Here is a 72089-nt window from a genome sequence, read left to right as displayed (position 1 = left end):
CAGTTAGGTCTTCATGACCTTAATCCACAAGACGGTCAAAATGCTTCCCCAGCATTCTTGACATAAAACAGTCATTTACAAACAGTCACAAAATACAGTTTCTAAATCGAACTCTCGTCTTTCCACATTATCCCTCCTTAGTCCACATTACTTATTCCACATTCCATTCAATGTGTACTCATTCTCATCCATTTCCTCATATCGACGACACATTAATTCACATACACATTCACATTCACATCCATACATCCACATCTACATGCATACATCCATTTTCACATCCTCATTTATACATCCACATCCCATATCCACATTCATACATACACATCCATATCCACATCCATACATCCACATCCACATCCACATCTACATTCACATTCATACATCCACATCCACATTTCCATTCACATCTATACATCCATATCTACATCCACATACATACATACATCCACATCCTTATCTACATCCACATTCCCATTCATATCTATACATCCACATCTACATCCACATACATACATACATCCACATCCGTATCTACATCCATACATCCACATCCACATCCACATCCACATCCACATCCACATTCACATTCACATCCATATATCCACATCTACATGCATACATCCATTATCACGTAATCATTCGTATATCCACATCCACATACATACATACATCCACATCCACATTCCCATTCACATCTTTACATTCACATCTACATCCACATACATACATACATCCACATCCTCATTCCCATTCACATCTATACATCCACACACATACATACATCCACATATACATCTTCATGCATACATCCATTTTCACATTCATATATCCACACTCCCATCTCCACATTCACACATCCACATACATACATCCATTTCCACATTCCCATTCATATATCCCCATATGCCTTCACATCTAATCTTTTACATCACATCCATTCTTGCCCTATCACGACTCATATACATCTTATCCTATCACATACACTTCTCACCTCAACTCATACACATCTTATCACATCTTAATTCATCTTATCACCTGCTAACTTATTTCATAAGCATCTTATCACCTCTTATCACATCTTATACACCTCTTATCACATCTTATTACATCTCATATCTATTTATTGAATACAAGAGAATTCTTATATTTGATATAAGATTTCTTTACACATTTATTTATGCATAAATTCCATTTAAGGAGATTAATACTTTCGAAGTAAAAATCAATCTTTTATACATCTTCCTATGCATAAATTCATTTTAAATGAAAATAATACTTTTGAATTAAAATTCAATCTTTTATGCATCTTCCTATGCATAAATTCAATTTAGATGAGAATGACACTTTTGAATCAATCTTTTATGCATCTTCCTATGCATAAATTCAATTTAGTAGGAATTACACTTTTAGAATAAAAGAATTTCTCTTATGAATCTAGGTTATGCATAAAATCCATTTATGATGAAAATCACACTTTTAGTATAAAAAGAATATCTTTTATGCATACTTCTATGCATGAAATCCAAATATGATAAAAGTAACACTTTTATAATAAAATAATAAACTCTTATGCATACTTCTATGCATGAAATTCAATTGTGATAAAAGTAACGCTTTTATAATAAAATAGTCAACTTTTATGCATACCTCTATGCATGAAATTCAAATATGATAAAAGTAACACTTTTATAATAAAATAATAATCTTTTATGCATACCTCTATGCATGAAATCCAATTATGATAAAAGTAACACTTTTACATTTAAATAATAATCTTTTATGCATACCTCTATGCATGAAATCCAATTATGATAAAAGTAACACTTTTATGTTAAAATAATAATCTTTTATGCATACCTCTATGCATGAAAATCCAATTATGATAAAAGTAACACTTTTACATTAAAGTAATAATCTTTTATGTATACCTCTATGCATGAAATCCAGATATGATAAAAGTAACACTTTTATGTTAAAATAATAATCTTTTATGCATACCTCTATGCATGAAAATCAATTATGCATAATATAAAAATCAATTTCTCTATGATTACAATGAATATCTTTCAATTAATCTAGGATGATAATTCCTAGAATATGGTAGGAAGTCCTCTTTTCATGCTTTGAATGAAATTATTTTATGCGTAATTTTTTTATAAAAATTTTGCCATAGCTCCGCTGCTATGACTGATAAATCTCAAATTTTCTAAGGGATAAAGCTTATTATTAAGGAAATAAATAAAATGATCCCTAATTGGATCATTAATCCATAATGGATTGAATCATCAATATTCATGAAATACATAAACTAAAAGCATAGAAAAAAACCATTAATTTGGCCTCAAGCATAGATTAATCTTGGATTAAGGAAAAGCTTTATGAAAAGCTTCATTTGGATTGAGAATGGGTCATGAGTATGTCCATTTCTTGAGTGAGAGAGAGAAATTACATAAAAACCATTAGAATTAAGCATAAATGGAAATTTATGTAATTGTTAACTATCATTAATCAATTAACTTCAATAGCATTCATCAAATTATGTAACTCTTCACTACCATTCATCAATTAACTTCAATAGCATTCAAAAACCATTCCAATTAAGCTTCTCAAGCTTGAGAGGGGTTGAGAAGAGAGAAACATTGAGAAATTATAGAAAAGATCAAAATTCACCATTTACCTTACAAATTGCTTGATTCTTTGTTCACGATAGAGGCCCCCAACCAATTAGTTGGTTAAGTATGTTGATGGAGCCACCAATGGGGATTGAAGAAAGAGGAAAGCTCCAATTTCTTCAATTTGGAGAAAATTTTAGAGAATAGTAGAAATTAGCATTATTTCAGCATAACTCTAATATAGTAAAATTCTTCTATTTTTTTCAAAGGACTCATGTTCTATTTATAGGAGAGGGAAGCTCTAACAAAGCTAACTGAATTCTAGAATTTCCCAAATTCAGTTTGGTTGAATTTTGACTAGATTTGGACCAAGTTTGGTTACTTTTTGATTTGGTTTGGTTTCATTTTGATTTGGTTTGGTTCAAGAGAGAGAGAGATAAAAATATCACATTATTTTTGAGTTTAAAACTCATTCAAGCATGTGAAATATGTACCTCCTTTAATGGACTCCCCTTCCTTACATATGTGTCAAAATAGAATCATTATACCCAAAATATCTCATATTTTTAATATTGCTCATAGTGTCTTACTAATAAACCTTGTACATTTTCAACTCTTCATCTTGTGTGAGCATTTACTCATTTTTGGATACCCAAAATATCTCATATTTTTAATATTGCTCATAGTTTCTTACTAATAAACCTTGTACATAGTCAACTCTTCATCTTATGTGAGCATTTACTCATTTTTGGGTATCTTCTTTTACAAATTGGATTTATCTCCTCCTTACACATGGATTGATGCTATTGGCCCATAGGAACCTTAATTGGACCATAATCTAATTTTTTTTGAAAATCTAGACCCTTAGGCTAAGGTCCTTTATACCCATTTCCAAAAAATTCCAATTGCACATTGGAAAGTTCTTTTTGAATTTCTGTTTCAGGGGAATTCATTTTAATAATATGAGAAATTTTTCTATCTAAAAATATTCAGAATTTGAATATTCTCTCTCTATAATATTTTCTCTTTCTATGTCAAATAGGCAGAGACAAGATCTTTTATATTTCTGAAGAGGGGATTGATTACAGGGGAAGATGCTGGACATCTTGAGAGGCTGGGGAGGAATCTTACATTCTCTCCCACTTGAAAAACGCGAGATGCTCTCATCTCGCAAACTGGGGGTAATTTCGCAAGATGCGCGAATATGAGACTGAGAGAAAATTTTTAATTAAGATTAACCGCCAAGAAAAGTCTCAAAGAGAGCAAGACTCAAGACAAGAACAAAGGTTTCAACTTTATTCATTCTTGGAACATATACAGTAAAGATAGAAGAACTTTTTACACTTCCATAAGCCCGTCCATCATATGGTCACAAAAGCAGCACTCACAAGCTACACACGTATAAGGTAATTCATCTATGGGAATAATTCGGCCGGTTATTGCAGCACCTATCTCACTGGTATGAGGTGACCTATTAAAAGGACCTCTGAGAGGCAAGCCAAAAACGGGATAAAGGCATATCTTCTGATGAGGAAGAAAACACGCCAGTAAGAAGACCCACTCAGAAAACCCAACATGCCTTGATCTCATCACGCGGTAGTATCGGGGTCCCAAACCCAAAGCTTCAATAACCATAGCTAAGCAAACATTGTTACGAAAGTGCTGTTGACCCCACTATGTTACCCTAGTTATGTCTTGATAGGTCCGCCATTTGGTTTGAGCTACAGAAGTTCCCAAGTGAGGGAAAAGTGAGCGCTCATACAGTTCTATAAAATCCTTCTTCACAGACTCACTTGCGTCTTGAAGGTGAGAAATCATCATGGATAAAACCAATTCCTGCTGCCAAGCCATAAAGGAGATTAAGAAAGAAAGGAGATCGATGGAAGTAAGATTACTGCGAGCGACAAGTAAGAGTTTTGACTTATATAAAGAAGGAACTAGCGTAACCTAGAAGCCAACGGGGTATCTTGCCATTGAAGTTTTACCGTCTTACCATGATTTGGTTTTGGCACATATTTCTATAGAAGGCTTACATGAGATACATTATGAACTTTGAGATGAGGAGATAAAAGAAGCTCGTAGGCTAAGTCACCTACTTTCTTTGAATTCAGATAAGGCCCACAATATCTGAGGGATAATTTCTTATACTTCCTAAGAGATAAAGAACTTCTTTTGGACCGTACTCGAATGAAGACCAAAACCTTGATATCCAAAACACCGATTTTCACTTTTGAACTCATTTTTTTGAATCCTTAAAACAGGTGGGACTCCTGAGAAGTATTCTAGGGAAAGGGTCTTCCTTTTTTAAACAGAATCTTTCTTTTATTTTAGAGAGGGAATAATTATAAGATGAGAAAGGGAGATTCTTACTCCTGCATACCTTGAAGGCTGGGGGGAGGAATCTTACATTCTACCCCACTTAAAAAGTGCAAGATGTCCTCATCTCGTAAAGTAGAGGACAACTCTTTTTCTTAAGATCCAATTTATTCTGGGGTTCCTTATATTCTGGTCAACCCAACAGAATACGGGGATAAATATCCCTTATATAGAACTTATCATTAAATAACAATTCATTTTAGATCATATCATTCATATCTTTAATACGATAATGGTTCATTAGATCAAAAATTTTTCTTTTTGAACATTCCTCCACGGGAATTTCAGTCAAGCAAGTTCTCAATTTGTCATCCCTTAACTTGATATACCGAGTCAAGTGTTAACAGTAGCAATTTGACAGCACAATCTACTAATCTCATAGTGATTTGCTGAAATCATTATCATCATTCCAGTTATGAATATCATCACAGGGACTCGTCCCATTCATCCTCATTGAGGTTTCGCTCAGCTTATTACATTTCAACCAAATTTCAGGGATCATCATTTTTCAATCAGAATCCAAATCAATTCATCAGTTCTCAAACAGAATTAAAAATCATATCAACCACATGGAACCCTGACTTGCTTATAATTTCAAGTCTTAGATTTACTCGTATATACTGCCGGTAAAGAGCTGCAGTTATACCCTCGATATATACGGTAGTCATGCTACTTGGAACTATAAGGTAAATACCATCATGTCTAGGCCTCAAGCAAGTCAGGGTTCCATTTAATTGCGGTACTTCCATTTGAAGACCCAATTACTAATTTACGAATTTTTAGTTTGAATATCAAATTGTATGAATTATATCACCCAATTACAACCTTTTTGTGCTACTTGATAAATTTTTGATATATTTGGCTTCTCAGTTGATCTTTATTAGCCAATTTGCTCTAATACAAACTATGAGATCCCTGTTCCCACCGCGCAATGGATTCGGGGTACTAGCAGCGGAAGTAGCACTTCATACGCGAGGCAGGGTCCCACACTCGGGGCCTCGTCCATGAGTATCCGGACAAAAGACTAATCCGTCGGTTTTTCCAAAACCGAACCCGAAAAAACTTCCCTTATCTGGAAAGCACGGGTGATTCCTCCAAGATAACTTTTACTCTAACGTAGTCAAGACCATTAGTGATCAAACTGATCCGACTGCACCTATAAAGATACTCAGTCAGATCAAGGAAGAAACTTGCACTTGGATCATTGGGATCAACGCTTTTTTCCCCATCTAGAGGCACAGCTGTTGATTCCTATCCATAGAACAATTACTATCCGGGATTTACTTTATCTATCGTAGTAAGAGAAATTGAGTCTCGATTTACGGATCCATTAGTCTAGCCTAACCCCATCCAGTCTCATGGATTAGCCAACCGCCCAACCACTGTAGTGATGGGATCTAATTTAGAATTTGATTTTTGTCCCGGGTACCAGGGCAAAGAGTTCCCAGGCCCCCTAGCCGGATATTCATGCAAAAATAAAACTAGTCACACCACTTACACACCCAATATGAAATTGCCTTTTTCACAGATTCAACCAGTTTTAAAACAATCCTTTAATGAACCATAGTATCACTGATCACAATCTTCCAAATTATCCGGTTGATTCTTAACTTCCCATCATTCCTTCATCAGAGTATTTATGGCATCATTGGCAACCAGAACGCTCACCACCTGTCCACTCAGGGGCCTTTTCAATAGTTCCTAGCCCATAATACTCGGCAATATAATCACTTATCAAGATGGAATCTCCGTTGAAGATCAGCAAGATCAACCAACAGATCCATATAAAGAGCCATGGACTCATCCATTGAAGACCAGCAAGGTTGATCAATCAGATCCATGCCCGGTTTCAGAAAACAACTGTTACTCCTTGTTCCAATATCTTCCTCGACGCACGTGTCGGTATCCTAGGCGACCCAGAGCCCGAGCACCGTATGGTCAGCACCCTCTAGGATCCTTCACAGGTGACCTAGCGCTTCACTCATAGGCCGCTTCCTTGGTCCCTCATCCACCGACCGGAAGCTCACCATTTACATCGAACCGAGGCTGGTCAAGACCTCGGTCGACCTTGCTACGCGAGACGTCCTTCATTGACTCTCCGTCTCAGCAGTTGCAACTTTAACAGTTAGGTCTTCATGACCTTAATCCACAAGACGGTCAAAATGCTTCCCCAGCATTCTTGACATAAAACAGTCATTTATAAACAGTCACAAAATAAAGTTTCTAAATTGAACTCTCGTCTTTCCACATTATCCCTTCTTAGTCCATATTACTTATTCCACATTCCATTCAATGTGTACTCATTCTCATCCATTTTCTCATATCGACGACACATTAATTCACATACACATTCACATTCACATCCATACATCCACATCTACATGCATACATCCATTTTCACATCCTCATTTATACATCCACATCCCATATCCACATTCATACATACACATCCATATCCACATCCATACATCCATACATCCACATCCACATCCACATTCACATTCATACATCCACATCCACATTCCCATTCACATCTATACATCCACATCTACATCCACATACATACATACGTCCACATCCGTATCTACATCCATACATCCACATCCACATCCACATTCACATCCATATATCCACATCTACATGCATACATCCACATCCACATCCACATCCACATCCACATCCACATCCACATCCACATCCACATCCACATTCACATCCATATATCCACATCTACATGCATACATCCATTATCACGTTCTCATTCATATATACACATCCACATATTTACATACATCCACATCCACATTCCCATTCACATCTATACATTCACATCTACATCCACATACATACATACATCCACATCTGCATTCCCATTCACATCTATACATCCACACACATACATACATTCACATCAACATCCACATACATACATACATCCACATCCGCATTCCCATTCACATACATACATCCACATCCTCATTCCCATTCACATCTATACATCCACACACATACATACATCCACATATACATCTTCATGTATACATCCATTTTCACATTCATACATCCACACTCCCATCTCCACATTCACACATCCACATACATACATCCATTTCCACATTTCCATTCATATATCCCCATATGCCTTCACATCTAATCTTTTACATCACATCCATTCTTGCCCTATCACGACTCATATACATCTTATCCTATCACATACACTTCTCACCTCATCTCATACACATCTTATCACATCTTAATTCATCTTATCACCTGCTAACTTATTTCATAAGTATCTTATCACCTCTTATCACATCTTATACACCTCTTATCACATCCTATCACATCTCATATCTATCTATAGAATACAAGAGAATTCTTATATTTGATATAAGATTTCTTTACACATTTATTTATGCATAAATTCCATTTAAGGAGATTAATACTTTCGAAGTAAAAATCAATCTTTTATACATCTTCCTATGCATAAATTCATTTTAAATAAAAATGACACTTTTGAATTAAAATTCAATCTTTTATGCATCTTCCTATGCATAAATTCAATTTAGATGAGAATGACACTTTTGAATCAATCTTTTATGCATCTTCCTATGCATAAATGCAATTTGGTAGGAATTACACTTTTAGGATAAAAGAATTTCTGTTATGCATCTAAGTTATGCATAAATCCATTTATGATGAAAATCACACTTTTAGTATAAAAAGAATATCTTTTATGCATACTTCTATGCATGAAATCCAAATATGATAAAAGTAACACTTTTATAATAAAATAATCAACTCTTATGCATACTTCTATGCATGAAATTCAATTGTGATAAAAGTAACACTTTTATAATAAAATAATCAACTTTTATGCATACCTCTATGCATGGAATTCAAATATGATAAAAGTAACACTTTTATAATAAAATAATAATCTTTTATGCATACCTCTATGCATGAAATCCAATTATGATAAAAGTAACACTTTTACATTAAAATAATAATCTTTTATGCATACCTGTATGCATGAAATCCAATTATGATAAAAGTAACACTTTTATGTTAAAATAATAATCTTTTATGCATACCTCTATGCATGAAAATCCAATTATGATAAACGTAACACTTTTACATTAAAGTAATAATCTTTTATGTATACCTCTATGCATGAAATCCAAATATGATAAAAGTAACACTTTTATGTTAAAATAATAATCTTTTATGCATACCTCTATGCATGAAAATCAATTATGCATAATATAAAAATCAATTTCTCTATGATTACAATGAATATCTTTCAATTAATCTAGGATGATAATTCATAGAATATGGTAGGAAGTCCTCTTTTCATGCTTTGAATGAAATTATTTTATGCGTAATTTTTTTATAAAAATTTTGCCATAGCTCCACTGCTATGACTGATAAATCTCAAATTTTCTAAGGGATAAAGCTTATCATTAAGGAAATAAATAGAATGATCCCTTATTGGATCATTAATTCATAATGGATTGAATCATCAATATTCATGAAATACATAAACTAAAAGCATAGAAAAAAACCATTAATTTGGCCTCAAGCATAGATTAATCTTGGATTAAGGAAAAGCTTTATGAAAAGCTTCATTTGGATTGAGAATGGGTCATGAGTATGTCCATTTCTTGAGTGAGAGAGAGAAATTACATAAAAACCATTAGAATTAAGCATAGATAGAAATTTATGTAATTGTTAACTATCATTAATCAATTAACTTCAATAGCATTCATCAAATTATGTAACTCCTCACTACCATTCATCAATTAACTTCAATAGCATTCAAAAACCATTCCAGTGAGGGGTTGAGAAGAGAGAAACATTGAGAAATTCTAGAAAAGATCAAAATTCACCATTTACCTTACAAATTGCTTGATTCTTTATTCATGGTAGAGGCCCCCAACCAATCAATTGGTTAAGTATGTTGATGGAGCCACCAATGGGGATTGAAGAAAGAGGGAAGCTCCAATTTCTTCAATTTGGAGAGAATTTTAGAGAATAGTAGAAATTAGCATTATTTCAGCATAACTCTAGTATAGTAAAATTCTTCTATTTTTTTCAAAGGACTCATGTTCTATTTATAGGAGAGGGAAGCTCTAACCAAAGCTAACTGAATTCTAGAATTTTCCAAATTTAGTTTGGTTGAATTTGGACTAGATTTGGACCATAACCTACGGTGTACAAGCACACTTGCCTTTGCATAGCACTATCTACCACTTAGTCTCACTTTGACTAGTCTTTACTGGCTTCTTTTAGCACTCTTTAAAACTCTAATCGGCCTTTCACTTGCATGCTCACGTGTGAGATTGTCATTGCTAATTTTTTTTTCAATAAAAGGCTTTACTTGTCTTCCATTGTTTTTTACAGATTTTGTTTCTACCGTGCCCGAGGATGTGCGCGATTTAGGAAGGGGGGAATGTTCTACGGGAACACTCACGGGAACACGGATTATGGAAGGATGCCGGAAGCAATTAATGCGAGAGAGCGGGATTGTAGCCATGGGGACATAAAGACGCACATAATTTTTTCATATTTTTGTACCGAAGTGCAATGTAAATCGTTTTAGGCCAATGTGGGTAAGTGTATTAAGCAAGGCTCACTTATGGGGCTGTCCGCCCATGTGTGAAAGAGGCCTAGGGTTTGTGACATCTCTATAAAAGAGATGTTAGCTAAAGAAAGAGGACGTTTTTGGCCATTCTCATAAGCTATTGAGTGAAGCTCTTGAGCTCTCAAGCTATGGCAACTCTTTAACTCTCTCTATTGTACTCTAATGAGCATCAAGCTCCAATGAGTATAGCTCCACTTCTTTCTCTTAATTTGTTTTAGCATCATTGAAGTAGATTAATCTATGATTAGTTGAATGCTTCTTTCTTTCTCTTGTGTATGCATGCTTGTAGTGTGTGTGTGTGTAGTCTATTGATGCAAGCTCTTGCCCACTTCATTGGCAATGAGTTATTCATGGGGATAGACTCTCTCTGAGCTTGTGAGTTTGTGAATGTTACATTCTATGCTTGCTTAAGCTTGTGGATTAGTAAATGCATGCTTATGGGTTTGCTTGCATTAGAAAAAGCTAAGATTTAATCAATGTTTGAATGGGATTAAGAGATTGCCATGCATTGCTTGTTCTCTTGATTAGTGTAGTGGGATTAAGGGATTAAGAGATTGATTGAAGTGTTGAAGGTTGAATCGTCAAGTGGTGGTTTGTGTATGTGAGCTCTCCCGCAAGGGATAAGCCTTCATGCACTAATCGGGTTGAGTCCTCGGATTGACATTGTGTTTCTCAACACATTTGTTGATCGGTAGTACTCTATGAGCACTATATTGCACGGTAGAGAGAACCGCTCTTCAGTGGCCACTACTTAACAACAAGAATTTAAATGGGCAACATGCCACATCCAAATGGGGAGTTACAATATAAAGAAAATCACATGATGCAAGAGGCTATATCATGATCATTATCACCCCACTGAAATTTAGCATGCAGATCAAAAAAGCAAGTATCGTGTGGAAGAGGATATCAAATGTGTCTAGAGCGTAGGAGATCAACAAACCCATTATCCAAAATACCATTGAGCAAAGGAAAAAGGTGAATAAGTACACCTGATGCAAAAACAAAGATAACATTTTTAATCACTAGACCTTGAGATTATAGTAACTCATTGTTGAGGAAAAAGAAGATGTCACCCAACACAACAATAGAAGGGGAGCACAGTCACGTAGGATAGCCGCATGAAGAGGAGAGAGAGTAGTGAAAGGGTACTTGGTACCAAGGTGTGCAGTTATAGTGTGCGGCTACGCACGCAACTATAGTCGCGTGTGTAGTGATGTACTCTGAAAAAAATATAGAATTACAAAGAGCATTCTAGAGAACTCACAATATCCCCTTAAGATCAAAGGATTGAGTTTTTTTGTAATATAATCTCACAAATATAAAATAATCAAACATGAACTTAATCAAGACTGGCAAATTGAGAAACTGCTAGTCTGGTCTCCTTTAGTCATAATTATTACTTGCTACTCTCTATGTGTTGATTTTTGTTGTGTCACATTTTTTAGCTCTCATCTAATTGTGATGGGGCTATGTTTTGGGTGATCCAGATGATGAGAAAAAAGCCGAGGTGATCACGTTGGACTCTGAAGCTGCCGAGAAGCTGAAAACCTGGAAGAGAAACCCAGCAATGAAGTCGAGAAAAAGGGAATGGTTGGGGGAGAAGAAGAGAGTAAATCTAGTGATGAGAGCATGCCAAAGGAAAGTGGTGCCAAAGACCTTGAGGGTGGCACATTCAGCAAGGCCATTGCCCACGAGCATGAGGAGGCTACTACATCCACCAAGGCCAAAGCCCAAGAGCATGAGGAGGCTGCTACATCCACCTAGGCCATTGCCTTGGAGCATGAGGAGGCCACTACCCATAGGACCATGAGGAGGGTGGTACATCCACCAAAGTCATTGCCCAGGAGCATGAGGAGGCTATGTCTGACATTGATGGTGACCATCTGAAACTCTCTCGCTTAGTCCCTATAGGGTTTAAGAAGAGGAAAGCTTGTATTCCTACCCGTAAGGGTTATGACCTTGTACACTTGCCCAAAACCAGATCTGGCTCAAAATGAGCATACTGTTGTATTTCCCCTTTGTTTTGCCTTTTTGGGAATGCGTTGCACTTTTTGAAATACACTTTTGTTTCTATCTTGAGCACAGTGCATCAATTTGTTGTGTATTTTTTTAAAAGTTGGTCTTGAGTTTGTTATTTTAGTACCTTGTCATTTATCTGAGTACTTCATGTTTAGAAGTACCTCTTTTGTGTGTTAGGTGAATGCACAATAGAAGTTCCTCCAAAACGTCTGCTTATTTTTTATGTTAATGGAGTCATGGTCAAAAGATAGTGCCAACAAGCTCCACCCCATGTTGCAGCAAAACTTCAGCTTCACAGAGTGGGCAAGCATGTGGTGTCACTATTCAGTTCCTTGCCGAATTGGTGTTGAAAATACAAGTGAATAGGGTGTGTGCGGGAACAAACCCTTGGTTAGAGGCTGTATAAAAGAGAAGATGTAAATGTGAAAGAACCTGTGAAAAGGTGAGAAGAATCTACTGAGAGAGAATAAAGGGTAGCATGAGAAGATTTAGGAAGTGTGGAGATATTCTGGGAAGTGTGGAGTTATTCAGGGAGATATTCTGGGAAAAGTGAAGAGGTGGAGAGAATCAGGGAAAAGAGGTGGCGTGAATCATGGAGAAATCAATGGGATTTGATGCTTGATGTAAACTCTATAAATTGAGGCATAGCCCTAATGAGAATTTGCTGGTTTTTGAGTATCCATGCCTACATTATTCTATTTGCTAATTACCCACTAATTATGTCTTAATTATTTGCTAATCACTTTGTTAATGATGTTGATTCTAGTGTTTGATCCACCATAGCACATCACAATGCCCAAATTTCAACATGGTATCAGAGCCATGCCTATAATCCATCAGATTTATGAGCCCATTATCTAATTAATTAAGATTAGTAGATAATTAGAAAATAATCAAAATTTTAGTTGTTTTCACTTCACCCCTTCACCCCCAGCCACTGGAGGATCTCATTCACCTTGCACACATAAAGTTAGGGCAAACCCTTCTAGCATATGGTAGCCAACCCACTTGCCTTCAAGCCCATCAAAACGGCGCAGCAAACCGCCAAGGCGTTTAGGAGAAATCGTGAAATTCGTCGGTGCCTTTTTTTGAGTGAAATTGACATTACTAGTTGCACAGATCAAAGGTCTCTAATTCCTCCTAGCCCAAGGTGTTTTCAAACATTCTCTACAAGCTGGTGAAGACAGAATTCAGTTTCATCAAGTCTACAGTGAGATCCAAGCTCTTCATCAAATTTGTAGGTGACTGGTAAAACAGTGATTAAGCTTTCAATATTTGGTCAAATCTTGTGTTTCTTGGCGTAATCCTCTACTAGACTCATTGCTATTGATGCCTTTGAAAGCGTTTGAGGTCATTTGAAGTCTAAGGCACCAGATCTGGACTCCTCGCATACTCTGTTTTTTGCACACAAAATAGTGGAATAATTTGCTAATCAGTGATTAATCAATGCTAATCACTATATTTTGGTGCAATTGAGGGTTCAAATCAACCATTAGGTATCTGATACAGATCCCTATAACTTCAGATTGTAATTCAGAGTTGGTTTGATACTCCAACCATTCCGTACAAAATTGGTTACCCTTGATTAAATGTAATTTCTAGTGATTTTATGCTGATAAATTTGTTGTAATCATCTATTAAATGCCAGATTGAGTCGTAAAAAGGTAGACACTGCCCTTGAATCTTGAAATTGGATCAAGAGGTAAGACCCCCTTCACATCACCATGAGTACAACACAAGAAATAGCCAAATTTAATGGGAAGCAGTTTTATACATGAAAGACCATGTATTTGCTCATGAGGAAAAATCTGTGGGGATTAGTTGAAGGGAGAGATGAATGCCCAGAGAGAGGAAAAAATGAGTGGAAGAGTAGGAATGAAAAAGCATTGGGACTTATTGCACTCAGTTTAAATGATGAAATCATTCATCACATCACATGGATACAATGGGCAAAAGATGCATGGGATGAACTCAATAAATTATTTGGTACACAAGCAAAAAATTCAAAGATAAATCTGTTAATGCAATTCTACAAATTGGACATGAAGGAAAGTGAACCTTTAATCACACACGAAAAAATATAAAAGCATTAAGCAACAGCTGGCAGCTATTGGCAAAAAGGTAGAAGATGATGAGGCACTAGCAGTGCTTCTGAAAAGTGTGGACAAAGGTGATTATGAAAACATTGTAGCAACACTAAAGAATGTACCTGAATTGAAGCTACACGAGATAGAAACAACTCTACTAGAGCAAGAGAGCAGAGGCAAAGAGAAGAAATGGCTCGACTCAACAGCAAGAGAAGAAAAAGCATTCTTCACCCGAGGAGGATTCTCTCAAGGACGAGGACGAGGAAGGGGAAGAGTAGGAGGAAGGACCTTCACTTGCCACAAATGTGGAAATCCAGGACACATGGCGAGAGACTGCTACAGCAAACCTAGTGGAGAAGGAACGACATCGGCAAACTTCATGGAGTCTCCAAAGGAAGTGGAGTCGGATCATCTTTTCTGAGAGAGAGAGAGAGAGAGAGAGAGACCCCACAACCCAATGTAACCTACCCCAACAAAGTAAAACCACCTCTGAGAGCCACTGATGATGTAGGCCACGTGGTAGATGTATGTGTGAGCACTTTAGTCAAGGTCGCGGGCACTTATAGTAGCCTTGGACACATAGAGAGAGAGAGTGTCAAGGACTATGGAGTTTAGGGACTTGAGGCACTGGTCGCGGGCTATCAAGTAAGAGGGAAACTTGGTATAGGGTCCAGGTGTGCTAGGATTATACACTTGAGGGGAGGTGTTAAAAATACAAGTGAATAGGGTGTGTGCGAGAACAAGCCCTTGGTTAGAGGCTGTAAAAGAAAAGGTGTAAATGTGAAAGAACCTGTGAAAAGGTGAGAAGAACCTACTGAGAGAGAATAAAGGGTAGCATGAGAAGATTTAGGAAGTGTGGAGATATTTTGGGAAGTGTGGAGTTATTCAAGGAGATATTCTGGGAAAAGTGAAGAGGTGGAGAGAATCAGGGAAAAGAGGTGGCGTGAATCATGGAGAAATCAATGGGATTTGATGCTTGATGTAAACTCTATAAATTGAGGCATAGCCCTAATGAGAATTTGCTGGTTTTTGAGTATCCATGCCTACATTAATCTATTTACTAATTACCCACTAATTATATCTTAATTATTTGCTAATCACTTTGTTAAACGATGTTGATTCTAGTGTTCGATCCACCATAGCACATCACAATGCCCAAATTTCAACAATTGGGGCCCCGTTATGATGTAGGAACCTGGAGTAGCATAGCCCCTTGAAATACAATGCCGATTGTCAATTTGATAGAGAAAGATCTGGCTACCATGGGTTCAGACTTCAAATTCAAATTCCACTTCTCGTTGCAAGACAAGTGTGTGCAACAATCATGCAAATTGCACTTCTCGTCGCAAGACAAGTGTGTGCAACAGCCATGCATATACCATCCCAACAAGCGGACTAAGGAGGATCACCTATTCCTAAAGCCGTTCGACTTGCTTGTCGATAGGGGAATACAATTGGACCCCATGCATACCGTGCTCATCGACGACACGCCAAATAAGGGATGTTTGAATCCAATAGGGACAACTTGTTGTGTCTCAACATATGAAGGTGATGCCAAGGATGAAGAGTTGCTCGAGGTGTTGTTGCCTTATTTGCAAAGGCTTTATAAATTTAGGGCACTATCCCGGAGTTCTCATATAAATTTCCTTACGAAGGACATATGTTTGAGCTGTAGGCAAGGCAGTAGAATAAAAACCCTCTCCATGAGCTGCTAAAGGTAATTGAGGCTAAATATCCTGAGCTGGAAAACATCGAGTCTTTCGGGAGGTTCATTGGAGTTGATCCATTACCAACAAGCTGGCCTACCGCTCAAGACATAATTCAGATGTTGCCACCCAATCTGACTATACCCATTATTGTGAAAAGAACCCCTTTCATGCATATGCAAATTGGTGACTGAGTAGGGTTATGCGATTGGATTTGGCCTTTGTAATTAGATATATTGTAAATCAATTTCAATGCGACAGCCTGTATATAACGATACATGTTTTTGCTCTTAAAACCACCTTTTATATGACCTCCCGAGTAATTAAAGTTCTCTTTAACTTGTTATATTAGCCTTTGGTTTTCATCTGACAGTCTTGGGTCTTTTTGTATCTTTTTGGACATATATATAAAGTTATATTTTACCAAAAAAAAATTGTTGATTAAAGACTAACACAGTACTAACATAAGACTAACACTGTAATGGCACAGTACTAACATGAGACTAAAATAGTATTACGATAGTACTAGCATATATCTAACATAGTACTAGCATAGATCTAACATAGTACTAAGTCAGTAGTACTGTCCAGAGATAGCACAATTAATTAACTAGGACAACAATTAATTGCTCTAAGTATTGTTGTTGATTAAAGACTAACACAGTACTAACATAAGACTAACACTGTAATGTCACAGTACTAACATGAGACTAAAATAGTAATAAGATAGTACTAACATATTAGTAACATAGAACTAACACAGTCAAGCAAAGATCTAACAATAGTAACATAGTACTAGCATAGTCTGCAATTTGTATGGAGATGAGAAAGGGAAAAGTATCTGATTGTCAGCAATTACCACAATGTGGAAATAACAAACCACTAGATTACTGTCAAAACTTGATCATAGCCCAAATTAAATAGCCAAAAAGGGCCAGCTCAGTAAAATCAAAATTACAATCACAAAGGTAATGGCATCTATTTAGCACGCTCTTTGTCGCTCGATAGAGTTGTCCTCGTCCTCAACCTTCTTCCGAGCACCATCCGAATCATCATTTTCATCATCCCCACTATATGTAAATGCCTCTTCCTCTTCCTTGTCCTCTTCTGCCCACTCCTCTTCTTCATCCTCCTCATTCTCCTCCTCTTCCTCATTCTCCTCTTTAGCCCACTTCTCCTCTTCCTTGTTCTCCTCATGTTCCTCCTCCTCTGAGGGGTTTGAGATCTCCTCATCCTCATCCTGGGACATTGGTGAGTACAGGTCGTCATAATCCACTTCATTCCCTGAGGTTGTGCTATGGTGGTTCGTGTATAGTCGTAGGTCCCCCTCAGGCACTCCTTATACTTGTATTTAGGCATATTGAAGATTAATTTGAAATAGTGAGGCTGTAGAGAAGGCCGTAGTGAGGCCGTAGAGAGGCAAGAAAAATAGTGAGGCTGTAGAGATGAAAATTCGGTCTCTACACTGTGAGAAAGAAGAGATGAGAGAAGAGACAATGTACTCAAGAACTCATCAATGAACCACTAGCCAACTTGATTAGAAATGAACTACAATGCCCCATATATATAGGAAAGTTCCTCCACCCTTTCCTCCACCCAAAAATGTGTGTAAATAGGAAAAAATGGAATGAATGCTATAAATCCCAAAAATGCCTAAAGGCTAAAGAGTGTGCCACTAGCACGACACCATCTGGAGATGACACCTATCCAATACCTTCTCTTCAGGTCCAGATGGAAGGACCAATGCCAATGCGCTGAAGAAGATAATCCAAGGTAGGTCGAGGAAGAGGCTTAGTAAACAAATCAGCAACATTATCTTTGGTAGGACAATACTCAAGCTGAATGCGACCTTCAAAAATCCAATCACGAAAAAAATGAAAATGAACATCAATGTGTTTGGATCGTCCTCGAATAACTGGATTTTTGGCTAAAGCAATAGCACTCTGTGAATCTAGGTAGATGAGTGTTGAAGTAGATGAACATCCAAGGTGATTCAGAATTTGCGAAAGCCAAAGTGCTTCAGAAGTGGCATCAAGATATGACTTATACTTTGCTTCTGTCGATGAAGAAGAAGTAATTCGCTACTTTTGACATTTCCAAGAAACAAGTCCTTTACCAACCATAAAACAATAGCCTGACATGGAACACTGTAGAGCGGTTCTCTCTACTGTGCAATATAGTGCTCATAGAGTACTACCGATCAACAAATGTGTTAAGAAACACAATGTCAATCCGGCGAGGACTCGACCCGATTAGTGCATGAAGGCTTATCCCATGAGGGAGAGCTCACATACACGAACCACCACTTGACGATTCAACCATTCAACACCTCGATCAATCTCTCAATCCCTTAAATCCACTCCAGTACTAATCAAGAGAACAAGCAATGCATGGCAATCTCTTAATCCCATTCAAACATTGATTAAATCTTAGCTTTCTCTAATGCCAGCAAACCCATAAGCGTGCATCTACTAACCCACAATAATGGAGTACAGAATATCGATAGTGGAATAAATTTAATCATAGCCTTACAAATTGATCAAATGGATATTGATGTTGATCGTTTGGAAAGGATGGATCTTATTGAAGATGAGATCGAACCCTAACCAATCCGTCACACTGTACGTTCTAAATTGATGACATTTCTATCATCTCATATGCATGATTTATTTTTGAATATATTTCATTGTTGTAAATGCATGTAGTGGGACTGTGTAATGATGTATACTGTAATGTACTATGAGATGGTTTAAAGAAAATAGTTTTTAATTTTGTAAAGGAATTCAGTTTTTCTCTGCCATGCGTGTATTAATCCATGTATAGTGGCGTGTATTAATCCGTGTATAATAGCGTGTATTAATTCGTGAATATTACCGTGTATAGATGCGTGTATTACTGCGTGTATATAAACGCGTTTATACACGCGTTGATAAATGCAGACATACACGCGAACTTAAATGCTAAAATACACGCGCTCGATTCTATTCAAATACAGGCGCGACCATACACGCGTTCGTAATTTATCGCGTATATGAAACGCGTGTATGGCAGCATTGTCTTGTAGTGTTTATCTACACGAATGCTCAAGGAGCTGAGATCTTTAGGGATCCACAACAACGGTATTCGTTAAGATTGCGGACTTTTTCTCAGAGCTTGATAGAGCACCTCTAGTCAATGACCAGGGTAACATGTACATGGGTGGAGATGGTGTTCGCTACGAAGTCACCTATCATCCAGAGAATGTAGACAAATTAGGAGAGCTCTCTAAGAGTGAGTTCCTAGATTTATCAAAGCCTTCCGGAGCAAGGGAGTCTAGAGATGATTGGCTCATTGAGCCAGACATGCCTGGACCATCCAATGCCCAGTCCTCAAAGCCATCCATAGGTGATTTACTTTTTGTAGATCTAAATTTGGAAAGGGACAGGAAAGGCAAGAGCAAAATGGATCAGGGGGCTGAGAACCAATGGGAGTTTGTACGACAAATTCCAGTGACAAAGGTCTTTCAGGATGACCCACTTCAAGAGGTCTATAAGGACTCTTTAGAAGGATATTATGTCACAACTAGATTGCCAGAGCTAGATCTTCCTCTAGCACTTATGGTGGTAGTCGAGAAGCTTGCAAGATACAAGAACTGAATCATTGATAAATGGGCCAATGAATACCGAACCTTAGATTGGAAGGAGATTCGTGAGCTCACGTGGAGAGAACAACCATTATTCATGGAAGTGTACTAATACAGCTAAACCACCAGGAGAGACAGTCTTTCTTGGAGAAACTGTTGCTCCTCCCCTACGAGAGTTCACTAGAGAGGGACCATCAACATCAAAGTGGACCACTGCAAAAGTAGCCCAACTCTAGCACCAAGATATTATCCTACACCAAAAGTGCGGCCACAGATCACACCACAACAACGTTTCTCTCACTATGACAATCGGAGGGTAGGGGAGCCAACTCGGCCTCCCATAAATGCACCTCCTGAAATGCAGGTAACAGGATCTTTGGAGAGGGTTGGTGAGGCAGGTAATAGGGGACCCACACCGATTCGGGATGCATATGGACCACCTTACCAAAGAGAGGAACCACTGAGAGTGAGAGGCCGTAGGCCTGATGATGAGTATTCAAGATGAGTAAGGCCATCAACTCTTCAGAAACTGGTAAAGAAGTACGAAGGGTCGGGAGATCCATATGACCATGTAGCAGCATTTAGGCAAGCAGTTCGAGCTGAGCAAGTGACTGGTGACAAGCATACAAAAATTGAAGGGTTTGGGCTCACTCTTGAGGGAAAGGCCCTTGCTTGGTTTTAGGCACTAGAGGCTTTAGACAAATCTTCTTTACGAGTTTTGAAAGAGAGATTCATTGCTGCTTTTTCCTTGATGGCGAGACTGAGAGTGTTAGAGACTCTGTAAATAGGATGAAGTAGTACATTAATCGTTGCCCAGAAGATGAGAAGCCCACCCAGAGTCGATTAATTTCTCTCTTCTTAAAAGGACTCAAAAATTCAACACTGCACACACATCTCTATGCAAAGAAGCATACAAATTTCAATGAGTGTTGCCATGATGCTATGGATTTCACAGATAACTTCAAATTCCAAGATGGTATTGGCCCTGAGGTGCAACCTAGAGATCAGTGGGGTGATGACCAAAGTTCAGGGTCTAGCGCACTAGTAAATCCAGACCACATAGCTAACCTAGTACTAAGGAGATTAGGACAAACCTATCGCCCACCCATGCAGCCACAACAACAGCAGCAGAGCGAATGAGGAGTGTACTTCCTACAGGTCCTCATCTTTGTGGAGCATGTGGCGGTAACCATAAAATCAAAGAATGTAATATCTTTTCTCCTCTAGTCATAAACCAACCCACAAAGAAGTGGTGCCAGGCCTGTGCTTGGAATTATACCCACACCACACAGGAATGTACTCGAATTACAAGAATGAGACAAAAACGTGAACAGCAAAGGCATTAGGGGAAGGTTGAGGTCTATAGGGGCCCTTTAAGATGCCATGTGATTAAAAGGTTAATAAGAAAAAGGGCCAATCATGTGATGCCATGTATACAAAAATGTTGGGTGATTAAAGGTGGTCAAAAGATTCTCTAGAAGATACCTTTTTGTACTTTTCAATCCCAAAAAGTGGGGAGGAAGTTTTTGAAATTTTGGACATCCATAACTTCTACATATGAGCTCAAAATTTGTCGAAGATTAGAGATCCAGAATCTACTCGCTAAGTTTTTTCCATAGATATATCACATGATATGGTTTTGCCCACTCAATTTTAAATTCAATTTTGGTGAGAAACTTTGAAATTCAAACTTCTAGCCATTTAAAGAATAAGAAGGTATCTAAAGTCAAAGAAACTTAACATTTTAACAAAAAGTCATTAAAATCATAATATGGCAGCTTAAAGGGCCCCTATAGACCTCAACCTTCCCCTAATGGGTGCAGCGGCTCCACAAATGCATCAACAGTACACTAATTTTGAACGTAAGCCACCGATGGCACAAGAGCAAGCATGACCTGTACTTGGAGCTCAACCTCTTACTCCTAGAACTACTCCTGTGAGGTTTGTTGACTACGACAATTCAAATATGTGTAGAGACTTGGTAAACCCAAGCTATGTGGAGGAGGAATATGCATCATATTCATCCAAGGAAAATCTCTTTGAAAGTCCTGCATATCCAAGCCAAGCACTGGAGCCTCAACCAGGGGAACAAAATTCTTTGATGTTGCTAGGCGGCTACCAACCTAGGACTCCAGGTCCCTCGGGTCAATGGCAGCAAAGGAAAGTAGAAGCCAAACTAATGGGCCCCTGTTATGAGTGCGGAGAATCCCATTGGGCTCATGATTGTCCACATCGCCCAAGGCAAGCAGCTCGATCCAATACAACAGTACCACAGTTTCCACCAATTGAAAGATATTGTCTAGGGTGTTGTATAGAACACTTTCCAAAGGATTGTTTGCTGAAACCACATGAGGAAGGCACCTCTCAACCAAAGGTCTCACTCAACTTTGTAGAGACAGTTCCATCGCCACCTTCATCAGAGAATGAGGATGTCATGCTACTTAGATTCATGACTAGATCACAGACACCAAATGCCGAAATGTAGACTGATGAGACACCTCGAACTAGGGATGCAAAGGCAAATCTAGTGGACAAGACCCTACATTCCAATAGAAAAAGGACCACTAGGAGGAAAAAGAACCGCAACAAGCAAACTAAGAGTGCATCCCACTAGTTCTCAAGAAGTCTCTAAACAAAACATGAAGGATCAGGCTTTTACATCCCAAGAAGTGCATGAGGAGCATCAACCTCAACCTGGGCCTAGTGCTAAACAAGATGAGACTAGTACAACCGAGGATAGTTCTGGGGGTTCTGTTTTTGTGGATAAGGTGAACGAGACTCTAGATGCCATCATTGATGCTCATAGAAGTCGCATTGCAGCTTTATCTGAGCTACCCAAGAAGCTTCAAGAATACCCAAACCCTCGTGAGTGAGGAGAAGATCAATCTAGCTGTACATCAGCAACTCATTAAGGAAGCTCAATCAATACTTGAGGGCCCACCTCCACCTATCCCTCGGGGTCCAACCTCTCTTAAGCCAACATTAGAAACCATACAAGAAATGTCATCAAGTTGGGAAATGAAAAGTGAGCTGATCTCACAAGCTCATAGCGAGAAGTCTGCACCAATTGTTGACACCCCATTGAAAGAAGGCATTCTGCCACCACCTAGTCTTGCCTTCCCATGCAATGATGAAGTTATTAATGCTAACGAGAACATGGCAAATGAGATGTGGGCAGCAGTTCATGAGAAAGTTAATGAGAATTGTTAGAACATGAAGTCAAAGTGAGTGTTCTAGTGTGTCTAGAGTGAGTTTTATGTCTAGTCTTTGTGTAAGTGCCATGTGGCATATTGGGATTTATCCCATATACATGTGACACTTAGAGTGTGTGTGCCTATCCTATAAAGGCATTGTACTTTCTAGTCTTAGTAATCAATCAACATCAAGCTCTCTTGGTCTACATGTGAGTACTTTGGTTATCATTGCTTTGCACTTGTATCTTCATTATGTCTTTCCATTCGTTCATGTGCCTTCATGTGGTATCAGAGCCAGCTCCCTTTCTCCTTGGTCTTCCAAGGGATTGAGTTGAGGGAGGCCAAGAAAGAGAAGCCTCTCTCTCTCTTTCTCCTTGGAAGGCTGCCCTTCCCTCAACCCCTTCATGTGGAGTTGCCCTTTGATCTTCATCGCCATGTTTCTGGAATTGAGACCAGCGACCATTGTGACGGCCATATCTTTTGACAGAATCTGAATTTCAACTTGAAATCTGTAGCAAAGTTGTAGAGGACTTTGTGAACTTCATTTTTTTTGTTCTTTGCAATCCGAGGTTCTGGTGAAAAGTTATGGCCCCTACAAGAAAGTGACGAAATTTTTCCTGCGCGATTTTTTTTGTTTGCCCACGAGTTCCTGCTGCCCGTCATTTCTTGGAAGTTGCCCGCCACCACTCTTCCTGAAGCTGGTGCTTACTTCTCTACATTTGTGGAGATGATTCGTGGAGTTGATTCGATCTGATCTGCACAGCAGCAAGACATTGCTGATTCGTGGAGATGATTCGTGGAGTTGCTTTAACTTGATCTGCAGAAGCAGCAAGACATTGTTGATTCGTATTTCTCCTGCTGCCTCCCTCTTCCACAACCTGATCGGCATCGACTATCTCCTTCAATTTCATCACCTCGCAATCTGAAAATCGAAGTCTGTAGCATGTAAAATTTGGGGATTTTGCAAAATCTATGTAAATTCAGTCCTTATTTTCACATTTATTTGGAAATTTTGCTACATTAATCAAGATTGATCCAAGTTAAGGCATCATATCCGACATTGGGGACTCTTCGATCAAGGTTTTGAGAGTCATGCTATGATTGCTCCACTCAGCTGCTCCTATGGCCTTCACCGACATATCCTTCGGGGACATTTTGTGCTTCACCGACACTTCATTCGGGTGCACGAATGGGCATACCCATGTATGCAGCAGCTATGTGGAGGACATCTCTCATCGAAGAGATCTCATTTTCTTATTTATTCTATGTGTGCTTGGGTACTCTGCCTTGGGAGTCCCCCTAAAATGAATGCAAATAAATCATGTGTGTTGAGTCAATAAAGGTTCACAGCCTTGGATTGTCCTCCTAAAATGTTGTAATCTTTCCTGTTTTTTCGTGTCTGAGTCCCCACCATTCTGTTATGGAGTCAGGAGGGGGATGTATTGTGGAGTCATGTATTGGCTTTGATAGGATCTCAGGTTATTCCAGTTGTCTAGACCTCTGAGTTGTTCATGCATCCATGCATGATGAGCCTCTGAGCCATGCTTGATGAGCCTCTGAGTCATTTGTACCATGCTCACTAGCCTCTGAGCCATGCTCACTTGCCTCTGAGATTGTGTGGGAACTATGTCTAGTTCTAACTTGGAGGTTGGTAGTCTGTCATTGCCATGTTCTGTTCTTGGCTCATTCCAGTAGTCTCTCACCTTGCCTTCATCGGGGGGTGTTAGAACATGAAGTCAAAGTGAGTGTTCTAGTGTGTCTAGAGTGAGTTTTATGTCTAGTCTTTGTGTAAGTGCCATGTGGCATATTGGGATTTATCCCATATACATGTGACACTTAGAGTGTGTGTGCCTATCCTATAAAGGCATTGTACTTTCTAGTCTTAGTAATCAATCAACATCAAGCTCTCTTTGTCTACATGTGAGTACTTTGGTTATCATTGCTTTGCACTTGTATCTTCATTATGTCTTTCCATTTGTTCATGTGCCTTCAAGAATATGTCCTCTATTATTTCACCTCCATTCTGTGAAGTGGATTTTACCAAGGGCACAGAAAACAACTTTAGACGCCCAAGCATCCAGGAGGAAGTTCAAACAATTGTTTCTCCTAGAAGTAAGCATAAACCTTACCATCTTATTTGGGAGAATATGAGAACTGTTCTCAAACCTTGAGGAGGATACCCTCCATGCATAGAAGGTTGACAAAGGAGATGGATATGGGTATCGTGCAAGCTATTTTGTCAGCACCAGTGGCTTGTACCTTACCTTTGCTTGATTTGATAAAGCTTCGACCAGAGTTGTGGAATGATATTGCCACATGTTTGTCAAAGCAGGTATTGCTACAAAAGGGTCACCATCAATGTACTATACGCCCTGAGACAAAGCATGGTATGCCAGTTCCTATCAACAAAGTAGGAAAATTTTATGAGGACGATCAGGAAAATGCTACCCTCCCATTAGAAGTGCAAAAAGTAGCTTCAACTGCAATACTTGATAGTGGTGCAAGAGTGGGCATTGTGACAAGGTCCATTTGGGAAAAGTGGGGCAAACCAAAATACACGCGATTTTTAAGAAATAACCGCGTTAATACACACAATTTTTAGGAAATAGCCGCGTCAATACATGCGATTTTTATACTTTCATTAAAAACATATTATGATTTTGTGTTTTCTGGATTGTACATAGGATGTCATCAACCTCTTCAAGCAGTTCTGGGAAAGCTGAGACAATGCGTCATCGTAATCGCGATGTGTGGTTGGGACAACGGATCAAATGTATGTGTAATCGATGTCAAGGATGCATTGTACGAGCACGTCAAATTACCTTGAATCACATCTCCATGTATGGAGAATGGAATCAAACAGGTTTAGAGGTGAGTAGATGTAAATTGATGGTATTCAAATGACTCATGGTATCCAAATTAAATTAATAGAGTTGTAATATATAAACTCTAATTGAAGCAGGATGCAGTACCACACCCTAACATGGTGCCCTACGCGCGACGAGAGCACACAAAGCGTCAATGAGATGATGCTAGAGCTTTGGGATCTATTGTCAGAGATGAGTGGGAAAGGGATGACAATAGCCCTGCACCCCACAAAGTTGTGGAAGAGGAAGTGCTTGATGATATGGTGCGGAATCTTTTCAAGGATGATCCCAAAGGCATGGACGATGATGATATGGAACAAGAGCATCTTTACAAGGCTTCATCGACACCGGAGTTTGAAGGGTGCACATTCTCTGTTTTACGTGCTTCACTTGAACTACTCAATATACAAACAGTTTATGGACGGAGCAATGCAAGTCTTGACGCATTATTGAAGTAAGCATTCTAACTTACAAATTTGAATTAGTGGTTTAAGGTTTAGGATTTAAGACTAATTATAATTGATGATATTGAATGTAGGCTATTATCAAAAACGCTTTCAAAGGGAAATAGACTACCCACCTCAAGAGACATAGCGAGGCGCTATGTGACATCTCTTGGAGGATTGGATTATGATCGCATACATGCATGCGTCAATGATTGCATTCTCTTTCGTGGGACGCATAAGGAGGCTCGACATTGTCCCACTTGTGGTGAAGCAAGGTATAGAACAGATATGAAGAGTTTTGATGTACCTCGTAAAGTCTTGTGACACTTTCCTATAATTCCTCGCATCAAACACATGTTCAAGTGCAAATCCATAGCAGAGCTCATGTCATGGCATTCCTCACATCGATCGGATGATGGCATGTGGAGAATTCCCGCAGACACTCCTGCTTGGAAGCATATTGAAGATGAGTGGCCCAGCTTTAAAACAGAGCCCAAAAACTTGAGACTTGGCCTAGGTATGGATGGAGTGCATCCATTTGGTTTCACAAGCACCGCATACAGCGTGTGGCCAGTTGTGTTGGTGAATTACAACCTTCCACCATCAATGGTGATCAAGAAGGGACATCTTATGTTATCTCTTCTAATTCCAGGGAAACATAAAGTCAAGCATATGGATGTTTATCTTGAACCATTGATTGATGAGTTGGAGGAACTATGGAGAGGTGTTGCGGTGGTGGACATTAGTAGGCCTCCCTCCACTCGACACTTCGACTTAAAAGCAGTGTTGATGTGGACAATGCATGACTTTCCAGGATACAGCAATTGTTCTGATAAGAATGCTAATTACCTCCCTACTCTAATACTATTGGCCATATATATTAATTATACATATTGAGACGCGTCAAAAAACGCGTGTATACACCCGTCCAAAAACGCGTGTATATCCGCGTGAATAGACTCTGTAGACAAGATACACGCGCTTTTACACGCGTTTCTACACGCGACCTGTGCAAATTTTTTTTTGAAAGGGACTGACCTTCGACAAAGTGTCCTTATAAAAGGTCCACTGTTGCCCCTGTCAGAATCGTTCACCCAAAATTGTGTGCACAGAAGCAAAAGGACGGAGACAAACCCAAAAAGCAAAGAGAAAATAGCATAAACAAATCTAAGGAAGGAGACAAGGCAAAGGACAAACTGACTCACCTCTGAAAAAGTGAGTCTTCTTTCTTGCTCGGTTTCCTCCCGTGTGTGCTCCTTCTCTGCTCCCTCCTTGCACTTAGGTTTTGTTTCTGTTGGAAGAGGCGAAAACGAAAGCAATGTTGATATGTTAGTTCAAAATCTTTATTTGGGGAAGGCGGGCTATTTTTAGTTTAAACAGACTGTCGCATTTATAAACGCGTGTATGTTCGCGTGTATGATAATTTAGCTGCGTTTATACACGCGTTTTGCAGGAACTACCCGCGTTAATACACGCAATTTTTCAGAAATAACCGCGTTAATACACACAATTTTTAGGAAATAGCCACGTCAATACATGCGATTTTTATACTTTCATTAAAAACATATTATGATTTTGTGTTTTCTGGATTGTACATAGGATGTCATCAACCTCTTCAAGCAGTTCTGGGAAAGATGAGACAATGCGTCATCGTAATCGCGATGTGTGGTTGGGACAACGGATCAAATGTATGTGTAATCGATGTCAAGGATGCATTGTACGAGCACGTCAAATTACCTTGAATCACATCTCCATGTATGGAGAATGGAATCAAACAGGTTTAGAGGTGAGTAGATGTAAATTGATGGTATTCAAATGACTCATGGTATCCAAATTAAATTAATAGAGTTTTAATATATAAACTCTAATTGAAGCAGGATGCAGTACCACACCCTAATATGGTGCCCTACGCGCAACGAGAGCACGCAAAGCGTCGACGAGATGATGCTGGAGCTTTGGGATCTATTGTCAGAGATGAGTGGGAAAGGGATGACAATAGCCCTGCACCCCACGAAGTTGTGGAAGAGGAAGTGCTTGATGATATGGTGCGGAATCTTTTTAAGGATGATCCCAAAGGTATGGACGACGATGATATGGAACAAGAGCATCTTTACAAGGCTTCATCGACACCGGTGTTTGAAGGGTGCACATTCTCTGTTTTACGTGCTTCACTTGAACTACTCAACATACAACATTAGGGAAAATTTGGACTCAAAAAGGGGCCTTGTAAGAGATCCCTTGGGATGGTGATGTGGACAAAGCAAGCCAATAAATCCACATATAATATTGGAGGGTACGTGCGTCATTTTTGAGTTCTTTATTCCATTAACTGACATGTAGGGTGTTTTTTAATTCAAAAAATGCATCTTAAGTATAGTTTTTTATTCCCACTATGGTGCCTTATTTTATTGAAAAAAGACACCACTCTATTCATTACACTTTTGAATGTAACGAAGCCAACTTTGCTAACCAAACTTGAACCGAACTTCGTCCTTGCAACCTATCATCTTGCATTGTCTCCCTCATTGTCTTCCCGACTGCACAACCACAACCACTCCAAATCCGAATTGTTTTGAGCGGGAGGTTTTTGATTTTCTCTTCTTCTCAAGGCGGCAAGTTTTGAAAAAGGATGGAAAAGTATTTGTTCTTCATGCGCCATACCTGCTTGTGCATGAATAACAATCCCATTTCTTACCTTTTTCAAGTGAGGGTTGTGCTTACAAGTACTCTGTACATTTTGGTTCATCCAGGATACCAACAAGTTTGTTTGATGGACAAGGAGGTATTATTTAGTGATGTTGTCTTTTGGTTTTAATGAAGCAATCTTCTTCAGGGGAGATAAGTGTAATATCTTTGGTTTTTTTTGGTTAAAGTGTGAGTTCATGATGCTTTTTGGTGTTGTTAAAGCACAAAACAATGCAATGGAACCTGTGCAGCAAAAGAAGAAAAAGGTGGACATCCACTTCCAAGTAGAACCCGATTATGCTCCCTGCTGTAAGAGAAATTGGTCTAGGCCAGCATGCGAAGCCCGCATTACTGAGCTTCGAAATGAAGGAAAGAAAAATATGGACCTATGGTTGGATGGTAGTATTTACCCACCAGATCCAACCTCCTCTCAATCTCCATCATTCTTTGGGTTGACAAGTTTCTTCAAGTTTGTGTGTGAGGGTGAAAATGGATTGCTTGGGAATTGCAAAAGACGGTTTGGCCAATGTCAAAGTATCTTTGAAAGACATTTGAGTGATAGAGATGCCAGGATAAAAATGCTTGAAGGTGAGAATTTTTACTTGGCATCGATCACAACAGCTTTGCAAGCTTCAAACGAGGACAAAGCAAAAGTTTGTGCTGGGTTACAAAAAGAGTTTAATCATTTGCAGCAGACTATTTGTAAGATGCAGGACACTATTAAGGAGAAGAATGAAATTTTGGCAGTTCGAGAAATCAACAATTTCACATTGGAGATTGAGAATGCACACCTTCGAAAAAAACTTGAAAAGTTCAACAGAAAATTGCAATATTTGAAAGACACGCCATTGGGTGCTCGATTACGCAAGAGACAGATCAAACCATTGGAAGAACTCAATGTTGGAGGTGGCCAATGGAAGCGTCGTGTAAAAAGCTTGCAGGTATTGGGATCTATAATTTCTTTGAGCTTAAATTTCTTTGAGCACTCACTTTTCAATTTCATCTTTAGTTCCTTTTTTGGAGATGGGGATTGGGTGTGGGGGTGGTATAGTTAGATGAATGGTGGACTGAAATAGCTATCGTTGTTGCTTCAGGATGGTCACAGATGTTGTGGGTCCAAAAGAGCAAGGTTCTGATATATTTGGCAAAGTTCTGACAAAAGACATCGTGGAGTCAGCAATACAGCATCCTAAGTTTGCAAGACTTCGATCAGACATAGCAAAGCAATCCTTACAGGAGGTGAGTGAAGCATTCACGCCTGCAGATGCACAAGGTATATGTGACATGGCTGGTATAAGCACAAAGTCTTACAGGATTTTGTTTAATAAAGTTAAAGAGGGTTTCAATTGTAAGCTTGGAAAAAAAACAGTAATTCCCATTCCAAAACCATTTCACGTGAACAAAGCTTGAAATATTCTCAACTTGGGAATGGTCGAACTTGTTGGAGAGCCTTGTCACGTGTCTAGCACATTGACAGTGACTAAAAAGAGCGGGGAACAGAAAATCATAGAGCTTACAGAGTTCAACAATTTCATCATGGATGTTCGGAAATTACAAATGGCTATGGTGAAATTTTATGACATCAGTGTACATGAGTGCAATGGAAGGCTGAAATTTGTTTTGAAACTTGATGAGAGTGAGGTGATCAAAGGACAGAAGCTGGAAAGGGTTAGCATTACTTTAATGAATAGAGCTTTGGATGCAAGTACCAGTAATGCTGATGAGAAGCACTTTAGTGTACAATCCGAAAATGAGATTTGGTGGCTAGCTGCATTTGAGGTGACTCTGCTATCCATTTTTAAAAAAAGAATATTATGTTGCTATCCTCTTGTTATGATGTTGTAGACAATCTAATAGTTGTTGTTAACAGGTTCCAACAGAGACCCATGAAATTCTAAAGTGGTACTTCAACCAGACTGAGCTTCCTTCCACTATCCAGCAGCAGTCGAATGGCGAAAAGCTTTATGTAGAAGGATATGGTGAATATGAGGTTTAATGGCACCTGGCTGCAGATCTTAAAACCTTGAAATACATGTTTGGTATTTCCCAAGGAGCAATGGCCAAGTATCCTTGCCTGTATTGCATGACCGAACGAGGTGTCTCCAAAGGAGGAAAAGAGAGAGAATGGAAATGCCTAAATGCAATCAGTAATAATAGGCGTGAACCCCCAAATCGTGATGCTCCAGGAGTGGATCCTAATTGGGATCCAATTCTTCCTATCCCTTTGATCAGAGTTCATATTTGTGTTTTGCATGCACTGGTTAGAATAATTGAGAAACTAGTCTACATGTACATCGAATTTTCATGGAATATAAAACCAGCAGTAGAGAGTGAAAGAACTATTAAAAAAATAGAGCAATTGCTTTCAGATGCATGTTTACATTGTGGTCAGGTGAAGATTGAGAAGGACTTGAGAAGATCAGGGAAGACCGGAAATGTTCCTAGCAAACCATGTTTTGGAGGTGCAAAAGCCAGAAAGTTCTTATCTAATCATACCCAGAGAGGTCATCTGGGTACAGATTTTGAGGTGTGGAGGAAGCTTCATGCAGCTGTACCTGATCGAGGCTCTTCAGGACAAGCAAGGGTGGCAAAGGCCAAAGCGTGGTTGGCACTTGATCGCCTAGCACCTTTGTTGCAAAAAGCAAGGTTTGAAGATGGGGATGTTGAGAAATTTGAGGCAGTTGTGACAGAGTTCTACACTAGCTATGAAAAGGCATGGGGTGCGACAAACTTGACACAATACATGGTTATTACTTAAAAACCTACAGCTTTGAGTTTTTTTTGTTGTTCAAAAAATATTGTACGATACTAAATGTCTTGTTGTTGTTGAGCATTTGTAGCACATTTTGCATGCACATGGAACCTTTTTTGCGGAAGAGTTTGGAAGCCTTGGGATTTGGTCTACCCAAGGCATGGAAAGATCTCATTGGCAAGCACGTTGTGCCTATCAAAGGGCCACTCAACATGGAGGAGGAATAAAGAAAAGTAATCCCATGAAGGAACTATGTCAGTGGTGGTATAGGCGGATTCAAGTGAGGGCTCGTGTGAAGATCAAACATGCTGAATCAGCTGTGTCATGTGCAATAAGAAAGGTTCAGGCTGAACGGAGACGTTCAATATATGTCTCCTCACAGGGAAAGCAGAATCATGCTGAATGGCTAAGACAACGACAAAGACAGGGCAGAGTGTGGAAGAAAATTGATCATTGAAATACATATTGTAAAACAATGATGTAACTGTGAAAGATTTTAAAAGAACAAGAGCTTTCATCTATGTCCCATATAAATGTTTCCAATATATATACATTTCATAGTTTTTAATGGTAAGCAAGAAGAGTATTGAGAAATATGAAGAAACTTCTTAGCAACTGGAACAATCTAAATTTGTTAATCTGGAGCAGAGACTTCCCCCAGCGGAGCCTTTTTTGATGACGTTTCTGCATCATCTTCTTCATCCTCTATCAATGGCACAACAGGGACCTTTGGCCTTGTTGTTCTAAGAAGATGCTTCTTCCCGCAATCACTCAATAGATTAGGATTTGTGATTCCACATGCCAACCCGTAAGCAGCATATGTTAAATAATATTTACATCTTAACGAATATACTCCAGGTCCCTCTCCAAAAATTCGAACAGCTGCTTGCCGCTCCAGAAGTATTGCCTTGTTTGCATTCAGCCTTAAGTGATAGCCACCTACATACCTGGATAGAGTCTTTATCGCCATCAGAGGAAAACTTGCATTGTCCTTGGAGAAGCTAGCGTGAAATATCACAATTTGAGGGAATTTTAGGCAATGTATATATGTTCCTAGTGTCGAATCGTGGCCCAGTCCCGCCATACGCTTGCCTGAAGCACGTTTGAGGAATGTGTCTTCATATATTTCCAACTGAAAAAATAAAGGAGTATTAGCCAGAAACAACATCACCAAACATTTTAGGACAAAGTTGATAAAGCCAAATCCACAACAAAAAAAAACTAACCTCTTGGTTCTCATCTGCTTCAAGCAAGGCGTCTTGCCATAAATTAGTGCTCGAACTAGGAACGGTTTCCGCTGACTTATTTGGCACATCCCTAAATCCTCCCATGTTGGTAATATTCAGTCTTTCCCTTGCTTCTTGTAGCTCTTCCTCTGTGGCATATTTTCCTTCATATCTAAGGGCATCAGCATAGATCATCTTTAGTGTTGCTGCAGCAGATAGGAACTCGGTGTCTTTCACATGGCTATCCACTAGTAAGTACTTATCTATCCCATCATCATCTACAAAATTGTCATCGACCTCCAGATTTTGGGCTATGAAAGCTATGCAATGGTCCTCCCTTAAGTTAAATACATGTTGTATGTCTGTCAGCAATATATACTCTGAATCTCCTACTTGGTAGGAGGGGAGTAATGGCGTTGGAATGGGGGAGGAGTCATCTGATTCAATCACAAGCTGACCTATATCACTGTTTTGTTCTCTAACTGCCTCAATATCAACTGCCGAACTGAGCTTCCTCTCTTCTTCAACATTGAACTTCTCAATCACATGAGGAGTGTCCTCCTCTTCAGCAACATCCTCAACGATGGGACTAGCCTGACGAGAAATCGTGTCTTCACTTTCATTTGTTGCATGCGGCTCTGTACATTCTTCATCTGTTAATTGCACGTTCATGTGCAAGAAGCATAAGAAGGCATAAGAGTATTCCATCAAGCGGCATTTTCTTTTGTGAAAAGGCCATAGCAAAGCTCTCTTCTTATCACATGGTATCTTGTGCCAATCCCTGTTTAACCTCTGCTTCTTCTCCGGCGACACCTTGAGATTAAAATGAATGTGATTTTTCCCATCAATCATCATTGGTTCTTCATTTGTGAGCTCGTCAAACTCTTGCTTTGCCCATGATGGCTAGAAAATGTATCCTCCAGAGAAAAATCGCAATTGAACATCAACGAAGTTGCAGGGTGCAAATCATGATGTCGACATTTGTAGAGGAAGTCATACAACAGAGTTGCAAACACCATATTGGGGAATATGGGAATTTCTCACAAGTTTGGGACACGTGGTCAAAAGTTTGGATTAAACATAACTTGAACACCACTAATCCAAAATGAGCGCTTTATAGCTCTTTAGATTCCATTTTTCAAGCGCTTTCCAATGATAGGTCATATGATAGGGTTTTGAGAAACTTACAAACATGTTATCCATGTCCCCTTTTTTAAGTATTCAAAAATGGGAATTGGGAAATTCCCAAATTCACTAATATGGTGTTTACAGGTGTTTCTTTAATCTCTTCGTCCACATCAAACTCGACTTGAACTTACGCCATGGCTGAATTCAAGGGTGTAGATAAGACATGGAAAATATTAGTTCAAGCAATGAATCAAGAAACAGTCGATCTTAAACAACAAATCTCTGTGTGGTGTGAATGGATTCAACATAACGCGAGAGGAGATGCCAGAGGAATCCAGGTATTCCTCCTTGCGTTGTAGTGAATCTATTTTCCCTAACGCAAATAAAATTGCAGCTAAGTCAAGGACCTCTTCTCGCGTTATGGTGAATCGATTCACCATAATGCGAGGAGGAATATTGTGCTTCCTATGGGACCTTCGCTCGCATTATGGTGAATTGATTCACCGCAACATGACGACTTTATCATCCTTTGGCAATGCCTGTTACGTTATGGGGAATTACAAATAAAGATAGTTCTCCAGTATCCATACTGAGAGAGGAGGTGTCAAACGAATTAAAATGGGTTGTTGCAAGATCAGGGTACCCAGTTTTATCCAGTTTCTGCTGGACTGGGACAATGCTTGGAGAGCAAATTTTGGGGGGCAAGGTACTTAAAATGAGATCAAGCAAATAATAGAAAATATGCTTGCCCTTAAATTAACCCAATATAACTTAAATTAATATAAATTAGTCTAATTAATTAAAATTAATTAAAAAATATGATGAAATGATAAACAAATGATCTTTCCATACTTAGAGTGATCCAATTTATTTTTCCATAGATGCACCATCACAAGTACACTAGTCCCTATAGGTTTTAGATGATTCACATCAAAAATGTAATTTTACTAATTAGATTATTAATATTTGCAGGCCTTCTGATAGTCTGGAAGAATTTTGAAAAAGAGATCATTAAAAATCTAACCATTGGATTTGCAATTTTTACTAACCACCACATTCTACTAATGTCTCAGTATCTACCCACTCTTTTGATCTACAAGATTGAGGATTTTAAGTGGTAGCTATTGTGGGTACAAAAAGTGGCGTATACTATAACACTTTAAAGACCTTGAAATATTTAAAGAAAATAGATAAATATCTTAAAATTTTCTCAAAAAATCAAGTTAAGCTCCATATTATGTGAAGATCTAAGGTACAAAGTGGGAATCTCATATGAGTTTATATGTAAAAGATATTAGCATTTTATGGAATCAGCTCAAATTTGGGACAGGGTGTATACATTGACTTTGTACCTAAGAAAATGAGGACTTTTGACTATCTAATGCTTAATCAAATTATGTAACTATATTTCCAACTTTGAATATGATGTTCCAACAAAAGAACTTGAAACGAAATTCCTTCATTTACTAGGAGAGATTAGCCACTAAAGGTAAACAAATGCCTGTTTTTTTACTGTTTACAGGGTGCCTGAGTGGACAAAACTGGGCACCCTGATCTTGCAACCACCCAAATACTCTTCTTCGCAGTCAATTCACCATAAGGCGAGGAGTCATAGGTTTTCAATTCACCTTAACACGATGAAAAGACAAAGCAAGAAGTTCTCCACGACTGAAACCAAAACAACGAAATAACAAAAGAAGAAGGAAGCACAAAAGAGATAAAAATACCAGGAAAACGAATTGTATACAAACGTCGTAGGAGATGGAGATGAAGGAGGTTGGAGGTTTGTCTTTGACGTTGGATACAGGAGGATGATTGATGAAGGAGGGTTGGAGGAGATAGTCAGTCGTTGATGGAGATGAAGGCCGTTGGTGGGGAGATAAATGAGAATACGAACTCCAAGAGAGGCAATAAATGAGATGAGTATCCTAGAAAATCCGTTTTTAATGCTACGCGACACGTCAGCGCCGGGTTTTCACCCGCCATTCCATGAATGCCACGTGGTAGCCCGCCGTGTACCTAGCATGTGTGCAAGCTATAAAGTTTAATCAAAGCCCTTTTTAATGCTATGTGACATGTCAGTGCCGCCTAGTCGCCCTGGCAGCCCGCCAGCACGTGTGTTCGCTCTAAAGACTAATCAAAGCCCTTAATCACGCCACCTTTTCGTCCTCTTATCGATTTTGCCTTGTCCGTCCTCCTGCTTGCCTCCAGGTGACTTCCGACTACCACCACAGTACTGAACCGATTTTCCACCTCCTGCACGACAGTCTCCATCCATTCTCACGCAAGAAATGTAAGTTTTTGTATACTACTTGATTGTTTTGTAAGTTTCTTGTATATTGCTTGTTTGTTTTGTTTTTTCTTCGACTGTTTGCCCTGTGCCATTGTTTTTTCTTCGACTGTTTGCCTTCTGCCGTGGTGATTCGATTCACCTTAAAGCACACGACGGGCCATTAGAATCTCAATACGCTCCATGTCTTATGGTGAATCGAATCACCATGGCAGAAGGCAAACGTAAGAGATTCGCGATAATCCTCCTCCCGTTGTAGAAAATCGATTCACTATAACGCGAGGAGGATTGTTTTGCTTTGACTGGCCCTTAGACTCGCGTTATGGTGAATCGATTCACCATAACGCAAGACCAAGGGGCAAAGGATTCACGATAATCCACCTCTTATTGGTGTCAATTAATTCACCTCCTACACGACAGTCTCCATCCATTCCCACTCATAGAATGTGATGAAAGTGTATTACTTGATTGTTTTGTGAGTTTCTTGTATAATCCTTGATTGTTTTTTTTTTCCTTTGACTGTTTGCCCTCTGCCATTGTTTTCTCTTCGACTGTTTGCCCTCTGTCATGGTGATTCGATTCACCGTAAAGCAGACGACGAGTCATTAGAATCTCAATACTGCTCTATGTGTTATGGTGAATCGAATCACCAAAATGCAAGCCGGAATGGTAAGAGATTCTTGAGAACCCTCCTCCCGTTGTAGTAGATCGATTCACTATAACGCGAGGAGGATTGTTTTGCTTTGACTGGCTCTTAGTCTCGCATTATGGTGAATCAAATCACTATAACGCAAGATCAAAGCTCAAAGGATGCACGATAATCCGCCTCTTATTGATGTCAATGAATTCACCATAATGCGAGAAGGATAATTGTGTTTCTGTGGGCCTTCATCTCGCGTTATGGTGAATGGATGCATTATAACGCGAGGAAGTGCATATTGCTTTCTTGGCCACCCTCTCTCGCTTTATGGTGAATTGTTAATCGTGTACTACTGAATAGCTAAGTTTTCTACTTTTTCTTGCATTTTCAGATGGCTCGTGTAAGGCATACAGCTAGACCCATTGACAATGCAACTCCCTCATCTACTACTGGTGGGAAGAAGATGGGCGTTCTGAAAGCCTCAAGATCCAGGAAATCAAGCAGTCCTTCCCGATTGTCCAAAACGCAGCCTAGACTAAGGCGTTTCGCAGAGCATTCGGCAGCCCTGCGGGAAATCACAAAGTTTATGAACCACTGCTATTCCCAGATTGCCTTTCCAGAGGCTTGCCAGGAGAATTTGTGAGCAGAATGGAATTTTGTTTAGGTGGAAGGCATTGGCCCTGTTTTGCTTGCAGGAGGCCACAGAAGATTGGATGATCGAATTTTTTTTGGATAGTTACATTCTTGCTACCCATGCACACAGGGTGACAGTAATGAACAAAGATTTTTTCAGCCTAGTAGCCCTTCATTTCAGATACGATAAGTTACTTAGACCAGTTATGTTTACTGATGAACGAATGTTACAAATTTTGGATGTCCATCCTGTACAAAAAGTGAGAATTGAAGAGGTGACCGAGGGAGGTCCAGATTATGAACATCAGACTCGGGCAAATTTAATGACAAGCGCTCAAAGGGAACATCAAGCTGCAATGCTTGCATTGCAAACAAAAAGGGAAAATGTTCGCGCACTCCATGCCATGAATCGGGAGGCGCTGCAATTTTTGTTGCCCGAGTTCTATGTACCCTTTAATATTAGAGGGCATAGATGTTATTTCCCGATTCATGCTGAAGAAATCAACATTTTGTTTGATCCTAAAACTGAAGTCAACGACAAAGTGCTCAGATGTGTTTTAAGGTATACTCTTTTCTCTGTCCTCCCACAATTTTTCATTCTTGGCTCTTAAAGTTTATGCCTCACTCTTGATATGTTTCCTTGTGAAGTTTTGTTATTTCGCAATTGCCCGAGGATGTACAGCAACGAGTGTTCCAGATTGATTCACTGGTCTCAACACTGTTGCTAGTAGAGTCAGTTCCGTACCTCGATGTGCTGAACTGGTTTCGGGAGGTCCAGCTGGACGATGCCCGAGTATTTTTTTTGGCATATCATGAAAAGTGAGTTTGTCTCTCTATCTCTCTTGCATGATGTTTATAGGAATCACCGTACACGAGTTATATAGTGCTTCCTTTGGATTGAAACTAATAGAAATCTATTGTGCAGTTCCCATTGGAGTCTTCTACTAGTCGACGTGCAAGAAAATGTCATTTACCTTGCAAATTCGACATCTGGTGTCCATGGAAATGTTTTGCTGTAAGTAAAAATCATTAAGATACATATTATTGTTTGAGTTAGAAGTTTGGATTGATCAGGATAATGATTGGTCTCTGTTTACAGTGGTGTCAAGAAACTAATGGCAGCTTACAAGAGCCTCAGCATGGACATCGACACCCTGGATCGATCGACCATCCGAAGGGTTAGTGTCCCCAAACAAGAAGATGGCTACAGCTATGGGTGGAGGGTTGCACTTACTGCAATGTTGCTGCTACGAAGCATTTTTTAGCTCCCTTCAGAGGATGTAAGCATTTTTCAGCTCCCATACGCATGTGTGCTCTTGTTTATCTTCTTATATATTGTCATGTTGATCTTATTTATGCCTTGATGAATTGTGATGGCAGTTTCCATCAATGTCTCGCTACGTGGACCTAGACGTCCAAACGTTTAGGGAGGAAACGATTGCGAAATTGATCGAGGTCGTTGAAGTTATGCCTCCAGATGGGCCAGTGGACTTCATCCCGCCCAATCCACGAGGGGGGATAGGCCCCCCTGAGCCTCTTACATGGGCTCCATACTTGGGAGAAGAGCCATGGCTCCATCTTGAAGCCGATACCTATGGGTTCCAGTAATAAATAGTTTTTTTCTTCTTCCAACAAATGTACATTTGTAAATATGCAGCTATACATGTACATTTATATTTGTTTGCATAGATCTAGTGTTATTGGAGAGAGAACATCAATTGTAAATACACTTTTCATTTGAAAATCAGAGGATCAAATTTGCTACTGTGTTCCTTCACTGCTTGCTTTCTTACTTTAAGCCTTTTTTGTGTACATAAAAATTCAATTGGGGAATTTTCGCCTTCATTACATTGTTTTAAACAATAAAGCATTACAAAAGCAATGTTCTGAATAGATAAGTTTATTGCATATGGAAAATACATTGTCACCGTATACATGGTCACATCATATATCTTCTAGTGCCTCCAATTCATGTGGGGCTGCAATATCTTTACAAATGATCTGATGCTCTCTTCTTTTACTTAGCTTCCGACCATCGAGCTTGAAGCAAAATTGATCTGGAGGATTCTGAATAGCTACTTCTAATTCCTTCCTAACATATTCGAGAGTCCAATTCTCTTCCACTTCCAATGTCAAAGATGGGTGACCCTGTCGAATCATAACTATATCTATCAAGCAAGAGTGGCTACCATCTCTTGTATCTTGGTCCATGCTTTCCCAGTTATTGTTGATCCATCGCCACCTTCTATAAGTAAATGACATGCACAGATGTTGCCTGGCAATATAGTATCTGATTCCAAAATATCATTAGGATAATTTTTCGAGTATAATCAAATAAGCGTTGTAACTGTTTCACAAAAATACATTATAATGTTATAACACTCACCAAAATGCAACGTCGGAGGTGTTCAATCGACATTCGATCAAATCATCTCCCTTTGATGATTTCACTCTCCAACCTTTGTCAAACAAATGATCAAGCCAGGCTTCATCTATATCTTTGCACATAAAAGTTGTTCTAGTTTTTCTCAATTGTTTACAATCAGAAAATAAATGAACAAAGCATGCAATTGGAACAAACAAACTTAAGTGCACATTTCTTGCACCAATGCTAGGCTTCATAGCACATTTAATATCATTAAACATTTTGGTCGTGTATGACCCTATCACTTCTGTGTCAAGCAATCGCCACTCAGGACTATCAAGTGCGGGCAACGGAATACGTTCCAACTTTCCATGTCGGCTTGATTGAGTGGGCAAGGTATAAAATGAGTCATAGAAATATATTCTACTTCTTGCGAGATCACTTGGTGCACGACCTTCATATTGAAGTTCCCCCACCTCACCATGTACGACATTCAAGAATCCCATCAAGCATTGTGCAGGCTCCCACTCCTAAAGATTGGATGGGTACAAATCTGTGCAAGGCAGAAAAATGTATATCAATCACCTTATTTGCAACATTGAAATACAAAACACAAGCACTTACAATGTGGTCTGTGTCTTGGAAGTCCTTCCCCAATGGTCCCACGTTGATCTCTTTTTACATGAATACATGCTGGATAAACACTTCTTTGACAGTTCTCCCTCCTGGTGCCATCTTAAAGTCAAGGATCCTTCCTTTCCAATGTTTGGCCAAGTCTTCAGATGCCTTTCCCTTCACTCGGTAGTGGCCTTGTTTTCCTGGCTGCATAGTGACCCAAGAGTACTTCCTGTATACTTGGGAAATCCATTCTTTGTTCTCATCTTTTATGTTATATAACACAACAGATGAGATACTTCTCCTTGCTCGTTTCAATCCACTTTCGGGTGCCATGATAGATTAACAGACGTATGAGAAAGAAGAAGTAGCAGAAAGTGGATGACTGAGCTAACCGCTTTTGTGGATCAAGAAGGGAAGAAGAAATGAGGGACGGTGTGTTCTTTTGGGCGCCAAAGATGTTTCGAGATTCAAAAGTGGAACCAAGTTGAGGGAATAACCAGGAGAATGTGTATCTATCTATTCCAAAGCATTCAAGCTTCATTAGTTCTAGGGGTGGTGGAAAGAATTTTTTAGTGCTCCACGTCTAACATAGGAATGTGGAAAACATTCTTTTATTGTGTTAGTTTCTAACAAAAAAACGGTTTTAAATATTTTAAGACAAGGTGATGGTTTTTTTTAATATTTCATGAAGATAAGAGTTTCTCCACATTTTGGGTGGGTTTGTACAGAGGTTCCACCACCGGTGAATCTCGTTCGTAGATTACATGTCACTCAATCTATGTGTCTATTATTATATTATTGTTGAAATAGCCCTCTTTTGAGTCCAAAATTTTCCTAATGAACAGTTTATGGATGGAGCAATGCAAGTCTTGACGCATTATTGAAGTAAGCATTCTAACTTACAAATTTGAATTAGTGGTTTAAGGTTTAGGATTTAAGACTAATTATAATTGATGATATTGAATGCAGGCTATTATCAAACATGCTTCCAAAGGGAAATAGACTACCCACCTCAAGAGACAAAGCGAGGCGCTATGTGACATCTCTTGGAGGATTGGATTATGATCGCATACATGCATGCGTCAATGATTGCATTCTCTTTCGTGGGACGCATAAGGAGGCTCGACGTTGTCCCACTTGTGGTGAAGCAAGGTATAGAACAGATATGAAGAGTTTTGATGTACCTCGTAAAGTCTTGCGACACTTTCCTATAATTTCTCGCATCAAACACATGTTCAAGTGCAAATCCATAGCAGAGCTCATGTCATGGCATTCCTCACATCGATCCGGATGATGGCATGTGGAGAATTCCCGCAGACACTCCTGCTTGGAAGCATATTGAAGATGAGTGGCCCAGCTTTAAAACAGAGCCTAGAAACTTGAGACTTGACCTAGGTATGGATGGAGTGAATCCATTTGGTTTCAAAAGCACCGCATACAGCGTGTGGCCAGTTGTGTTGGTGAATTACAACCTTCCACCATCAATGGCGATCAAGAAGGGACATCTTATGTTATATCTTCTAATTCCAGGGAAACATAAAGTCAAGCATATGGATGTTTATCTTGAACCGTTGTTTGATGAGTTGGAGGAACTATGGAGAGGTGTTGCGGTGGTGGACATTAGTAGGCCTCCCTCCTCTCGACACTTCGACTTAAAAGCAGTGTTGATGTGGACAATGCATGACTTTCCAGGATACAGCAATTGTTCTGGTAAGAATTCTAATTACCTCCCTACTCTAATACTATTGGCTATATATATTAATTATACATATTGACTTTATTATTCTAACTTTTATTTATATTTTAACAGGTTTGAAAACATCGGGTAAACATGCATGTCCTGTTTGTGGCCCTTCGTTAGTACATGAGTATGCTGACGGTTTGTGTAAGACCATATTCGATAATCATCATCGATTTCTCCCCTCAGATCATCCTAAATATGTTGCTAGTAAGAGTAACATTCCTCCCACAAACACTTCGTGCAAAAGATTGGAAGCGTATTTGGGAGTCTACAACTATTCTTCCTCCAGATGGCATGAACAGGTATAGTAATGTTTTTTCAATCTTGTTTTGTGTAGTCTCTAATTGGATTAAAGGTCACATAGAGCAATCCGTTGTGTAGGTACTCCATTTTTTTTCGGCTGCCATATTGGACCCATCTTAAGATCAACCATCTTCTTGATCCCATGCACATCTTCAAGAATGTGGGATCTGGTATTTGGGAACATATTATTGGTAAATGAGATAATGTTAGCATACGTGAGGACTTGCCGATCGTAGGACGTATGCGTCAAGCTTGGCCACGAGAGGTGGGTGGACACGTTCGTCTTCCGCCTGCACCATGGATTATATCAAAGAAAGAGGAGAAGCAGGTAAAGCAGGCCATCACCACTTTGGGTACTCCCGCTGGATGCATGAGATCATTGAAGGGAGCCTTTACAACCACTAAGAAAAGAGGCGTTGAGCAACTATATGGGTTGAAGTCCCACGATTGGCACAAGATGCTTCAAGTAAGTGTTTTCCAAGTCTTGTACGTTGAAATTAAATTTTGTAATGCCATAAACCATACATACATGTGCTCTTATGTGCGCAGTTCATACTACCTACTAGCATCGACCATTGTGCAAATAAGAGTTTGAAATGTATTTATAAGATGGGCGAGCTTGTGAGGTATGTAAAACCCATGTCAGATCACCCTTCATTATACCTTGCAAAATGAACGTGCATGAGGTATAACGTACTATTTATTTATTTTTCAGATATGTTAGTTCCAAAGCATTTAGTCTCATTGTGCATTTAGTGGACGAAATTGCTTTATGTGGTACTGTGCATGCACGTTGGATGTTCTTCCTAGAGCGCTTCATGAAGACCTTAAAAGACTTTGTGAGGCAAAGTGCAAGGCCTGAAGGAAGCATGGTCGAGGGTTGGTTGATACAAGAGTCTCTTGTATATATTTCAGAATTTCTTGGTCAAGTGGACAGCTCTTTGCCACGACTATGGAGCAATGAAGAGGACTTGAGGATGACCTCTATTGTGCCTCAAGGAAAAGGACAGAGTAAAGTAATTGATAGAACATTGATTGATGATCTCAATTTCACTTGTATCCTTAATAGTGATGTGATGAGCAGATGGGTTACAAGATATGAGGATGCAAAGACAAAACGGCAAGCACAAAGAGCTCTCTTTCGGAGGCAACATGGCTCTCGGAAGGCGTACCCTAAGCATCTAGCAACACTTCCGAATGATATCCATGTTGATTGGTTGCATGAGGAAATGGAGAGAGCAGAGAGCGACGAGGGGCTGCATATCACGGCGGAAGAATGGGAGTATGCACGAGGATGCATGTTAAAGGTACATAGAACTAATGTTTTGCATTAGTTGTAAGTGATTTGCTTTTAATATTTATTCACATTGCTTACACAAATATTGCTTCTATTTTGGTCCAGTGCACTATGTTCAATGCTATATGGTGTGAAGGCAAGCATTTCCGAACACAAAGAATTGATGAAAAGAGAAATACACAAGATTACGGTGTCATTAGTAGCTTTGAGGGAGCTAATGGAAAAATGGATGATTATTGTGGCATAATCCAAGACATGTTTAGGCTTGACTTTCAACGCTTCTTTGTGTATGTTTTGGATGTCAAATGGCAAATGAACGTGGTGGAAAAAGGGCCTGATGCAACGATAAAACGCCATGCAAGTGGCTATGTAACTATTGACTCTACAAAGTTTTGGCAAACAAAGAAAGATAGGCTCGTATTGCCACAACAATGTGAGCAGGTATGCATTTTTTTACTAATGTGTTTCATGTACATATTTATCTAAGCTCGCGTACCCCTTGACTTTTGATATGCTAGTTAATTACTGTACTATGTGTATTTGAGTAGGTTATCTATCTACCAATGGTGCATGACATTAAATGGTGGTACGTCATCCCTATTGCACCACGTTCCAAAGTGATGTATAATACATTCACTGATATGGAGCATATGGAGGATGTAACAAGCCGCAATGAAGATGATGTCGAACATGCCAATGAAGATGTTGTGATCGATGATCAAGAAATAAGAGATGATCATGATAATGAGGATGAGCGTGCCATTTCTCATGATCATGAGAATGACCCTACCATTGAGGATGATGGTGATGTTGATGAGGATGATCAGGACATCGATACCATTATCAATGGAGTACAGAATATCGATAGTGGAATAAATTTAATCGTAGCCTTACAAATTGATCAAATGGATATTGATGCTGATCGTTTGGCAAGGATGGATCTTATTGAAGATGAGATCGAACCCTAACCAATCCGTCACTGTACGTTCTAAATTGATGACATTTCTATCATCTCATATGCATGATTTATTTTTGAATATATTTCATTGTTGTAAATGCATGTAGTGGGATTGTGTAATGATGTATACTGGTTTGGTGGGCAACTAGTCGTTCTTTTGCGGCGGCAAGTTGTTGTCCCCACATCTTAGCCTTTAGTTTGCGTGGGCAACTGGTCGTATTTTTCGGCTAGCTGTTGTCCTCGTGAGGTGGGATTTTGGACTTTTTGGTCATAGTGTGTGGCCATCTTAAGTTCATACTATTCACACCTCAACACCATATCTTACATACACTCCACTTGACATCACTTCAGTAATTTATTTTTTGCTGCCGCAGCTACTGGTTATTTATCTTTATCACTCCACAACCGCACACCTAAAAAAACCCCTAAATCCTAAACCTTTGCTATCATGGTGCTTTTGAACACTATCCCAGAGGCAGCAAACGAAGGTCAAGACAACCCTTCTACCAGCCAGGGAGCATTTCAATTTGCTAGTGGAGAAAGAGGACGTGCTAAGCGAAGAATGGATGATTCTATAGATACTGCTAATGCACAAAACCAATACAGGTTTACGCTTGGTGCTTCATCATCATCCTATGATCACCTTTTTGCTCTACCTACTCTTCCCATCGCTCAACCTTCTCCCCTTAAAGATTTCTTGAAGAAGTCTATCGAGGAGTACAAGAAGATGTTTTTAGCTTTTGAGAAAAGTCAAGCTTACCTCAAAAAGCTTAGAGAGAAAAGAGAAGAAGGCACCGTACCTAACAGTATTCGACTCAAACCACCCCACCTTACTGTGCAAGATGAACAAGGACAGGCCTTTCTCAGTCAAACTCTACAAGATCTTTGTAAAAATTACAGGAGTAGCTGCTTGGAAGTCCTCATTGAAGCCCAGGCAAAGCTGGTAGAGAATCAAGAAAAGAAGCTGGATGCTTATGCCTCCACTTTTGAAGCCAGTCTCCAAGAAATCTTGAACCTCATGGCTGCTTTAGAACTCATGGACAGCCCACACGCTTTAAGGGAAAACACCATGAAGACTTGGAAGAACAAGCTGGTCAAAGATTTCAAGACTACCATAAATAATTTCAGGGTCTCTCATCTCCTTAACTCTAAGATCAAGCAAGCTGCTTTCACCAAGAGGAAAGCTGCACAGGATCAAGCCATGGGAGATGCAGAATCTCTTCCTATTGAACCCTCTATAGCCAAGCTAGTCAAAGAGCAAGTTCAGAAGCAAGTTCAAGCACAGATCAACAAGTTAAAGAAAAGTCTAGCAAATGACACAAGTGGGACAAACAAAAAACGGAAAGATAATCAACAAAAGAAAAGCCAGAACAATAGCCAGAACAACAATAAGAAGAAAACTAGAAGCAACCAAGCTTCTAAAAAAGGCAATCAACAGAAAGATCGGCAAAACAACCACCAAGGTAAGCAGCAGGGAAACAAGTCTACCCAGCCAAAAAACAAGCAGGGAAACCGGCAAGGGGGTGGAAATCAACCTCAAAGGAAGAAGACTTCCACCCCCTCCTCTGCATAGCCTTCCTCTTCTCTTCAAGGCCACAATACCCAAAAATCTGGTTCGGAAAAAAAACCAAAACGGTAAAATTCACGAAGCAGATCTGCTCCACCGAGCCGATCTCGGTCTCGAAATCCCCGGCATTAAGGCACCTCTTCTGGCTCCCTCTCCAAGATCCCGAGCATTATGCTCTATTGCTTTTCTCTAGAAAGACCCCAACTGAGGTGGATCAACGTGTTTCAAACACTGCCATCCACAATCTCTCTCAGTACAAGCTTTCATTTAGCGAGAAAAAGCTTCTAGGACTTGGTTTGGGATATATTCCTCCGTCAAAGTTTTCGGATTCAACGCATCTAACCAAAGACTATGATAATTTTGCAAGACAACTTCGTCTTCGATGGTTTTTCAGAAATGCACCAGATAGACCTCTTCCTCCTTTTTGAGTTGCAAACCCGAATTGGAATCCTTCTAAAGTTTATCAGCCTCTGGAAGACATCATCAACACTGGAAGAGTCATACTTCAAAATTCAATCTCTTCATGTGAGCGACTTCCTCAGAACAAGCTTCTGCTTCATTTGAGAAGAGCCCTTAATAGATTGATAAAGAACCATAACATCATTATCAAGCCAGCAGATAAAAACCTTGGTTTGGTAATTCGTGATAAATCATGGTATCTTAATGAAGGTGATCGACAACTTCTAGATCAACAGGTCTGTCTCCCAGTCACTCAGGCTCCATTGAATGAACTTTTTGATAGGCTTGCCTGCATTTGTCAAAAGTCTAGTGTGCTCTCAAGGGATGAAGCAAAGTTTATTTTGCAGAAGCCAGAGCAAGGGTTCAGAGTTTGCTCTCTTTATTTCTTGCCCAAAATCCACAAACCTACAGTGGTCGGAAGGCCAATCTGCTCTTACAATGGCTTTGTTTTTTAGAATGCGTCTATATGGCTTCATCATAAGCTTTTCCCCATTCTCTTCCAACAAAAGCAACATCTAAAAGACTCCTTCAAAGCTACATCAAGCTAAAGCTTTTGTTTTTCCAACGACTTTGAGGTAGAGGATATCCAAATTCTCTCCTTTGAAAAACTTTCAGCAAGATCAAGTACAATATGCGAGCAGCTCTACTTCTAAAGGCTTCCAATCGAGAAACCTCTTCGAGTAAGCGGATCCAGTTCTTAAGCTTGACTACTCCAAGTACACCAAAGCTTTCAACTTGGGGGCCTCCCTAAACCCTAAACTTTTTCGGCTTTGCCAACAAAATCCTGAGCTGAAGCATATACCTAGACCTATGATTTGTTGGAGAAATCCAAGGAATCTGCGCTCCTATCTTGTTAGATCAAGGGTTCGAACCTCTAATTTGTAACTTTCTATTTTTAGTAAATACTATTTTTAGTAAGTACTATTTTTAGCATGGACCCACCTTGTAAAGCAACCTTTGGGAGCATCGGCTTAACAGCATATGAGATCTCCCATGCTTGGTTCCGCTATCGGGAAAACCCTCCACCTATTTTATGCATCTCTCTAGTCTTATGTAACTTATTTTTGCATGTAGAGTCAACATGTCCACTCTAGCCTAATGGTTAAGGCTTGTGACTCTAATGAAAGGGGTCATGAGTTCAAAACCCTTAGCTTGCATGAGATGCTATTGAGCTTCTTTTACTTGTTTAGAGAGCTCTACTTATCCAATTCAAGCGTTGTTTGTTGCGTTGGGTTCTTCATGTCCCAAGCTTGCTTTTTCACAACAAAAGGCTGAATTATCCCACATGCAAAGAGGCAAAAGCTAGCCCTCCCCTCTCTACATAAGAGAGAGCTCTCATTCTTGTACTCTCAAACTTGGGTGTTCCACTGAAGAGCTCACTCTAGAGCGAAACTAGTTTGGAACTACACCCTCAAGTTAATACAAGAAATCGACTTTTTTTAAGTCCTTTTTGTCTCTTAAAGCTTTGCTGGGAATAAATCATCATACTCAATCCTTCAGGTTGTTTAGCCTTTCACTTTGTGTCTATGCTCCTCTCCTCATCGATGACTCCTTCCTCTCCGGCGCCCCTCCCCTCTCTTTTTCGATGCCCCCTCTCTTTTCCGGCACCCCCCTCTCCTCTCCGACGCCTCCTCTCCTCTCCGGTGCCCCTCCCCTCTCTTCTTCAGTGCTCCTCCTCCCCTTCTCCTCTCCGGCACCTCTTCCTCTGCGGGCCGCCCCTTGGTCGAGGTGTACCGGCACCCATCCCCTCTCTGCAGAGCCGCCCCCTCCTCTGCGATCGGGCTCCCCTCTCCTTCGTCGTCGGGCTCCCCTATCCTCTGCCCGTCGCACCCCCCCTCCCCTCTCCTGTGACGTCTCTTCCGCTGTTGCCTCTCTGGATCTTCATTCTTCTCGCTCGGGCTTTGGGACCCCCGTGGTTTTTAAGATCCCCTTTTGCTCCCGCGACAAGGGCCTTAAAACCTCGGGGCTTCCCTAAACCCTAAACCCTCTCCTGAAGAAAGTTCCCTTGTTGGCCCGAATCCTCGTCTTCGACCTTCTTCTCACCCTCTCCTCACCCCCTACACCTCTGGCACTATTCTTCCTTTTTTGGTAAATCTTACCTTTTTTGGAACAATTGACTTACCAGTTTTGGTAGCCTCCCTTCTCCCCTCATTTTGAGGCCTTTTACCCTCATTTTGAGGCAACTTTCCCCTTTTTGAGGATCCTTTCCCTCATTTCAAGGATCCTCCTCTTCCCCTATATATAGCAAGCCTTGTACTCTCATTTTTCATTGCACTAATGAGTGCCTTTGAGCACGAAACTAGTTTGCAAGTTTAAGTGTTTGTGTCAAGGCTCTTCTTCTTCTCTCTCTTCTTCTTCTCTCTCTTCTTCTTTTTCCTCTTCTTCTTCTTCTTCTCTCTCTTCTCTCTATTCTTCTTCTCCCTCTTCTACCCCTCATCCCCCTCTAGGGCCGCTTGCCTTGCATCTGTTTTTAAACTTAATGTTTTTAAACCTTTAAACTCTAAAGCTTCTACATGGCGCATGCCCCTAGCTCCCCCTCCCCCTCCCCCTCCCCTTCCCCCTCCTCCTCCCCTTCCCCTTCTTTGTCTGCTTTTCCCCCCTCTCCCGCTTTCTCCTCCCGCTTTCTTCCTCAAGGCTCTCCCTCCTCCTCCAACCTCCTTCTTCTTCGCCTCAATGCCCTCTGTTGGGGCGGGCTGCTCTCCGGCTGCTGCTGCCCCTTCGCCGCTGCCTCCACCCTCGTCATCTCGCTGCCGCCGTCACCATCGCCAACGTCGCCACCGCTGTCGCCACCGCCGCCGCCTCCATCGGCACGGCCTCCTTCACCACCTCCGTCGGTGCGGCCTCCTCCTCCATGGGCGCCGCCTCCACCGAGGGCTCCTCCTGCCTCCGCCGCCGCTGCCGCAGCCCTCTGCGTTGGGCCGCCCACCCACCCATGGTCTCCTCCTCCTCCTCCTCCTCCTCCTCCGTCGATGTTGTCGCCTGCCCTGGGCCGCCTCCTCCTCCTCCTTCGCGACTACCGCCGCCTCCGCCCCCGGCGTCTCCGCCCCCTACGCCTCCACCTCCGCCTTGGCCACCCCCTCCTCCGTCATGGCCTCGCCGTGGGCTCCTCCTCCTGCGTTGGGCCTGGCTCCTCGGCCACCCATCGCCCGTGGACTCCTCCATCGACGTTGTCGCTCGCCCTGGACCTCCGCCTCCTCTTCCCTGGGCGCCGCCACCACCGTGGGCTCCTCCTGCGTTGGGCCGCCTGGCTCCTCCTCCTCCTCCTCCTTCGATGCCGCCGCCCACCCTGATCCTCCGCCTCCTCCCCTCCTCTTCGACCGCCCCCCTGCGCTCGGGCTCTCCTCCTGGGCCCTCCTCCTCCTCCTCTGCGGCGGCGATGGCCGCCCGCCTTCGGGCCACCCTCTTCGCCATCGTGTCCCCCCTCCCTCGGCGCCGCCATGGCCCCCCTCTCCGTCGCTCCTCCCTCACCGCCCCCTCTTCACCGCTCCTCCCTCATCGCCCAAAGAGGGTCGTCGTCATAGCCCCCCCTCCCTCTCGGGGCCGCCATGGCCCCCCCTCTCTGCCTCCCCGCCGCTCCTCCCTCACCGCCCCCTCTTCACCGCCGTGGCCTCCCCTCCCTAGGCGCCACCTTGGTCCCCCCTCTCTGCCCTCTCCTCTCCCGGCACCCCCCTCTCCACCTCTTCCCTTGGCGCCCCTCTCTCCACCCCTCCTCGCCACTGCGGCCTCCGCCATGGCCTCCCCTCTTCGGCGGCCTGCGGTCGCTCCTCCTCTGTGGCCGCCCCCTGCAGCCGCCTCCCCCCTCCTCTTCGACGTCACCGCTGGCCCCCCTCCCCTTCCCCTCTCCTCTCCGGCATGCCCCCTCTCCGGCGCTTCCTCTCCTCTCCGGTGCCGAGGTGTACCAGCGCCCCTCCCCTCTCCGGCACCCCGCCCCTCTCCTCACCGACGCCTCCTTCCTCTCCGGCGCCCCTCCCCTCTCTTTTCCCCTCCCCTCTCTTCTCCGGCACCCCCCTCTCCTCTCCGACGCCTCCTCTCCTCTCCGGTGCCCCTCCCCTCTCTTCTTCGGCGCTCCTCCTCCCCTTCTTCTCTCCGGCACCTCTTCCTCTGCGGGCCGCCCCCCCTTGGCCGAGATGTACCGGTGCCCCTCCCCTCGCCCCCTCCTCTGCGATCGGGCTCCCCTCTCCTTCGCCGTCGGGCTCCCCTCTCCTCCGCCACCGCGCCCCCCCTCCCCTCTCCTCCGATGTCTCTTCCGCTGTTTCCTCTCCGGATCTTCATTCTTCTCGCTCGGGCTTTGGGATCCCCGTGGTTTTTAAGATCCCCTTTTGCTCTCGCAACAAGGGCCTTAAAACCTAAGGGCTTCCCTAAACCCTAAACCCTCTCCTGAAGAAAGTTCCCTTGTGGGCCCGAATCCTCGTCTTCGACCTTCTTCTCACCCTCTCCTCACCCCTTGCACCTCTGGCACTGTTCTTCCTTTTTTGGTAAATCTTACCTTTTTTGGAACAGTTGACTTACCAGTTTTGGTAGCCCCCCTTCTCCCCTCATTTTGAGGCAACTTTCTCCTTTTTGAGGACCCTTTCCCTCACTTCAAGGATCCTCCTCTTCCCCTATATATAGCAAGCCTTGTACTCTCATTTTTCATTGCACTGATGAGTGCCTTTGAGCACGAAACTAGTTTGCAAGTTTAAGTGTTTGTGTCAAGGCTCTTCTTCTTCTCTCTCTTCTTCTTTTTCCTCTTCTTCTTCTTCTTCTCTCTCTTCTCTCTATTCTTCTTCTCCCTCTTCTCCCCCTCATCCCCCTCTAGGGCCGCTCGCCTTGCATCTGTTTTTAAACCCTAAACCCTAAACCCTAAACTCCGCTTCTGCTTCAAGAAAGATCCCAAGATGGCCCGACTCCCTCTTCCGATGATATGTTGCCGCAACGGGAAGAAGCTCAAAAACTTCCTTATGCATGCCAAAATTGGTCGTCCTTATCCTCGGCTTCGACTCTCTTCTTTTCACCCTCACCTGCCGACACCCCTCCCGTACCTCTCCTCGCCCCTTGTAAAAAATCGGTCGTCCTTATCCTCGACTTCGACTCTCTTCTTTTCACCCTCACCTGCCGACACCCCTCCCGTACCTCTCCTCGTCCCTTGTAAAAAACCCTACCGATTTTGGCACGGTTTTTCTCCCTACCTCCTTGCCTGTTTTGGTAAAGTTGACTTGCCTATTTGGCACTGTTTCTTTTTTGGCAATCTTCCTCTTTTGGAACTGTTGACTTTCCTATTTTGGCAGCCCCCTCTCCCCTCACTTTGAGGCCTTTTTCCTCATTTTGAGGCAATCTTCCCCCTTTTTTACGCACCCCCCCTCCCCCTCCTCCTCCTATTTAAGCAAAGCCTCGTTCTCTCATTTTTTCATTGCACTGATGAGGGCCTCTAATGCACGAAACTAGTTTGCAAGTTTAAAAGTGTTTGCATTAGGCTTGTCTCTTCTCTTCTTCTTCTTCTCTCCCTCACCCCCTCTCTTCTTCTTCTCTCCCTTACCCCTCTCTCTTCTTCTTCTCTCCCTCACCCCCTAGGGCCGCTCGCCTTGCCCTTGTTTTTAAACTTAAACTTAAATTTTAAACTTAAACTTAAACTTAAATTTTAAACCCTAAACCCTAAACCCTAAACCCTAAACTCTAAACGCTAAACGCTAAACCCCCTAAAATCCTAAAAACCCTAAAACCCTAAAACCCTAAAAACCCTAAAAACCCTAAAACCCTAATCCCTAACCCTAAACCCTGAACCCCTAAACCCTGAACCCCTAACCCTAAACCCTAAACTTTGAACCTTGAACCCGGAACCCGGAACCCAGAACCGTGAACCGTGAACCCTGAACCCGGAACCCGGAACCACCCTGAACCCCGAACCTAAACCCCGAACCTAAACCCTGAAGCCTAAGCGCTAGACCCTAAACCCTGAACCCTGCCTGAAGAAATCCCCTTCCAAGTAGTGTCAAAATATAGTAGCCTGTAAAACTTGAATAATCTGTATCATCCCTTCTTTATTTAGTTTATTGACCATGAGTATAGACCAGCACATATGTACACATTTATACATCAGACCTGTAGTATCCAACCTTGTATCACTTGCTTTTTGAAATAAAATACAATTTCTTGTGTTCCATATATCCCACAGACAGTAGAATCTAGTTATGTTAAAGATATCATCAACAGTCTCCTCACTGGTTTTCCAAACTCATAATAACCAATCCTCCCAACAATGAGCTTGCACACCAATACAGTTACATACTGCTAACCTTGGTCCAAGTACTTCTGATAGCTACGAAATAACAAAAGGCATGTTTCCCATCTTCCAGAGCTGTTTTACATCAGGGAAATACCCATTAGTGACATTCCTTTGCACCAGTTTGCTCTCAGAAGGAAGGGCACCCATACAAACTCTCCATAGAAAGATTTCACACTTGGTAAGAATTTCCAGTTTCTAGATAATCTTCCATCTCTTCCTCCAAGTGTTGGGTCCCCAACTTGTCCTCCAAATCCTATTACATTATAACTTATTCTCCTCAATCTTTCTTAAAGCCCTATAGAGTTCTTTGGTAGTCGACTCCTTTATCTAGTTTAGCCCCATTATACTAGACCCAATCTTTTACCCAGCAGACTCATTAAAAGCAGTAGAGAACTAGCTTTTCTGGACCTGATCTAGCACCACTTTGACCAACAAACCCTGCCTAGAATAGAGACTAAACTCCTCATCAAGTTGACTAGGGTCTTTCCATCCCAGTAAAGCCCTATCCTAGCAATCAAACAATCTCTTGAGACCTTTATTATTCACCGTGACCCAACCCTAAGTAGCTTCTGTTCACCGTGGCCCATAACCCTAAGCACCTTTTGGATTTTGGGTTTGGGTTTGGGGTTTGGGGTCCAGAGATGTCGTGGCCCAACCCTAAGCAACTTCTGTTCACCGTGGCCCAACCCTAAGCAGCTTCTGTTCACCGTGGCCCAACCCTAAGTAGCTTCTGTTCACCGTGGCCCAACCCTAAGCACCTTCTAGATTTTGGGTTCGGGTTTGGGGTCCAGAGATGCCATGGCCCAAGCCTAAGCAGCTTCTGTTCGCCGTGAGCCAACCCTAAGCAGCTTCTGTTCACCGTGGCCCAACCCTAAGCAGCTTCTGTTCACCGTGGCACAACCCTAAGCAGCTTCTGGATTTTTGGGTTTTGGGGGTTTTGGGGTCCGGTTTGGGTGTTTTTGGGTCAATTTTCGAGTTCAGAGATACCGTGGAGTAGCCCTAATAAGTAGCTTCCGGATTTTTGGGTTTTGGGGGTTTTGGGGTCCGGTTTGGGTGTTTTTGGGTCAGTTTTTTGCGCTTGGAGATGCCGTGGAGTAGCCTTAAGCAGCTTTTGGATTTTTGGATTTTTGGGGGTTCTGGGGTCCGGTTTGGGTGTTTTGTGGTTAATTTTCGGGCTCGGAGATGCCGTGGAGTAGCCCTAAGCAGCTTCTGGATTTTTGGGTTTTTGGGGGTTTTGGGATCCGGTTTGGGTGTTTTTGTGTCAATTTTCGGGGTCGGAGATGCCGTGGAGTCCTAAGCAGCTTCTCGATTTTTGGGAGTTTTGGGGTCGGATTTGGGTGTTTTTGCGTCAATTTTGGCATTTGAAGGCGTCATCAAGCAACTCTAATCACCTTCTCGATTTTGGTGTTGGTTCTGGCTCACTCATATAAAACATGTATATGTAATAAAACCGGCCCCCCCACTCAACCTTAAGCTGCTGCCGTCTTGTAGCCCACAACCCTCAGACCTGAAGACCAAAACGCTCTAGGAGAAAACCCTAAAACCCTAAACCCAAAAAAAAACTAAACCCTAAACGTTCCTAAACCCTAAAAAAACCTAAACCCTAAACATTCCTAAACCCTTTAAAAAAAAACCTAAACCCTAAACGTTCCTAAACCCAAAAAAAAACCTAAACCCTAAACGTTCGTAAACCCTTAAAAAAAACCTAAACCCTAAACATTCCTAAACCCTAAATGCTAAATGCTAAACCTTAAACCCTAAACCCTAAACCCACCAAAACAGCAATTCGACGCGTGCCAGAAACGCATCCTCCCATCATTTTTTACAATTTTGACGTTACGAGATTAATTACGACGTTGCGTCGCTGCTACGTAGCGTTGCTCAACCCTAAGCACCTTCTGTTCACCGTGACCCAACCCTAAGCAGCTTTTGTTCACCGTGGCCCAACCCTAAGCACTTTCTCGATTTTGGGTTCGGGTTTGGGGTTTGGGGTTTGGGATCCAAAGACGCCGTGGCCCAACCCTAAGCATCTTCTGTTCACCGTGACTCAATCCTAAGCCGCTTCTGTTCACTGTGGCCCAACCCTAAGCACCTTCTGCATTTTGGGTTCGGGTTTGGGGTCCAGAGACACCGTGGCCCAACCCTAAGCAGCTTCTGTTCACCGTGACCCAACCCTAAGCAGCTTCTGGATTTTTGGGTTGTTCGGGGGGTTTTGGGATCCGGTTTGCGTGTTTTTGGGTCAATTTTTGGGCTCGGAGATGCCGTGGAGTAGCCCTAAGCAGCTTCTAGATTTTTGGATTTTTGGAGGTGTTGAGGTCGGATTTGGGTGTTGGTTCTGGCTCACTCATATAAAACATGTTCACCGTGACCCAACCCTAAGCAGCTTCTGTTTAGGGTTTAGGGTTTAGGGTTTAGGGTTTAGGGTTTAGGGTTTAGGATAACAACTAGGGTTCACCCAACCCCTAGGGTTATAGTGCCATTAGGGTTTAGGGTTTAGGGTAACAACTAGGGTTCACCCAGCCCCTAGGGTTACAGTGCCATTAGGGTTTAGGGTTTAGGGTAACAACTAGGATTCACCCAGTCCCTAGGATTACAGTGCCATTAGGATTTAGGGTTTAGGGTAACAACTAGGGTTCACCCAGCTTCTAGGGTTACAGTGCCATTAGGGGCTAGGGTTCAGGGTTTAGGGTTTAGGGTAACAACTAGGGTTCACCCAGCCCTAGGATTAGAGTGCTATTAGAGTTTAGGGTTTAGGTTTTAGGGTAACAACCAAGTTCACCCAGCTCCTAGGGTTACAGTGCCATTAGGATTTTGGGTTTAGGGTTTAGAGTAACAACCAGGGTTAGCTCCTAGGGTTACAGTGCCATTAGGGTTTTGGGTTTAGGGTTTAGGGTTTAGGGTAACAACTAGGGTTCACCCAGCTCCTAGGGTTACAGTGCCATTAGGGTTTAGGGTTTAGGGTTTTCTAAACCCAAAAAACAGCAATTCTGCGCGTGCCAAAAACGCATCCTCCCATCATTTTTTTGGCAATTCTGACGTTACGAGATTGATCGCGACGCTGCGTAGCTTAACCCTAAGCAGCTTCTGTTCACCGTGACCCAACCCTAAGCAACTTGTGTTCACCGTGGCCCAACCCTAAGCATCTTTTGGATTTTGGGTTCAGGTTTGGGGTATGGGATCCAGAGACGCCGTGGCCCAATCCTAAGTAGCTTCTGTTCACCGCGTGACCCAACCCTAAGCAGCTTCTGTTCACCGTGGCCCAACCCTAAGCAGCTTCTGTTCAGCGTGGCCCAACCCTAAGCACCTTTTGGATTTTGGGTCCGGGATTGGGGTTTGGGGTCCAGAGACACCGTGGCCCAAACCTAAGCAGCTTCTGTTCACCGCCGTGAGCCAACCCTAAGGAGCTTCTGTTCATCGTGGCCCCCAACCCTAAGCACCTTCTAGATTTTGGGTTCGGATTTGGGGTTTGGGGTCCAGAGACGCCGTGGCCCAACCCTAAGCAGCTTCTGCTCACCGTGACCCAACCCTAAGCAGCTTCTGTTCACGGTGGCCCAACCCTAAGCAGCTTCTGCTCACCGTGGCCCAACCCTAAGCAGCTTCCGGATTTTTGGGTTTTGGGGGTTTTGGGGTCTGGTTTGGGTGTTTTTGGGTCAATTTTCGAGCTCGGAGATGCCGTGGAGTAGCCCTAAGCAGCTTCCAAATTTTTGGGTTTTGGGAATTTTGGGTGTTTTTGGGTCAATTTTTGGGCTTGGAGATGCCGTGGAGTAGGCCTAAGCAGCTTCTGGATTTTTGGGTTTTTCGGGATTCTGGGGTCCGATTTGGGTGTTTTTGGGTCAATTTTCGGGCTCAGAGATGCCGTGGAGTAGTCCTAAGCAGCTTCTGGATTTTTGGGTTTTTGGGGGTTTTGGGGTCCGGTTTGGGTGTTTTTGCGTCAATTTTGGCGTCTGAAGGCGTCGTCAAGCAGCGCTAATCACCTTCTCGATTTTGGTGTTGGTTCTGGCTCACTCATATAAAACATGTATACGCAATAAAACCAGCTCCCCCCACTCAACCCTAAGCTGCCGCCGCAGCTCACAACCCTCAGACCTGCAGACCAAAATGCTCTAGGAGGAAACCCTAAACCCTAAACCCTAACCCTAAAACCTAAACCCTAAACCCTAAACTCCGCTCCTGCTTCAAGAAAGATCCCAATATGGCCCGATTTCCTCTTCCGATGATATGTTGCCGCAACGGGAAGAAGCTCAAAAACTTCCTTGTGCGTGCCAAAATCGGTCGTCCTTATCCTCGGCTTCGACTCTCTTCTTTTCACCCTCGCCGACACCCCTTCCGTACCTCTCCTCGCCCCTTGTAAAACCCTGCCGATTTTGGCACGGTTTTCCTCCCTACCTCCTTGCTTGTTTTGGTAAAGTTGACTTGCCTATTTGGCACTGTTCCTTTTTTGGAAATCTTGCCTCTTTTGGAACTGTTGACTTTCCTATTTTGGTAGCCCCTCCCTCTTCCCTCACTTTGAGGCCTTTTTTCCTCATTTTGAGGCAATCTTCCCTCTTTTTTATGCACCCCCCCTCCTCCTCCTATTTAAGCAAAGCCTTGTACTCTCATTTTTCCATTGCACTGATGAGTGCCTCTAATGCACGAAACTAGTTTGCAAGTTTAAAAGTGTTTGCATCAAGGCTTGTCTCTTCTCTTCTTCTTCTTCTCTCCCTCAGCCCCCTCTACAGCTGCTCGCCTTGCCTTTGTTTTTAAACTTAAATTTTAAACTTAAACTTAAACTTAAACTTAAATTTTAAACTTAAATTTTAAACCCTAAACCCTAAACCCTAAACCCTAAACCCTAAACTCTAAACCCTAAACCCTAAACACTAAACGCTAAACCCCCTAAAACCCTAAACCCTAAACCCTAAATGCTAAATGATGCTAAACTCCCTAAAATCCTAAAAACCCTAAAAAACCCTAAAACCCTAAAACCCTAATCCCTAAACCCTAGCCCTAAACCCTGAACCTCCTAAACCCTGAACTCCTAAACCCTGAATCCCTAACCCTAAACCCTAAACCTTGAACCCTAAACCCTGAACCCAGAACCCTGAACCCGAAACCCTGAACCGTGAACCGTGAACCGTGAACCCGGAACCCGGAACCCGGAACCCTGAACCCCGAACCTAAACCCCGAACCTAAACCCTAAAGCCTAAGTGCTAGACCCTAAACCCTGAACCCTGCCTGAAGAAATCCCCTTCCAAGTAGTGTCAAAATATAGTAGCGTGTAATACTTGAATAATCTATATCATCCCTTCTTTATTTAGTTTATTGACCATGAGTATAGACCAACACATATGTACACATTTATACATTAGACCTGTAGTATCCAACCCTGTATCACTTGCGTTTTGAAATAAAATACAATTTCTTGTGTTTCATATTTCCCACAGACAGTAGAATCTAGTTATGTTAAAGATATCATCAACAGTCTCCTCACTGGTTTTCCATCTTCATAATAACCAATCCTCCCAACAATGAGCTTGCACACCAATACAGTTACATACTGCTAACTTTGGTCCAAGTACTTCTGATAGCTACGAAATAACAAAAGGCATGTTTCCCATCTTCCAGAGCTGTTTTACATCAGGGAAATACCCATTTGTGACATTCCTTTGCACCAGTTTGCTCCCAGAAGGAAGGGCACCCATACAAACTCTCCATAGAAAGATTTCGCACTTGGTAAGACAATCTTCCATCTCTTCCTCCAAGTGTTGGGCCCCCAACTTGTCCTCCAAATCCTATTACATTATAACTTATTCTCCTCAATCTTTCTTAAAGCCCTATAGAGTTCTTTGGTAGTCGACTCCTTTATCTAGTTTAGCCCCATTATACTAGACCCAATCTTTTACCCAGCAGACTCATCAAAAGCAGTAGAGAACTAGCTTTTCTGGACCTCATCCAGCACCACTTTGACCAACAAACCCTGCCTAGAATAGAGACTAAACTCCTCATCAAGTTGACTAGGGTCTTTCCATCCCAGTAAAGCCCTATCCTAGCAATCAAACAATCTTTTGAGACCTTTATTATTCAAACTTTTAGGATTGTGTAGAGCCAGGGGGGGCTAAATTTATGTGACCACTAAATACCTAAGCACAATTCCCTGTGATTGTGTAGAGCCAGGGGGGGCTAAATTTATGTGACCACTAAATACCTAAGCACAATTCCCTGTGACTCTAGAGCAGCCATCCCAAAGCATCAACTCCAATGTCTCTTTCCAGTTAGTACACAATATTCTTGCAAGAGGTGAACCTGTAACCTTTAGAGGAGCATAGGAGAATATCTTATCTTTCCATCCTAGTTCATTCCATCTACCTTCATAGTATACCACAACACTTTCAACTAATTCTCTTAACATCCTTGTCCAAACTTCCTCCTGATACAGACACTTGGGGAGTAACAGTGCCATCCTAGCCTTAGTGTGAGAAGGAAGATGTAGAATTCCAATCCCACCCCCTCTTTGGGAAGAGACAACCTGTCCCAAGCCAACCAGAGGCTAGAGCCTTCTTATTAGACATGCCATTCCTTCATAAGAATTGTCTTATGGGTTTAATTATTCTCTGCCAATGTCCTTTGCCAAAATCCAAAATAGGGCACAAAAACATAATGTAAGCATTTAATACTATATTGCATAAGGCCACTCTATCATGGAAAGGAACTCTGATCCCTTCCCATTTCTTCAATTTCAAATAAAACCTATCCAAAGCCCAATCTATAAGTTGTTTGTTGGTCACATCTACACCAAAGGGAACCCCTAAGTGTCTGACTATTTGACCTCTTTTACCTCACAGCCCCATCTCTCCAAGGCAAAATCATTATCCTCTAACAAACTTATAATTCTTTATTTCTGCACCAGCAAAATCCTGAATAATGCCTAAAGTAATTCTCACATTATCATTATCAGCTTGTAAAAAAAGGAGAGTCATTTGCAAAGCATTGAATTACTAACTGCTCCCAATAGCTCAGCTTTAGTCCAGTGACATTCCCTTCAATACTGGCATGCTCTAATGCTGTGATTAGAGGATGGGAAGCAGTAGCAAACAGCAAGGGGGAAAGAGGGCAACCTTGTGTGACTGATCTGTTCACATCAAATCCCCCAATAATTTTTCCATTCAAAAGCAAGTAAGAGTGACCTCAAAATGTGAGGGTATAAATGCAAGTAGCCAGATATCCTCATGCCAAAGCCTAGTTTTTCCATAACCCTAGCTACAAAGGATCAATGTATTTTGTCATAGGCTTTCTCCAAATCCAGTTCTCATCCAGTTGCACAAGGGTACATTTTTGATTAGTCCTCTGAGCCAAATCCCTGCCCAACATTGTAACTCTATACCCTCCATCTCTTGGACATTCTCATCCAGTATTCTCCCCACCATCACCTCCTTGGATCCCTTCCCTTCAGGTAACTTAAATAAATACCTGTCAGGTTTCCTCTTGTTATTGGGCATTTTTTGTTACTGCCTATTATCTCCTTGAACAATTCTCATCCTCACTCTTTAGCCCTTCCTGACATTTGAAATACCAAAAAATCTCATCTTCTAACAGTTTTCCAATCTGTCTTTTTTTTTTGAAGATGGTTGCATTTCATTACGAAAGAGTCTTCATGACCCCTGAGAATCTCTTATTTTCGACCTTTCTTTAGCTTCTTCAGTGTGTCTTAAAAAGTTGATCCTCAAGCAACAGGTTGTTTACTCTCAATTTCTTGGTTGGAAATCTATTCTCTTCCCAGCCCAAAACATGCCAACCCCATCTGAGAGGCATCTGATTAGAAAGAGCAGTACTAGAGTCAATAAAGGGTTAACAGTATGAGGGACCCAAGTTTGCTGACTTTAAAAAACCCTATCCAGTCTGGATGATGAACCAAAATATTGAAGATTAAAATAAGTATGACCAGGATCTACCCCCCAATCCCCCATTTCCCAGCCATCTCTCAAGCCTAACTTTCCTCTTAGGTCCTCCCACCTTTTCTTCTCTTGTGCCATTATCACTGTGCTCCCCCCACATCTATCCCTTTGTTTCTCAACCCTATTGAAATCCCCCATAACCACACATTGCTTCTGAATGTTCAATTTAGAGATCCAGTCTCACATTTCACTTCTGATTTTGTGATTGTGAGCACCATATAGGTTCACCAACCAAACCCTCTCTTCCTCAATACAAATCTCCACTACCAAAACTCTCCCATTAGAATGATTAGCAATAATACTAGGTTTAAGGTTATTCTTAATATTAAACATTACCCCACTAAATCCCCCATTAACCCCACCATATACTATATTCCAATCCTTAAACCTATCTTTTCTAACCAATTTAGGCCCAAAAAGATTATATGGCCAAACCCTCCACATTTAAAACATGCACCCGAGAAAGGGCCAAACTTGAGATTTAATTCTAGTTTACCCAATCCTTCTAGTTTGATTTCTATAGATTTTGGAATTTCATTCATCATGTTCTAGGAAATACAAATGATATTGGCTTGATGACCATATGTATCATCATTTGCTAAATATAGCACCGCGCTGATCACAGCAGCGATGTCTCTTAGTGTAGGTCTCAACCAAGGAGGCAAACCCACTATCTCAACCCAGACAGGGCATGCTTCTAGTAGGCTACTATTTACATCAAACAAGTGATTGAAAGGCATTGCATGCACAAGCTTTTGGTTCATAAAAAGGGGGGGTTCTTGCAAATAGATCAAAAACAAGTAGTCCTTTGATGAATAAAACATTAAAAAAACTTTCCCTAGATAGAATATGTGCGACACAACCTTACTATGAAAGATCTCTTCCTACATCCATTTACTAACATCAGCCTTCAGAGGAGGCTTACTAGAGAAAAATAGAATAGTGCTGCAAGCCAAAATCAAGACAGTTTGATGCTCTACAAGTTTAGAGGACACCTTCAGACATACCTTCCCTCCCCTTGTTTGAGGTCTTTGAGCATAACCATATACCTCTTTTGCTAGCCAATCTGACAACACTTTCTTTCTCTCTCTCTCTCTCTCTCTCTCTCTCTCTCTCTCTCTCTCTCTCTCCCACTTGCTCACGTGTTTGCTTCATCTCCACAGCATTCATCTCCCCCCAATCCACCCCATTCTACCTCTTTTTCTCTCTGGCGAGCTCAAGTCCCAGGTACCCCTCCATGCATGCAGCTCATCAACTCCTCATCGTACTGAGGCATAAACCTCACATGCATGAAGTACCCATGTCGCCGCCTCCTTAACTCTAAATGGTAGCTCTTACTTATGTCACAGCTCATCCACTCCTCCACACTTGGAATCCTCTTCTTCTGAGTCCCCCAATGCTAGCTAATTTTTGTGTTATGCTTTTCATTTTGTTAAGGTGTGCTAAAAGAGATTCACTATCCTTGATGTCTAAGCCAAAGAATTGTATTTTAAATCTTTTTTTAATTATTTTATTTTTTCCTAAATAATTTATCTAGCTCATCCCAAGCACCCTTGGATGTATCTTGTGATGCAATGTGATTAGATAAATCCATTACCTAATTTTAATGCAACAATGGCTATAATACCTTTTCATACTTGCTTAGCCAAATGTTCTTTTTATTACCTTCATCCTCTCAAAATTTCTTTCTCCCAACTAATGATCCCCTAAAGTGATTCCTTCATTAGCAAGAATTTGACCTCGACTTGCCCATGAATGAGACCCTTCAATTATGTTCTTTTGACCTTATGCATTCCCTTTATGCCTTTGCCTATGTTCACATGCGCACATGGCTAAGAGTGTGTATACATAGCTAACAGATAAATGGGTTCCCATGAGCTAAATGGAGAGTAAGTGCACACGGTCCAACATATATGTGAGATGACAAAAAGTATTATATGTCTCTTTATTCCATGTGCAGTAGGGGGTGGAGTATTTCATAGATGTGTGCAAGGACTAAGGAAGGAATCCAAACTCTATCCACTAGGAGGGTGGGTGGTGGTAGAGGAGCTAGGCTACACTACTAGAGAGCTCTCTACATAGATAAATAGGTGAGAGATCATCCTCTCTCTCGCTACTCGTAATATTGAGGTGCACATGTGATTAGACCTCTCTATTCCTCTCCCCATATCTCCCCTTTCTCTCTCCCTCTCTCTTCCTCCCTCACAATATTGAGGTACATGTGCGACTAGACTTCTCTATTTCTATGCCTCTACATCCATGTGTGCATGGATGGGGCCAATTCTTGGATGCTTGATCCATGCATAAGGGAAACTACTCGAGGAGGTTGTTTGAGAGGGGAAATGGAAATGGATGGAATGCATCGCGACAGAGGGGAAGGGGAAATTTTCTATGGTAATTTGCTAAGCTTTTCACCCTAATATTTTTACCTTAGTTTTAATTAAGTGATTGCATCAAGAAAACCACTTAATGAATACCCAAACAATTTAGGTGAAATAGTGTCCATCAAGAGAATTTCCTCAATCTTAGTGTAACCACATGAACCTACTTCTTGGTACTTCACCCTAATATTTTTACCTTAGTTTTAATTAAGTGATTGCATCAAGAAAACCACTTAATGAATACCCAAACAATTTAGGTGAAATAGTGTCCATCAAGAGAATTTCCTCAATCTTAGTGTAACCACAAGAACCTACTTCTTGGTACTTCAAAAAAAAGTAAAAGAAAAATAGCACAAGAATGTGCTTATTCTTACCCCTCAGCTTCTCAAACAATGTCATAGAACCACAAGAAACTTTGCCTAAAAAAGAGAAAGATACACAAGAATCTACCTAGAAGAGGGCCACACAAAAAGGAAAATCAATTGAAGGGGAAACACACAATAGTCTTTTCCTAAACATGGTAAGGTCCCACAAGATCCCCCCCATAACTAAGAGTGGTACCTAGTTTATTGTTGTTACAACAAGGGTTTCCAACAATAGAACCCTCTGTAATCATGGACACAATCCTCTCTGATCATAGGACCAATGTCAAGAACAAGATCTCACAACCTCTCTTCTCTTCTCCTTTCTCTTCTACACCACTTACACACCCAATATGAAATTGCCTTTTACAGATTTAGTTGTCTTTAAAGCAGACTTGAAATGAAACAATAGTATTTCGAATCATAATCCTCCAAAATATCCAGATCCAATTTCTAACTTTTCCACTTTCGAACCATAAAAACCAATTTCATTCATTCCTTCCTCAGCATACCTATGGCATCATCGACAACTAGAATGCTCATCACCTACTCCCTCAGGGGCTTTTTCAATACTTCCTAGCCCATAGTACCTAGGAGTTTAATCACATAAAAGCCATATGGACTCTCAGTTGGAGAACAGCAAGATCAACCAACAATATCCATGTAAAAGAGCCATGAACTCATCCATAAGACCAGCAAGGTCAATCAACCAGATCCATGCCCGTGTTCAAAAAACAACTCCAATTCATTTTTCTTCCTTGTCGTACGTGTGGGTATCCTAGGCGACCCCCCCAGAGCCCAAACACCGTATGTGGTCAGAACCCTCTAGGTTTCTTCGCAGGTCGCCTAGCGCTTCACTCATAGGCCACTTCCTTGGTCCCTCATCCACTGTACCGAAGGGACTCGATGGGGTTAGGCTAGACTGATGGATCCCTATAATTAAAATTCAATTCTGTTCAAGTTACGATAGTTGAAGTAAATCTCGAATAATCCTTGTTCTATGGAAAAGAATGATCAACAGGTGTGCCTCTTGGACGAGGAAAAAAGCGTTGGTCTCTATGATCCAAGTGCAAGTTCCTCCCTTGATCCAGCCATGTGATCCACCGGTTTGGTCGAAATGAAAAAGGGAAGTTAAGGCTCTTTTGACTATGTTAGAATAATTCTCCCTGGAGGAATCGCCTATGCTTTCTGGGTGAGGGATTTTTTTTTCGGGTTTGGTTTTAGAAGAACCGAGGGATTAGTCTCTTGTCCAGACATTCGAGAGCAAGGCCATGAGTGGGAAACTCTTCCCTGCGTGCAAGGTTGCTACTTCGTCTTGCTAGCTCCCCGGATTCTAATGCGCGAAGGGGGCAGGGATCTCACAGCTAGTATCAGAGCTTTGTTGAAAGCTTAAGAAGAAAAAAAAAATTCATCAGAAATTTATTTAAAAAAAACTCAAAAAGAGCATTTACATGTTGTATTCTCATTGCTTAAGCTTCATTAATAAAGACTTTTAATCGATGAATTGGGTTTTTAGACGAAAGTACTCCAATTGTGTGGAATCCCTGACTTGCTTGAAGCCTAGACATGATGGTATTTACTTTATAGCTCCAAGGACCGTGATTACCCGTATATACCGTGGGTATAACTGCTGCTCTTTATTGACAATATATATGAGTGAATCTAAGACCTTGAAGTTATAAGCAAAAATGCTATCCCACATGATGAATTCGAATGCTGGTTGATATGATTTTAGAATTATTGTTGAGAATTGATAAATTGATTTAGATTCTGATTGAAAGATGATGATTTCTGAATTCGGGATGATGAGTTGAATAAGTCATGATGATGATGAATGGAGAGAATGCCAATAATGATCTTGGTAACTGGGAAGACGATCAAGTCTTTCAGTAGATCACTATGAGATTAGTGGATTGTGCTGACAAATTGTTCGTAGCTTGACCTTTGGCTTAGTAGACCCAATTGTGGAATGATAAATTAAGAACCTATATAACTAAAATTCCCGTGGAGAATGTTTAGATGATAATTGGAAATTATTGGTCTGATGGATCATTTTTGTGTTAAGGATATGAATGAACTATTTTTTGATGATGAGTTCTGTATGTTTATTCTTGTAGAAGGGATCTTTATCCCAGGATTCTGTGAGGGTTGACCAAACTATAAGGAACCCCAGAATCAATTGGATCTAAAGTTTAATTCCTTTCAGATTTGAAGTGATCTTTTCACCTGAGCGTCTTGGTTAAGTTGGAAAAAGGGACTTAACAGGAAATTTTTGTATTGATAGGATCATGGATCAAGGTCGTCGTGGTAGAAATGTTAGCCCCCGCGATGCGATGAGGAAGAGCTCAACCCCGGATGTTCGTAAAGCTTTTCATAGATCTTAGCCTGGACCTTTCAAAGGTGAAGGAGGGGAGCACTTGGGAGAATTAGTAGTAGTGAAGTGGATCAAAGCTATGGAAGAGTACTTTGATGTCACTGGTTTACAATGAAAAAAGTAAGGTGACTCTTGCCAGGTTGAAGATCGTAGAAACAGCCAGGGTAGCATGGAGGAACCACTGTGAGACAAACCATTTGGATCGGAACACCCAAACATGGAATGATCTCAAAGCTTACCTCAGGAAGAGATTATGTCCTCCCGGCTTCCTAGAAACAAAGATGAATGAGTTCCTGGAGCTAACCCAGGGAAGTCGAACCACGAAGGAATATCACCAAGCATTCGCTCTCCTCCTCTCAAATACTTGCTACTGTTGGATGAAGAATAGCTGATGGCAAGGTTTATTCAGGGAATAAACGAACCCTTGGATACCTTGATGAAGAATGCTAAGCTAGTTTCTATGGCTGAAGCAGTGCGGATGGCGAAGGATTTCGCCAAGTCCTATGATGTCAAGGTCCCGTGAAGCCAACACCATCATCTTTCAAAAGATTCCTAGCTCCGGAAGGTGATTATAACTTTCCACCTCCTAAGAGACAACAAGGTCAAACTCAGGATTTGGGAAGTTCTAGAATGGAAGAAAGGTCTTTTTTCTGGAACACAATCCCCTGGAATTCAACTTCAGAAGTTCCACCCTTGAACAAAGAAGTTAAATGCTTTAACTGCCAAGGATACGGTCATCATAGTATGGATTTCCCAACCCCTTTTTTGGATCAAGGTTTTCCGGACAAGGAAGTTAAGGACCAACATTCTAGATGCCAGCTCCTTCCTTCCAGAGTAATCAAGATCCTTCCCGTCAAAATCAGCGAAACCCCAGAGGTAGACTCCCTAACCACAACCCTCAGCTTCAATGCAAAGTAATGCAAGACCTCTGTCTCTCAGAATAGGGAAAGTCAAAGAAAGATATTCCCAAATCGGCCATCTACTTCCAAGGCAGTAACGCTAGAAGTAATCGAAGAAGAAAGAGATTATCCTCCAGCTGTGCGAGATGAGGACACTTTGCGTTTTTTAAGTGGGATAGGATGTAAGATTCCTCCCCCCTAGTTTTTGAGATGTAAAGGTGTAATAACCTTCCCTTCAGTCTCTGTACTAATCCCCTATTTCAAAATGCAAGAAAATCTTGTTTTCCCTTGTTTTTGGCTTAGAGAGAGAAAATATTCTAGAGAGAGATAATTCAATTTTGGGACATTTCTAGATAAAAATTTTCTCCTAATATCTAAGATCAATTCCCCTGAAATAAAATTTTAAAAATAATATTCCTATGTGCATTAGAAATTAACTAAATATGTGTATTAGAGACCTTAGCCTAAGAGTCCACATTTTCAAAACTTTTTTATTAAGGTCCAAATAAGGTTCTAAAAGGCCAATAGGATTAATCCAAGTGTTGGAATGAGAAAAATACAAATAATAAAAGCCAAAAATGAGTAAATGCTCACATAAGATGAAGAGTGGACCACGTACTAGGTCTATTAATTAAAAATTGAGATATTTTTAGAAAAATTATGATTTTTTGACACCTCAGTTAAGGAGGGAGAGGCCCCATGAAGTAGGCACCTTTTTCTCATCATTACTTGGTATTTTTAATTCAAAAAATGAGATATTTTTATCTCTCCTCATGCAAACTGGATAAAAAAGGGAGCCAAACTGTTCCAAAACTTGTCCAAACTAGATCAAACTGAAGCTGGAAGCCTCTAGAACTTAGTTGGACTTGGTTAGTGGCCTCCCTCACCTAAAAATAGACCCTCATTCCTCTATATTTTCATCTTTGAGTAATTACATGCCAATATTATCTTCATTTTAGTGTAATTCTAGTATCCCTCTATTTTGCCTCTACTTTTGGGAGCTTTGGAGCTTCTCAATTCTCCATCTTCTCTTGGAGATTACCCTCCCCAAGCTGGTGCCCAAACCTTGCTTTGTGGGCTCACTTCTCTCCAAAAGAATCACGCTAAAATCAAAGGTAAGCCTTAATTCAATGGTTTTTCTATCTTTCTCAATGACTTTCTTCTTTCCAACCCCTCTAATGCTTGGGAAGCTTTCAATTAAATGGTTTTTTCTTGAAATCAAGTTTTCTTAATGATTCATAATGCTTAAATAGTTTAATACTAATCTTTATGCTTAATTATACTATTTTTATTAGTAAATCTCTCTTTCTTGGAAAGATTAATCATCTTTATGGTTAGATCCTTGTTAGAAGGATGGTTCTTTATGATAAACTCATTATCTTAAACAAAACTCTAGGCTTGACAAGCTAGAGAAAAAGATTAGGTATTTTTATGATTTTAATCTAGTTAAAAATCCTATAAACTCATTTTAAAGTTGAAAGAGTGTTATGCTAACATTTTATAAGACTTCTCCTATAGAAATGATGAATGGATGTTTTAAATCAAGAGGATTAATCATAATTATATTTATAATTATGTTCATAATTATGTTAAGTATGCATAATAAAATTTTTAGTTTAAAAGAGGAGTTCCTATCACATTTCAATTATGTGTATTCATTTAAGTTAGAAAATTGAACATTCTCACAGTAATTGCAGCGAAGGTAAAATTTTTCAGAAAAAAGAAAAATCTTATTTTTATGCATAAAATTAATAATACAAAAAGAGGAATTCCCATCATATTCTAGGCATAGATATTTTTAATATGCTAAAAGAATGATTTTTGTTACATTCAAGAAAAATACTTTTCTAGTATTTATGCATAATTTCTTAAAAAGAGAAAAGAGAAATTTTTGCTATATTTATCTTTATATATGTACATGCATAAATAAATTTTATGCTAAAAGTGGAGTTTTTAGCATTATTCAATAGTCAGAAAAATAAAGAAGTTTAAGCACAAATTTTATAGAATAATGTGAATGGATGTGAATGAATGTGAATGGATATAGGAATGATGTGAATGGATGTGAATGAATGTGAATGGATATAAGAACGATGTGAATGGATATAGGAATGATGTGAATGGATGTAGGAATGATGTTTGCTGGGGAGGTATTTTGACTATCTTATGGAATGAGGTCGTGGGACCTAAGTGTAAAAGTTGCAATAACTGACGAAGAGTCAATGAAGGACGTCTCGCGTGGCAAGGTCGGCCGAGGTCTTGACCAACCTCGATTTGATTAAAACGGTGAGCTTCCGGTGTATGGTGGATGAGGGACCAAGGAAGTGGCCTATTAGTGAAGTGCTAGGCGACCTACGAAGGAACCTAGAGGGTGCTGACCATACGGTGCTCGGGGGCTCTGGGTCACCCAAGATACCCACGCGTGCGATGAGGAAGAAAAATGAATTAGAGATGTTTTCTGAACACAGGCATGGATCTGGTTGATTGACCTTGCTAGTCAACGGATGATTTCATGGCTTTTTTACATGGATATTGTTGGTTGATCTTGCTGATCTCCAACTGAGAATCTATATGGTTTTTATGTGATTAAACTCCTAGGTACTATGGGCTAGGAACTATTTAAAAGGCCCCTGATGAGTAAGCAGGTGGTGAGTGTTCTAGTTGCCGACGATGATGCCATAGGTACGCTGAGGAAGGAATGACTGAAATTGGATTTTATGGTTGGAAAGTGAAAAAGTTAGAAATTGGATTTGGATATTTTGGAGGATTATGATTCGAAATACTATGGTTTCATCTCAAGTCTGCTTTAAAGACAACTGAATCTGTAAAAGGCAATTTCATATTGGGTGCGTAAGTGGTGTGTCTAAATTGTATTTTGCATGAGTGCTGGCTAGGGGGCCTGGGAACTCTTTTCCTTGGTACCCAGGACAAAACATAACCAAATTTTCATAATGGATCCTATCAATATAGTTGTTGGGCGGTTGGCTAACCCATGGGACTGGATGGGATTAGGTTGGACTGATGGATCGCTATAATTAAAATTCAATTCTGTTCAAGTTACGATAGTTAAAGTAAATCACGGATAATCCTTGTTCTATGGAAAAGAATCAACGGGCTGGACAAGGGAAAAAGCGTTGGTCTCTATGATCCAAGTGCAAGTTCCTCCCTTGATCCAGCCATGTGATCCGCGGGTTCGGTCGGAATGAAAAAGGAAAGTTAAGGCTCTTTGACTACGTTACAATAATTCTCTTGGAGGAATCGCCTATGCTTTCTGGGCGAGGGAAGTTTTTTCGGGTTTGGTTTTGGAAGAACCGAGGGATTAGTCTCTTGTCCGGACATTCGTGGGCGAGGCCCTGAGTGGGAAGCTCTGCCCTGCGTGCAAGGTTGCTACTTTTGCTGCTAGCTCCTCGGATTCTGGTGCACGGTGGGGGCAGCGGTCTCACACCGTTTACGTCATTTTTTTGTTCATGTTGATTTTTTTTATTTTTTAAATTTTTTGGTTGCGTGAACCGGTGTTTCACGTCGTGAAACGGTTTTCACGCGTGAACCGGACTTCACGTGAAAATTAAAGTTTGATTTTTTTTGGCCGCGCGTGAACTGGTGTTTCACGCCGTGAAATGGTTTTCACGCGTGAACCGGACTTCACGTGTAATTTTTTTTTTGGAGTCTAGTGGTGGTGGGAAATACGAATTTCCCTTTTGGGGGGGAATATTTTTTGAATTTAAAATGAAAGGGATATGGGCATTTTTCCAAAAAAGGTAAGTGGAATCAAAAAAGTCAACCTTTTAATGACACACCTTACACCCTTCAAATGACCCCCAAAATGGACAAATTGACAACTCAAAAGCATATTCTCATTAAATACTCATTAGCCTTAATGAGTTATGTAAAAAGTGATTAAGTATTAATCCAAGATTATTCCTTTCACTAATCTTTTTCTCTTTTACACTAATGAAGGACTCTAATTAACCATTAATTAATTCACACAATTGAGCACATCATTGGATAGAGCAAGGGAATGCTAATCTTTGTGCATCAACATGGTGTAAATTAATATTATTTAGAAAATTAATTAGACTCTTAATTATAGTCTCCTCTTTAAGATAAAATTAAGCAAAGAGAGTCAAATTTCTCCAATTGATCAAAAATTGATGTGATTAGATGTTTTGATGCATCTAGATGCTCTCAAAACACTTAAAAATCTCAATTTCGACTACTCATATGATCAATTTCAACCCCAATTAACACATTTTCTAAATTTTTTTAACCTCTTGAATAAGTTTAATTACCCTCAATGATAAAAACCAGTCCATTAAGAGAAGTTAGTCAAATTCAAGGATTTTTTTATGGTTTTGAGTTCCTTTTTGAAAGATTAAGCTACTCCTAATGCTTGCTAACACTCTAATCCAAACAATTTCAACAAAAAATACACAATTAAACTAAAATTAATGATCTTAGATCTATGTTTAAACTAAAGAGAGCTAACACCATTAAGAAATGCATTCTCTTGCATTGTTTGATGCAATGGATGCAAACTAAGCCTAATACAAACTATGTGCAAGCCCTAAGAACATGAAAAATCACAAAAACAATAACAAAAATAACAAATTAATCTAAAAATTAAGCAAAAAGCATTCTTTT

The sequence above is a fragment of the Cibotium barometz genome, chromosome 61 (genome assembly GCF_041138505.1).
Source record: "Cibotium barometz isolate CiBa-2024 chromosome 61, ASM4113850v1, whole genome shotgun sequence".
Lineage (NCBI taxonomy): Eukaryota > Viridiplantae > Streptophyta > Polypodiopsida > Cyatheales > Cibotiaceae > Cibotium > Cibotium barometz.
The sequence above is the reverse complement of the archived record's forward strand: the minus strand, read 5'-3'. Positions refer to the sequence as shown.